This window comes from Toxoplasma gondii, chromosome III, assembly GCF_000006565.2.
Source record: "Toxoplasma gondii ME49 chromosome III, whole genome shotgun sequence".
In the NCBI taxonomy this organism is placed as follows: domain Eukaryota; phylum Apicomplexa; class Conoidasida; order Eucoccidiorida; family Sarcocystidae; genus Toxoplasma; species Toxoplasma gondii.
In genome coordinates, this window is record NC_031470.1 from 15,794 (window position 1) to 85,140 (window position 69,347).

The 69,347-nt window shown below is 54.6% G+C and overlaps 6 protein-coding genes across 6 annotated transcripts in view; 4 read left to right on the forward strand and 2 right to left on the reverse strand.

Annotated features, from left to right (window-relative positions):
- Window positions 1-18,961: 18,961 nt before the first annotated feature.
- Window positions 18,962-19,953, reverse strand: TGME49_276230 (Toxoplasma gondii family B protein; the record flags this gene model as incomplete). The annotated part of the gene is made up of 2 exons (XM_002371588.2): window positions 18,962-19,391; window positions 19,727-19,953. 2 exons carry the CDS (start codon window positions 19,951-19,953, stop codon window positions 19,127-19,129), a joined length of 492 nt encoding a protein of 163 aa, XP_002371629.2. The 3' UTR covers window positions 18,962-19,126.
- A 2,291-nt stretch (window positions 19,954-22,244) lies between these two features.
- On the forward strand, window positions 22,245-26,531 carry TGME49_276220 (hypothetical protein). Its single transcript, XM_002371587.2, has one exon. It carries the CDS (start codon window positions 22,545-22,547, stop codon window positions 25,563-25,565), a length of 3,021 nt encoding a protein of 1,006 aa, XP_002371628.1. The 5' UTR covers window positions 22,245-22,544; the 3' UTR covers window positions 25,566-26,531.
- A 691-nt stretch (window positions 26,532-27,222) lies between these two features.
- Window positions 27,223-32,389, forward strand: TGME49_276210 (phosphoglycerate mutase family protein). The gene is made up of 2 exons (XM_002371586.2): window positions 27,223-29,013; window positions 29,547-32,389. The coding sequence occupies exons 1-2, from the start codon at window positions 27,555-27,557 to the stop codon at window positions 30,563-30,565; spliced, it is 2,478 nt and encodes an 825-aa protein (XP_002371627.2). The 5' UTR covers window positions 27,223-27,554; the 3' UTR covers window positions 30,566-32,389.
- A 2,567-nt stretch (window positions 32,390-34,956) lies between these two features.
- On the forward strand, window positions 34,957-48,384 carry TGME49_276200 (hypothetical protein; the record flags this gene model as incomplete). Its single annotated transcript, XM_002371585.2, has 2 exons — window positions 34,957-45,057; window positions 45,931-48,384. The coding sequence occupies 2 exons, from the start codon at window positions 34,957-34,959 to the stop codon at window positions 48,382-48,384; spliced, it is 12,555 nt and encodes a 4,184-aa protein (XP_002371626.2).
- Window positions 48,385-49,118: 734 nt separating this feature from the next.
- Window positions 49,119-54,660, reverse strand: TGME49_276190 (hypothetical protein). Its single transcript, XM_002371584.2, has 6 exons — window positions 53,218-54,660; window positions 52,289-52,624; window positions 51,650-51,888; window positions 50,960-51,029; window positions 50,343-50,447; window positions 49,119-49,824 (listed from the first exon to the last, which is right to left on the reverse strand). The coding sequence occupies exons 1-6, from the start codon at window positions 53,758-53,760 to the stop codon at window positions 49,588-49,590; spliced, it is 1,530 nt and encodes a 509-aa protein (XP_002371625.1). The 5' UTR covers window positions 53,761-54,660; the 3' UTR covers window positions 49,119-49,587.
- Window positions 54,661-57,801: 3,141 nt separating this feature from the next.
- Window positions 57,802-69,347, forward strand: part of TGME49_276180 (histone acetyltransferase TAF1/250) — an 18,824-nt gene continuing 7,278 nt past the window's right edge. Inside the window, exons 1-10 of the mRNA XM_018781750.1 lie at window positions 57,802-62,352; window positions 62,787-63,120; window positions 63,517-63,705; window positions 64,127-64,216; window positions 64,980-65,154; window positions 65,891-66,122; window positions 66,501-66,878; window positions 67,311-67,596; window positions 68,388-68,617; window positions 69,234-69,347. The exon at window positions 69,234-69,347 is cut by the window's right edge and continues 1,276 nt beyond it. Coding sequence (XP_018638246.1) covers window positions 58,649-62,352; window positions 62,787-63,120; window positions 63,517-63,705; window positions 64,127-64,216; window positions 64,980-65,154; window positions 65,891-66,122; window positions 66,501-66,878; window positions 67,311-67,596; window positions 68,388-68,617; window positions 69,234-69,347 — 5,732 coding nt within the window. The 5' untranslated portion in view covers window positions 57,802-58,648. The remainder of the gene's footprint in view (window positions 62,353-62,786; window positions 63,121-63,516; window positions 63,706-64,126; window positions 64,217-64,979; window positions 65,155-65,890; window positions 66,123-66,500; window positions 66,879-67,310; window positions 67,597-68,387; window positions 68,618-69,233) is intronic.

The following is a 69,347-nucleotide window of genomic DNA, read 5'->3' on the forward strand; positions in this document are numbered from 1 at the left end:
CGAGATCCAGACAAGCCGCCTACAGTCTGTTGGAGACGCCACAAGCCGCCATACATGTTGGAACGGAGACTGGATGCAAGCACGTAGGAGCTGTCTCGGAATTTGCCGCCAAGGGAGTTCTGACGAGCTGTCAGACGTCATGGGCCTTATCGCAAATAACGCGGTTCTCCAACCTGGGATTACGACTAAGAGGCTGCTGGGCAGGAGCCACTCGGCGAAAGCGCTGAATCGGAGGGAACGTTCATCATCTAACTTCTTCTCTGGGCACTGATGTCTCAGAAACCAGAGACAACCACCGGGTGAAAAGACAAATCATGCTATCGGCATTATCCCTCATACGGATGGGATAGCTGAACCCCACTGCACGACCGTCCGGTTCGTGCCTCCTCGACACGCTCCTCCTCTATAGAGTCCATGAAAAAAAACAGTAACACAGCGTGTCTCTGCCCGCAGACAGAACGCGTCGGAAAACACGCAGCTCGTGTCACCACAACCGCAGCAAATCCCTGCCCATACGATCGACACCACTCCGAACGTGTGATGCGTCAAGAAGACGTACGAGGGTTGGGCAAAAACGTAACATATCATGTGAATTCAAATACTTTGGGGGAGAGGGGGATGCTCCGCATCGATTGCTGTCTCGACAGTTTACATATGTGATCTCAGCTCCAGGGAGGGATTTACGCCACCAGCTGCTGGCGTCGTCACCCTTCCCCCGATCAAAGGAAATCCCGATACGTCCCAAATAATGTCACTTCCCACTAGTTCCAAAGGCCAGAAATGACTGCCGCGTGACGACGTCGTACTTCTTGCAGCTGAGGAAATTCACGATGACGTGGTAAGCCGACATGCAGTGAAGGCACTGCAGAAACGCTGAGACCCCAATGACGCCACATCTTCCCGGGTCATCCATTTACGCTGGCAACACTCTAAAATCAATACGCCCTACGCTCCACGACCTTACTGTCGGGTTACGAGCCCTACATCTGATAGTCTTCACGATCCGATACTTCCCAAGCCGTCGACCTCACTCGCATACAGTCTACAAGGGCAACACGGCGATGGAATCGCATTCTGTTTACAGGCTCAAGTTCCTGATTACGTACCGCGTCATGCTGCACAACAAATGACGGCAGTTCCGGTTCCGGGTGTGCTGTGAACGCACCACGGTACTAAACCAACTGTTGCCAACGAGTCACCTTTTGCAGACGCTTGAGCATTTGGATTCTGCTGACGATGCGACGGCTTTACCCTTTGTATTCTACCGCATTGCATAAGTCGAGCCATTGATTATGAACGTGCCATGAAACGGGTACGCGTCACCCAAATCCCAACACTCTGTTGCTCCCCTCACAACGTTCCCGACTCGCGCGAAGTTCAAAGACTGAGCACGTCAAGACGCACTGGATGAAGCGTCATGCCTAAACGATCCTGCGTTGCGACACTGCACTGTTCATGCGTTCGGCGAGGTCTCTTGCAGAACCAGTGGCATGAGTTTTTCCCTCCTCCCCCCGCGAGCAGCGAGTTGCTGCCGCTGCCATCGAGTGCCGGTCGGCACTTCTGCTGCCATAGAGAACGCCTCGGAGTTACCCGCCCGCGCACCAACACTGCCAGGTCTATTGATTCACAAAGCATCCACTATCTGCCTACCACCTGTGAAATAAGACCGCAATTCACAATGATGCTGACGACGGGGAGCGCATGTCATCGAATGCCCACCATGAAATGGCGCACTGGAGTCACGGCCCATGTGATGCAGCAAAACCGTCAAACAGTGACGAGGTCGCCGCAGGGTAAGCGTATATAGTGGTCATTGCCAACACGCCTGCTGCCCTCCCGACATACAAAAAATTAGCTTCGCACTTTCTATGAAGGTGCCAGCTGCAACCGGTTGATCAAAAAATCACACGGAGTGAACAAAGTGAAAGAGGTGTAGCCGTGTCGGGGAAGCCAACTGCAAAGTACCGGGGCGGCATTCAGGGCAAAGCAATGGACAGTTATCGCAGAACTTGATCCCAAGCACCTGGCTTGCTTGTGTTTAATTACGTAGCGACCTCTGCTAGTGGACTCACATTTGACACCCCATCTCAGTGGGATGGAGGCGACAGGAACAAGCTCACACCCACTCGTATCGTATCTGGTTTTCACATGCTCACTCACCGAAAAATGAAGTCCCTCCTGAAACATGCGACAGTCCTTTATTGTTCTGCAGCAAGGCGTCGCCATTTCCGGAACGTAGACACTTCTCTTTCGAGTGCCATCGGACTGAACGCGTCTCCCATGGAGCCACGCGACGTCACATGAAGCACAAACGACCACAACACTTGCTCCGCAACTTAATCCTCCACATATCCGTTTACATATGAGAGTATACTGCAGTTAAAGGGTGTCAGAGAAGACTGTTGCGTCACTGACTCGCACGCCAAGCTATCGACAGATTATGCAGCACTCTTCGTAGGCACTTTGACATGGATCCCTTCCCGCGTCCTTTTCCGCTTCGACCACGCAATCCTGGCAAATTTTGTCCGCATCCCGCTGCCGGCCTACTTGCTGTCGCTGAAAGGAAGTCGAACGCAGATTTATTTGAGCAAACGGCACAATACAACCACGAGCCTGGTGGTAGCACGATCGAGTCGGCTTTGGGCAGTGGTTTGAAGTCCCCTAACTGTACACTTCAACATTTCTACCGAGGACTGCATGTCTGCGCTTGCCTGGTATGTAAGGGCGAAGAAGACGTTCTGAACATTCGCTAAATAGTTTAACACCTCCACGGTTATGATCACGGTGACAATCTGGCTTTCGCAATCTTCACCGAACAGATGCGCAAGTTGCAGTGGACAGGAACACCAAATTCGATCGTTCCAGATTCCGTGCAACTGCGCACTTAATGCGTCATCGGAACTTCCGCGCTGATAACGTTCCCGATGCACTAGGCCCCACCAAGCAGCAAGGTGTCTTGTGTCACTTTGCACCCGCCCCCCCGTCAGCGTTGTTTTCCTATCGACACTCACAAGACGCTCCATCCCTCAACTACCCCGCGTCCCCAACACAAAGGCGGACACCCTATCATGTGCCTACAGCCTGTGCAGAGACACCACAACCCACCATGAATAGGGAAAGCGGGATACTAAGGGCCAGTTTCTGCCAGCGAGATGATCCGCTTGACCGGCTGTGAACGAGACGTGGCGAAAGGCTTGCCTTCGGGTTCTGAACGAAACTGATACAGAATGGAGACAAATGACACACCCCTTCGCCTCAACTACCAGTTGACGCTATCCACATGGCACGCAGAGGGCTAACGGCGCCTCTGATAACAGCCTCCACGTTGTCCGGGAATACGAACAGATGCTGCCATCATTACGAGGTAACACAGGACCACCGTCCACCAATGTTAATCACGATGAGCAGTGAATAAGCAGAGGGACGTGTACTCGAATTGACACGGGTTACCTGCACACATCAGGCCATCGCTGATACAAAGTAGGTCTCGTAGGTGTCTCAGACGGTGACAAGAAATGAGTGGTAGTCAGCCGTCACAGCTGGACAGCCCGTAGGCAAACAGGAAGGACACGTGGAAGCCAATGGGAAGCCCCGCCCACGAATCTGGGAAACCGCGAGAGCCATGCTGCGTCCCGTGCTATTTACCAGTCCATCCTGAGTACACGGGAGAATCTGTCTTGCGAGCACACTACTTGGTGCTCTACGGACAAACAAGGCTTATGGCATGCTTCAGTCTAGAACCCATCTACGTCCCGATCTAAACATAAAGAATTTTCGAAACCGTCCGCTGCCGGCTACCACGGATTGCTACGTACCAGTTTCCTCTGAAGAAATCCCCCCACAGAACGACGCGATAGGAATCACAGAAGTCGCTGTCAGCGAAACGCCTCTACTGTCTCTAGCTCCATGAATCCATGTTCTGCTGTTGTTTTCGGAAATGTAGCAGAAGATTCCAGTGAGCCCTGGAAGACCCTGCCGCATCTCACGCTCCCTATCAATTTCCAAACTTCCGTCTCCTGCCTGACACGCCGGACCGGTTTCGACACCGAGCTTGTATCATAACTAGTGTTCCTTACCTTTTCGCGCTGCGGCGCGTGAACAAACAACAAACGCTCAGAGCACAGAAACAGGTCAGTCATATGGAGGGCACACGGGTTGCAATCCCGAAATTAAAGCAGCTCCCCCCAACTGACGAGCGCCAGGTGTTGAGCGTGTCATCTGTCTGTCATCGACGACAACGAAGTGTGGTACTGCCGTGGATTGAGTCAATACCTCATCAGGACTTTCTTGTTGACTCATGTGTTCGGAGCCAAACTTCGAATTACGTAAACCATGTCTAGGAAAAGAGACATATATCATATCCTATGAGAGAAGCGCAATTGGCGCACAGTGCCAACATTCCTATGGCGCAGTTGAGCCTAAAATATGCCTCCGAGCATCAGTAGCCGCTATCACCGGGGATTGATATCCCACTGGGAGCTGGACTCAATTTAGCTGAAGATTCTCGTAAGCGTAACGCGAGATCCCCCAACAGTACGCAGATCTCTATCTTTGCTCATGGTCCACAGACGTCGGCAAGTGCAGGCATGACATCAGTAGCCTGTGCTTATGATACGATACACAGGCAGCACACTCAGGAGATTTATTTAGATAGCATACCTTAAATTTCAGTATATATCAAGTGTCAAGACAGAAGCCGTATCCCGATTTGAATCCATGCAGAATCGTCGTACACACAGTGTGTACCACGTACAAACATCACGGTTCCACTTCACCCCCACACATACTTAAGGAAGAAGAAAAGAAACATCGGAATCACACCGTAAGGAACTTGATGGCGACGTGCCACCAAGTGCCCGAACTGCGCGGAAGAGTTCTACGACGAAGACTAAAATCCACTAGAAATTCACCAGAGTCCTTCACAGATTAGGCGCATGACAGCAACCTTCAGCTTAGGGTTAGTTTTCAACAGACGCCTTTTGCTCCTCAGTCCGCTAAAATACGCGTTGTATCAGTCGCGAGTCTCGCGAAACAGGTGCCTATATACGACAGTTAATATATATCTCTACTAGTGTCAGCTGGTTTGCCCAGGTCCGACAATGATATCCCACCGCAGTGTTGTGCACGATCAAGCACGCCTGCACTTACATTCTTTCTCTTGCGGAAACGTTCCACAAGAGCAAACAACAGTCACCATGGGAGCCTGTGCCCATAAAGCTTCTCGATCCCTAGTGGTCCTCATCATTCAGATGCCCCTTTCACACCTTCGACAGACACACGTCGTCAGACACTTGCCGCGCCATGCCCCTGTGTTATTTTCGCAAAACCCTTCAAGCAGCCCGCTGCCACATTGGACTCCCTACACGTGTCCTTTGGAGTTTACTTTTCTCATCGCTGATTCAGCTAGCTCCGCACTCGCTTGATCCGTGACTTACCCCTGGTTGCTGCATAACAACACTAAGCAGCACAGGCACAGTGCACGGCAGCTGGGTGCTTGGATATACACAGAACTGTAGGCGCCTGCGGATCACGGAAAATACATTAAGAGCGTGTTGATTCCTGACACACATTGCTATATTGCCACACACACACACACACAGTTTTACCAACAGCACGCTCTCTCCTAGGCACACACTACCCAGTTCCACACATCCATGATTCCACTACGGTAACGGTCTGCCGCTCGTCAAACCTGTCGAGTCGACGAGGTCAGTGGCACATGACCTCAAAAGCATACTCAAGCGCTGATAACTCCGTGCCACTCTTCCACCTCGTAAAGAGTCGCCTTATGTCCCTACTACAGGCAATTCCACGTTACATCGCCTTTTCCACAAAGCACATGCTTGAACTGTTTCACCCTTCCTCCAGTCTCACCAGTTAATCCAGCTCGCCTAAAGGGGAGACCCCCCGGATTTGATATTTCACCCAGACATGAAGTTCTCATTGAATCTACAACATCCCAACAACTCGCCTACCATCTGTTGGTGACACCGCAAGCCGCCATGTTAGCGCAGGGATGGGATTCGAGCAGCTGCGGGGCTTGCTGACAAGGAACTCTGCCAAGATGGCAGTCCCCACGGCCCTTATTGGCAAAACTGGAGAGAGAGTCAGCGAAAATATCTGAAGCGACACAAACCACGTGACACCTCTGCCTTTGTGAGATACGGACAAACTGACAACGCCTCACTATCCTTCCACGACCATCGAGTCTGCTCACCACACTCCGCGTCCACAGCGCCCGGAAGGCATCGGCGGCACGGTACTGGCATGCGGGTAGAACACGGCGGATATCAAGCAGCACGTTGTATCGCAGCCTGACGCGATTAACGCCTTAGAGACTGTCACAACACGGACGTATTTGACACTATACGAGCACAAAAAGCAAGTGGCGTAGATCTCAATTTCGCGAGAATTCAGGTAAAAATCGGATCATCCGGTTTCTGTTGTTCTGCCACGATGTGGTTCTGCGCGTCACGCTATGCGAATTACGCATGACAGAACCCTTTTCGCCAGCGTTCGCTCCTCCGATTGGCGGTACGTATGATCACTTTTGTACGGGGTCAGCACGCTCTCTGATCGCGGGCACCCCAGTCATAAAGGCGCTGGTTGACTGCTTGTCGTTCGTGCGCCTGGAGAGCAGGTCCTGTGTCGGTATGAAGGAATCCTACTAGTTTCAGCTGTTCAAAAAGGTAAAGATGCTGCCAGAAACCATCTTTTCCAGTTTTGCCTCGTGTGGATGCATTCGCCTGGATTTATGCCTCACAGGGCGCTGTTCCACTAACCAGTCCCAAACCTTCCTCCACGCAATCGAAAGCGCATTGCAGTCACCCGCATCATGCCCTATCCGTCTGTTGCAGCTGCAACTGCTTGCGACCACGTGCTCTGCTCACTGCGGCATGAGCTCTACCTGAGTGACCCAACCACCTTATAGCTTCCGTACAGAAATCACCTGCAGGATAACATTTCGGAGAAACCAAACCACTGTAGCCATGTTCCTCTACCGGCATTTGATGCTACACGGACACACATGATCATTCTGTAGATATCATCCTCACTATCGTAACTCGTCACGACGCGGCGTTTTAGGATTTAGAGAATTCGTCCCCTTCACCTGAAATATGACCCATGGTAAAATAACACATACACGCACACACTCCGTATATTCATGCTCCGGTATGCCTTGTGCCTCCGATATACTCCATCCTGAACTGAGTCACAGAACGATGTGACGTGGTATCGTGGTAAACATATCGGCAACCCGCTGTCTCTCCCATCTACCATCGTGAGTCAATTCCACTGGCGTGGATATAATCGTCGAGATGCACTCTCGTGCATCGATACGACCAAGTAAACACTCCTGCAAAACCATGACAATGAACCTACAGCCTGTTCATGGACCACACAAGCAAAAACACCAAAGAGTTACAGGTTCCATCGTACCAACCAAATGAAGTCCCATGACCTTAGCACAGATAAGGAAGAGAATTACCTGTAGTCGACCCGGCCTCTGCTCTCCGAAAACGGAGAACGGAATCTACTCAGGCACAAAGTGGGGCCCGTCTCCTCCGGATCATCTATGAGCATCAACGGTAGACGAACACAAGCTGCACACGATTCATACACGAATGACACGTACACCACACTCTTAGAAGAGGACACCTTTCAGTCTCCACACCACCTTAGTTTCAAGCACTCCAAGAGCACATGTTGCGAGCCGAGTATGAAGAAATTTCACACCGCCGGTATAGGACCCCCATCAGCGAACCACCTTTGGCCTAGAAACTTGAAAACCTCACAGCCACCGCCAAAAGTCAGGGAGGCTGGAGACGCGTAGTGCACGTCAACCACTACACATGATCATGAGGTAAACGAGGGGCCCGGACCGAATAGCCGTCACCCATAAGAGTATACACCAAACCGCATCTGAAGCATGCCGCACGTGTTTTGCCCACACACTCAACTACACCACCGGATACATGAGTTGAGTCTTTCCACAAACTCCGCCACGCGGCGGCACAAACTGCATGACGAAACGAATGCGATTTGTAACTTTTGGCACCCTGCAACAATCGCCCCGTCGCATATGCGTACTTCCCGGAGCTGGAGAAACACGCGACAGCCGGTACGGAAGAACACTTCCCCCAAACAAACGGTCCTCGCGGACACTGCCGGTATACCGACCCAACGCGTGACTCGACCCGGCACTGCGCCTATCCTGTTTCACACCATCGCCACTCTTCTTGAACACGTCACACCCTTCGCGAGTCACTCTGGTTTCACACCGCAGAGACACATGCTCTCCTACGGCTCTACAGAAGATATTTCTCCGCCTCAATTCAACAAACACCGCAGGCGACGTACCGTCTCAACCTGATTGTATGCCGCTCGGTTAACGCAGCGGGCCCCCGCTGACATATCATCCCACGAAACGGCCACCCTACAAAGGCATAGGTTGGCAGTTGGACTCACGACCACCGAATGAAATAAAATCACAGTAGCCCATCACATCTCCCCACGCACCACACGTTCCGGCGCATGCTTTCGCCAAACGCTGAGCCTCCGGATATGCATGCGCCCACACACGATAGTGTCTCACAGTCCTCTCACTGACCACGTATATTGTCACTCGGTCATCCGTAGGATATATTGAAAACGCAACTGCATGTGTGATCTAACAGCACAGTACGTGACTCTCTTCTTAACAGTAGCATACGCCTCCGTCACAACCCACCATTCCGTGAGTCACAGATCCCATGACTGAACCTCGCCTGCCAAAACACACCAGCAACCGACTATCACGCTCCCCAGACGATGCCCGCCCCAGCCCCCAGCCTCCACCGCGGTTATATCCATGGACACATTGCAGGGACCCAAGTAGTCACCCCTTCTCCCGACCCTCTGCATGTGGCCTACAGTCTGGGGTGCGACACCCATACCACCGCCGCCACCAGTATGTGACGAAGACACATCAACAACCCCTGTACGCCTTTTCGCTACCGGTGAGTCGGACAGGCAGGGACGCTTGCACTCCCGTCTCCCGCACAAATGATGAACTTCCAACTTCAAAATACATATAATCCACCACCTGTCATTCTCTAAGACGTTCCGGTTATCTATCACTGTCTACTACGATACGACGTCGTTGATTGCCATCAACCAAATCAGCAGAAGCAGTCAGACCGTCTATACAATCTGACTAATTATTGGTCCCCACACACGGCGACTTTCCACCAGCGAGCCAATCCTCACAAACATTCAGCGCCAACACAGTCGTGCTTACCGTACGCGTAAATCTGCTCCAGCCGCGTGGCCACTCACCAGCCCTCCAATCCCACTACCATTCTTCCCAAACATGCTCGTGCTCCACCGTGTTAAATCGGACCTGACCTCTACGACCCGCACGTCGCACCATACATGTTGACGGGTAATACCTGATTCCTGTTCCGAGCCGTTCCATTGCGAACCCCATGGCAAAACACATACCGCCTCAAGCTGAAAACAAACATCGTGCCGGAATCAGGGAACACGCACGGAAGTCTAACTGGCGTGGTTTCCTGCCAGTTCAAATTGTGGCACCCATGTACCCGCCCTTCCACCCTCCTATGTCTCGCGGCGCTCAGTGCCTCGGCCTTCTCCCACAGCTCCGAGGCACATGCCTCACGGTGTTCAGCGCATGTCCATGCATCCCTACAGGCTCCTCGGACTCGCAAGCAGGCGGCCACCTGCCGCATCCTGCCCGCGCATCCCACGTCTCCCGTAGCCCCGCCGCTGTACGATTGCCTTCGCGATGCGGAGCCGTCATATCAACGATAAGGGAAACGCCTAACACTCCTCAGCGCGTCGCAAAAAGCAACCCGCGAGACGCCCGCTGCACGGGACGGAGGGCCACCTCATTTCTACTTAAGCAACTGTCTCCTCAAACGAATCCCGGCACTCTCCACTCCAACTCAAAACGGTGTAAATACACCGATTCATGGGCGCCCATCATCGCATATCACACAGTCAGGCATCGTCGTGGTGGTATCACTCTGTGCCTCAACACACCCACAGAATAGATTCAACACGTCGCCCAGGAACAACCAACGACGTCCAACCGTCCCGCGCTGCCGCCATTACACCCGCCACGCGTCTCCGCAGGGCCCCTGCACAGACAAGTTTACGTTCTTTCCATCCAACCAAGATGCAACTGGAGACCTCTCCCTCGCTCCTCGACCACCCGCCGTCACTGCCGTGGTGCCGTGAGACCCCCGGATCCGCTCTGTCCTCGATAATGAACACCTCCACAGCGCCTTAGCTGGCTCCCCATCATGCGCCTACAGCCTGTGTCGCGAGTCCAGAGTCGGGCAACACCTATGAAGTGAAGAGACAGATCGAGTCACCTATTTCACGGCCAGTCACGCAACGCCCTCAAAACGGGAGGACACCCCGTACATTGTGCCTCACTATCGACACTCTTCAATACAACATTTCCACGCAATGCACCCGTACCGACACGAAACAAAACAATAACATAGTGCGCTGTCCGAGTCTCCTCTAACTCCTTCTTCATCGCACTTGTGCGCATCCTGACACAAGGCGGCCAGGATCACTACACTGCTGTCACATCGACGTGGCCATCCACACTGCTAGTCGTGATGCGTCTAGCATAGCCAACGCTTGACTGATCCGCCCCTACCTTTCCAAGCCGCTCAAACACCACAAACGTTACCGAGCATCCACCGGCATACCCACGCCAACAACACTTCAGGCACTCCTGCATGAAGCAGGCCACTTGGCGCAGCGGTGACGCACTGCGCCTCGCTTTCGCACCGTTCAACCTGCACGCCTGCGATGCAATCAATGGAAATCCCTGAACTTGCGTCAACGGTTGACGAGAACAGGAACAATCCACCATGTGTCAAAATACGCTTGTCCAACCAAAACCACGAGGCGGCTCGGGTGACCTTTCCCCATCTTTCGCACGTCGCTTAGGGTATAAAACAACCGTATCCTGAGTGTGTTCTCTGTCTGCTCCATCCACGCGCAATCACAGCATTGGCAACAGCGGTTGACCCTCGTCACAGAATCCCCGAGGTGGGGGCGGACATTCACTAGAGGAGTGGGTTGGTGCGAATTGCCGAGCCTGCCTAGCGGCCCTTGGAACAGTTGCCTCGGCGCACATGCATACGTGCTGTGCCTGCAGAGATGTACGAGCGTGCCGCCGACCGCGAACGTCTGAACGACTGCTGAGGCTGAAGAGAGTTTACATCGGCCAGCTATCTGCCCAGACCCGTCCACTCCAAAGGCAGAGGCGACACGGAACACGAAGTCCCACCAAAACTGGATTGCCCCGGAGTCACCTTATCGTATTGGACTGAACTGCAGAATCTACAAGTCTCTCAGCCGGCGTGCACGATCGGTACTGATGCTGTAGGTACCTTCCTTTTGTCATGCTACTAAACGCCGCACGAGCTGTACCTTCTCAGCCTGAGCAACACAGGCACCGGGTACGCGGTACGCCTCAGCATCCTGCCCAGTCGGCTCCACCCTACCGCGATCTGGATTGTCTTTGCGATATCCAGATCAACAAATGAAATACCTTCACCGTACCCAACATCGTCTCCCCACGCAATACACGTCTCTCGTACGGAGTATATGGTAACTTCTTTGTACCAATCTATATTGGTTGTTCGGAAGTCCGTTTCCCACGACGTAATGCGATCTCGTATTCTGGTACACGTTTCCGAGAAATTCGCCACGTCTCGACACGCACACCCACAAATGGGGTCACCAGATGTGCTCCTTGTTGTCCTATGCGCTACAGCATCTCGGTCACAACTCTACATCTCACATACAAGTACCGACACAAGCAACCTCCCTAGCCACTGACCCTCTTCTCAACGGCACGCTACAACTCTGCCAGAATCCCCTGACCCGAAGCACAGACTTCATGACCGAAGCTTACCTGCCAACAAAACACACGCAGCCCGCTATCTATCTCCCCAGGTGCTGCCCGCCACATACACCCGGCTATTAGTCACCCCCTTCACCCGATCCTCAACCAGTGGCCTACATTCTGGTTGCCGAACCAGTACCATCCCTGCCTCACGAATGTGACAAAGCCTCAACAGCGTCTCCCACAAGCATTCTGGACCCCCACGAGTCGGACGAGCACGAGGCCCACACTCACATTTGCCGTACCGATATAGAAATCCCAGCCTCGAAAGATATAGAGATCACCAGTTCTCCTCAACACCTGATCCAACTACAAACAACAACCAGGGGAGTTCTTTAAAACCACCAATCACTCCTAACACACGGCGCCCTGACACTAATCGCCTAGTGCCTAAACGAATCCAGCGCCAACACAGTCATACTTACCGTACGCGTAAATCTGCTCCAGCCGCGTGGCCACTCACCAGCCCTCCAATCCCACTACCATTCTTCCCAAACACGCTCGTGCTCCACCGTGTGAAATCGGACCTGACCTCTACGACCCGCACGTCGCACCATACATGTTGACGGGTAATACCTGATTCCTGTTCCGAGCCGTTCCATTGCGAACCCCATGGCAAAACACATACCGCCTCAAGCTGAAAACAAACATCGTGCCGGAATCAGGGAACACGCACGGAAGTCTAACTGGCGTGGTTTCCTGCCAGTTCAAATTGTGGCACCCATGTACCCGCCCTTCCACCCTCCTATGTCTCGCGGCGCTCAGTGCCTCGGCCTTCTCCCACAGCTCCGAGGCACATGCCTCACGGTGTTCAGCGCATGTCCATGCATCCCTACAGGCTCCTCGGACTCGCAAGCTGGCGGCCACCTGCCGCATCCTGCCCGCGCATCCCACGTCTCCCGTAGCACCGTCAACTCACGGTTTCCTGCGTGAATAGACACAGCCGTCATATCAACGATAAGAGAAACGCCTAACACTCCTCAGCGCGTCGCAAAAAGCAACCCGCGAGACGCCCGCTGCACGGGACGGAGGGCCACCTCATTTCTACTTAAGCAACTGTCTCCTCAAACGAATCCCGGCACTCTCCACTCCAACTCAAAACGGTGTAAATACACCGATTCACGGGCGCCCATCATCGCATATCACACAGTCAGGCATCGTCGTGGTGGTATCACTCTGTGCCTCAACACACCCACAGAATAGATTCAACACGTCGCCCAGGAACAACCAACGACGTCCAACCGTCCCGCGCTGCCGCCATTACACCCGCCACGCGTCTCCGCAGGGCCCCTGCACAGACAAGTTTACGTTCTTTCCATCCAACCAAGATGCAACTGGAGACCTCTCCCTCGCTCCTCGACCACCCGCTGACACTGCCACCGCCCAGCCAGACCCTCGGATCCACTCTGCCCCCGAGCGGAGTGGATTAGTGCGAGTTGCTGAGCCTGCCTGGTGGCCGCTTGGAACAGCTGCCTCGCCGCACGTGCGTACATCACCGCCCTGGGGAAACAAGTCGTGTCACGATGTTGCCGAGATTCCTTCAAGCGAGGGGCTGGATATGGAAGCTCCATCAGATAGCCTTGTCGTAAATCAGCAGTTGCATCAAGCAGACGCTGGAGAATGCTTTTCGCTGTCTCTCGTTCAGCCTCAGAGGCCGGCCCCGGAAGAGTTCGACTAACCGGGCAGAACGCTGAAGCCCTTTTCTCCACCTGGACTCACACTAAACCGCCTAGTCGCGGAAACACGCTTCCAGACAGTCTAGTGCCTCCCCTTGTACTTCCAAAGCATCAAACCTCCGTACTCCCTGGATTACACGAGCAAGGAACAGCAGACGCCCCAACCCCAGCCATGCGAAACCGGATCCACATGTCCGGCGCACCCGCCGAAACACTCGACTACCTCCAATAATGCAAACCCTTCTCCACCTGGTGCTTCAAGGTTATCTTCATGTCGAGAGGCCAAACTCCTTCATTCACACTTCCGACCTTTTTCGTTTACTTCCTGGTACCCCTAACGTCTCTCCGAGGGTAATACTCTATTCCAAGCGCGTTTGCAACCTGACAACAAACTCCATCGCGTTGGCTACCGAGTCATCGGCACCTCCACATGATCCTGCAATGCCCCGAATCATACGTTCCTCAACAGCAAGCCGCTATCAAACACACGCACAATCCCTGCCCTCCGCTTCAGCCCCCTGTCACTGACACAGTCTTCTAGAGCCTCAGGATTCACTCGCCTTCGCCTCCACAAAGTGTTCGTAACACCAATAGCATCTCGTCGTCGTGCGCCTACAGCCTGTGCAGCGAGCTCACAATCCCGCAAACCTCTCGCTTGAGTTGCGACTTTGAATCACCTACCACGCGACTCATCACCGACATCCATCAACCGGTGGAACACCCGATCCTTCGCCTGGCAATGTTCACACCATTCCCATTCAGTAGCAGCAGGCAGTGCAATCGTACAGACGGAACACGAAACGACACTATCCCCAAATGCTTGCCATTCGTCTCGCGTCCTTATCGCCGCAAGCGTGTAAGCACCCGGATACAAGGCGGCCAGGATCAATGCACTGTTGTCACATCGATAGTGCCTTTCACACCGATTGTCTTAATGCACCCAGCATACCCATGTCTTGAGTGGACCTCTCGGTCGCCGTCGCAAGCCGGTCACAAGCCACGAGCATGATTGAGCATCCTTCAGTAGATGGCCACCGACCCTTTTTCAGGCTTTACATGAAACAAGCCACGCGACGCACCTGTGACGGCCTGCATCTCGTCATTCGACAAAGCGCTGCCAGCAGGTAAGCACAGCATTGGAAAATCCTGGGCCCGCGTCAACGGTTGGCGAGAACAGGAACAATCCACCATGTGTCAAAATACGCTTGTCCAACCAAAACCACGAGGCGGCTTGGGTGACCTTTCCTCATCTTTCGCACATCGCTTGGGGTATAAACCAACCGCAACCTAAGCATGCCATCTCTCTGATCCACACACACACTCAGGCACAACCCAGGAACATCCCTTGATCCTCGTCACGGAACCCGCAAGGCAGAGACCCACATCCCCTAACGGAGTGGACGTATGCGTGATGCCGACTCATTTGGCTGGCTGTCTGCACCCGTTTCCTCGCTGCACATGCATACTCGTTCGATCTGAAGAGTCATACCGCGACACGCAGCACTCGATCACATCAGCGCCAGCCGATACGAAAGAGAACCCCCCCCCCGTCAAACGTTCGTCGCGGACGGTTCTGTTCCGATGATACAGACCCAACGCGTGACTCGACCCGGCACTGCGCCTATCCTGTTTCACACCATCGCCACTCTTCTTGAACATGTCACACCCTTCGCGAGTCACTCTGGTTTCACACCGCAGAGACACATGCTCTCCTACGGCTCTACAGAAGACATTTCTCCGCCTCAATTCAGCAAACACCGCAGGCGACGTACCGTCTCAAGCTGATTGTATGCCACACAGTTCAGGCAGCGGGCCCCCACTGGCATAGCGTCCCACGAAACGGCCACCCTACAAAGGCATAGGTTGGCAGTTGGACTCACGACCACCGAATGAAATAAAATCACAGTAGCCCATCACATCTCCCCACGCACCACACGTTCCGGCGCATGCTTTCGCCAAACGCTGAGCCTCCAGATATGCATGCGCCCACACACGATAGTGTCTGACACTCCTCCTATTCCCTTGTTGTGCAGGCTCTCGGTCTGTATCACGGTTTATGTAAAATACATGTATTCATGCAGATTATTAGTTTTATCCGTGAGTCGCTTCTCAGTGATACACTACGTTTCGGCCGCATCCATATATACGTCGAGTCCGAAATTCTAACACTGACGCTCGCCTGGCAAGCACACTTGCGCATTTCTGCCCCAATTCAAGCCGCCGCAGGAAAGTTTCTTTAACATTCCCGCCATCTCATCAGCATTGCCAAGGCATCAGCCGGACCGCTAAACGACTGTTCGCCTACAATCTATTGGTGAGGCCCAGTACCACAATTTAGTTCCGTTGGTATGCGGCTGCTCACAAGCCACCAGGAAGCTGTTCGCCCCTTTGACGCTAACGGTACTGGGCGTGGAGCCTCAACCCACGATATGGCGACGGCTCTCGCAGACATACCAAAAGGGATTCAATCCGATTAACTTCTTCCTCCGCATTCCTATGGGTTTTCCTATCATCCCTGACCTCAATGGACACATCCACCAGCATCCAGCCACACAGATGCGCAGCAGTGTAAACCCGTGTCAAGAGATCGAGTACCACGCCTCTAATCTTCTCACTAGGTACTGCACAAGGTCAGTCACAGATAAAGGCCCCGTTCTCACATTTGTGGTACGAACGATTTTGAGGGATACTACACTGCTGCCAATCTAGTGCCACCGTTTCATTCAACCAACTTCGCTCAAGCCTCCACATCATGATAGTGTGCCACACGCTAACCGCACCAAATACCAGAAGAAACACGCTAACGCTACTGCAGACACCACATGAAACATCACGCGAGACGACAGTGAAACATTGCACTTTGCCCTTCGCTACACAGTATTCTCCGCAGGCCATAAGTGCAATGAATATAACCCAGAACTACCGCCAATTGTGGAATACCGGAGCCATACAATGCACAGCACATGCCGACATGACGATGAAAGGGAACAAGGAACTTTATCTCGGTAGACATAGCCTGCACACGGCATGCGGGTATAATGACACTCATCGTCCCGACCATTTTGACTGTATTCTGTATTCAAAACCACAATGCTGTCGAACCCCGCCGAGCCCTGTTACAAAATCAGCACGGCGCCGCCAAACCCCTCATGGACTGTTCTGAAGTCCGTTGCAGAGCCAGCCTTCTAGCCCCCTCCAACGGTTGTCCCCTCAGAGCATACGGAGTCGATCTGTAGAAACACGCCACGTCACGCTTCACCCGCAACACATGAGCGACAGCCGATAAGGAAGAAAATGCTCCCTCACAGTGATCTTCAACCCTCCGCTTCTACTTCAATGCTCCAAACGCAACGCGTCACTAGAGAGCCCACCACGAGTAGCCTATCCGGGGCCCATGTTACCATACTCGAAGTAATCTCATCCATTGCAGGTCACTCAGCTGATCAGCCTGCCCTTCCACGGTCCGCCAGTAGAAAATTATCTTCTCCACACTTTAATCCATGCGTCTACAACCGTACGTCATCAAGCTGAAAACAGCACCGCGGTAGCACACAGCAGAGCCGCATACACTCCTAACCCGACCAGAACGTGTTGTGGGCGTCTTCACATCGAGTCCAGTGCCAATCCAGAACCCCAATACCCCCCATGGTTTGGCCTCTTTAGTCCAATTCCTGCAGAGCAAACAGACACACTGCAACTGATGCTGGCTGTGTTCGTTACTGGGCGTGTATTGGTGCCTCGGCACACACACCCCATCGCACATTAAAATACGTGGACTGGAGGTGCGGAGGAGTCGCTGGACACAGTGGATGACCATCTCTCAGAGAGTCTCCTACGCCAAACACCACCACACTCTCCCCTTCCCGACCCCCCTCATTGCCACTCCAGAACCCGTAGATTTACCCACTTTCCCATCCACAGTATCTCCTTATCACCTATGAAAGCTCCCCATCTGGTTCCTACAGCCTGCGCACCAAGTCCACAACCCATTAAAAACAATGAGTGAGGAGCGGATTCGAAGCGCCTACCACCAATTCCATGACGAGCGTGCTTTAAACGGATCCGGCACTATTGCCACTACTCATGTTCACACATCCACTCGCAGACCAACCAAACCAAGACGCGGCACGATTCCTGCACACGTAGGGTACCCATCACCTTTCTCGATCACCGTCAACATGTAGCCGTTGCACTCAACGTCACCAGTGAAAACACCATTTTCGCTACTACGCGGTGCGATTGCCACTGCTACGCTTAACGCACCACATCTGTACTACCCATGAACGCAGATCGTGTCCGCACTGAGCCGCAGTTCGCAGGCCATCCGCTCAACTCAGCATCCACCAGGAAACGTAAGCAATCCCTATCAGCAAATCTTACTGGAGCCATCAATGGATGCACATCGAGCGGAGTAACCGTGAAGCAGTGTCACTCGCCGTGATACACAGTACTACCCGCAAGCAGGATGTGCACCACAAAATTCCAGAACCAACGTCAACGGATGAAGGTGACTCGAGACATCAATCATGATTTAATACACAGGTGTGGCAACCAAAGAGGCGAGGCGCCCCGTCTCCTCAGGCGTCGTCGGCACGCACCGCGGATGAATAACCCCACCCCACCCCAAGCATGCGTTATTTGTTCTACAATGAACCCCAAGACTGGCGAAAAACATGACTTTCTCTAAAATTCAAAACAGCGTAAATCGCCTGATACAACAGTATGGCGTGAGTTGCTAAGCCTTTTGTTTGAATCGCGTGCATCAACTGCCTCGTCGCACGTGCGTACTTCCTCGATCTGGAGAAATCCGGCGCGCCACGTCGCACCCCGCGTTTACGTGCGACAGCCCATACGTGAGAGAATTCTCACACTCAGCCAAATTCGCATAGGGCACCACTGCAGAGGTGCACACGCAAGTCTTCACACAAAGGGTCACCACGATTGGCCTTTTTCGCCTCATGACAACCTGTATCAAAATACACGTACGTGTTGTTGAGTCGACAAGCTGACTCGATTCCGGGGGCTGGCTTCTTCCGCATTCCACCGTCACCTCAAGGTACGCCAGTACACAGATGCAGGACATGCCCCGAAGTGGCGTCATCAATCTCATTTAGTCAGAGTAAATGGCTTGTGAAACAGCTTCATCACCACAAGCCCTTATGAAATGCCACAAATGCGGTGAGCGTTGGCGTGGACTTTAGCAGCCGTTCTTCTCCCAACACTGATATGTGTAGCCGGCATCCAGTCTCCGGTTCAACACTTCCTGGCGATGCGCCGTGTCAATCTGTTAACATCCAGGAGACGCAGTTTCAACTGGAACACCCTATTCGTGGCACATCGCGCTGACAGCGAGGTCACTTGTTAGTGCAAACAAGACCAGCAGTGGATCTGCCTGGGAAAATCAAGTCAGTCCTGCGGAAACCCGGAACATAGATTCTCTGAGACGTGATTGCCCGTGAGCACTGGGCACGGAAAGCCGACGAGTCGCCCTCGGCATGCGTAGAGCTGGTGAGTCTTAGTCGTATACGACGTTCGCGACATCCCCTGATGCGGGACCCAAGCCTACACAATCGTTTTCTTCGTGACCACCTTCTGCAAGTCTCCGCAATATGGTTCCTTCAGTTTCACTGTTGGTCTTCAGCGCTTGTTGCCGGCACTGATGCAGCTTGAAAAAGCCCAGTAAGAGTCCCAAGACAGCTGTCACCAACAAGCCCACTAGGCTCAGGGGCACCTCCTTTCTACGAGGTGAGGCATGCGATTTTCCTTCATGGAGGCGGCTTCTGCATCGGAGCACGCAGATACGCATAACCTCTCTTCGTCATCCCGGGTAGAGTGTGTACCAATCGAGCTCTCGACGAACTCCCGAAATGCCCGTGCACGCAAGCTCACGACGACCGACAGTTTTCAATACGGGTGGACTCTAGAAACTGACACTGGCACTGTATTTGGACATGAACCGTTAATGTGCTGGATGAAGAGAGCCAGTCACGCTGAAATCGAGTATCTAGACAAGTTCTGTGAAATCCTTTCGACGTAGCCTCGTTGCGGCCCTGTACGTCCTCCTGGGTTCAAGAGAAGCTTACGTCAACGTCAAATCTCTATGTGTAACTCCTACCTCCTCGAACTGTTCAGACGGTCATGGAGTTGCGTTTGTTGTCGAGGGGAGAATGAGAACGGCAAGGACGAACCTGCAACGGTGGCATTGGCCGCGCTGATGGTAGCCGGTGCCGATTCCATAGTTTCTACTGCCATTGTCAGACTCTCAACACGGCTGTAGCTCAGAGTGCCCGAAACCACAATTAATAAAACGATCGTTAGGACCACAGAAAAAAGATTTACCATCACAGACAAAGGACCAAGGAACACATGGCTGCTCAGCTCCGCGGCCGCCCCGTGCCCGCTGTGGGGACCGCCAGCATGACTTTGCGATGCGCGCGCTGTCGGAAAAGGATGACTCGTCGTAAACTTCCAGTCGTTGTTTTTAGTTTTAACTAAGGTGAGTGCACGCTGTAGTTCGTACAACATACGGCAAAACGCCAAGGAAACACGCGTGATTCTGCCAGCTGTAGTTGTACTGCTCGCTTCAGTGGTCAGAGCGTGCGTGCGAGTGTGCGTGTGTTCGCCGGACCCCGAAAGCGTTGCCACACATGATCCGTGGCTATCGCAGTCAAACATCGAACAGCATTCACATACATGCTCCTGAAAAGGTCTCGATAGTGAATCTTGCCTCATAGGGTAGCGTGCAAGTCGAAGGCATAATATTTCGAAACTGTCTGCTCCGCGCTCCAACGAAGCGTACTAATCAAGACGCCAGTCCCCAGCGACGTGGCGAGGGCGAGTCATGTTTCAAGACTGGACTCGACTGCGTGTCGCGTGACAAACCTACCAACACCTGTCCCACTTCCGACGAAAGTATTCAAATGGCTGTGATGCATTAGAAACAGTGCATTCTGTGGTGTCATCGCAACATGATAGCACTTTGCCGTCGGCGGACTGATAAGACAAGTACATTCAGGAAGGGTTTAATACGTCGATCTCCTAGACAACATCGGGACGACGACAGTGTCGAGCACCAGGACAGCAGCTGAGCACCGTTCGATGGCACGCAAACGTCAAGCAGTAAGCCATTTGTGGTGCTCAGTGCTTGCCGATGTTTGTGTATAAGGGAAGTGGATTTTCTCGAAGTCTAAGACAGGAACGTGGTTCATTATTAAGCGTCGGTTTCTGCGGTGTCACCTCACGCACCCCTCCCTATAACACTACCCCAACAGAACTTAAGAAAGTCCTCGCGACAACCGCGAACCTTGGGTTGCGCCGAAACATCGCATAAAGAAGTACATCAATCAGCGTTCCGTTTCTCAGCACCCCACGATTTTTTTGTTTTTTTCGTATAAAACTCATCTGCCTCGGACGAAGGGGAATATCCCCTGTAGAAGTAAATATGAACGAAACAGAAATGCGCGAGCGTTTTCTCCCTGGTGACGTACTGGCATGCGCCAGTGAAACCGGTCCTCACACGGATGTTTCGCCGATTCTTCCTCGTTAATGAGCACTGTGGTCGTGATATCTCCGTACAAGTGACATTGGCTGGCCACTGGTGTCGCCATGTGCCCATAGGGTGTCAATGTTGATGTGTCATCGCTCGGCTGTGGACGCTCCGCCGCGGACAAACACCTCAGTCAAACGCAGTCTACTGCGACAGCGCTGGATGAAATATGAAACATACCACTACCCCCGAAAAACAGTGGTGGCAGAGATCACGCCACCTAATTCGCTTAGCGCTAACTGTAGGTCTGTTCATCCCAGTCATTCACAAAAAAACTAGTAAGAAGAGTGCCGTAAGTGGTTGCCTTTTGTCACAAACGGCTTGGGGACGTGTATGACGGCGTTTGAGACACGATTTGTCGTCTCTAAAAATTCCGTGCTTTTCATTGGTGTCATCTTGTTGTCTTTCGCAGTTGCTGCATGCACGCCACATACACGTGCGGTTTACGGCTACACCTAAAGGCCATTTCCGGTTTGATCTGATATGAACATAATGCTATGGAGCAATGTCGTTGCTTATAAAGGCAAACAGCATCGAAGCATCTCTGTGACGACTCTTTTTAGTCAGCAACTCCTGCGAATCGGTAGGTGACCTTGCCGCATGAGGGACTGCGACAGGACAGATCCGCACAACGTGCAAGCGAGCCTCTCGGCAATTCTGCGACAGCCGACCCGTCACGACTTCAAAATCCTGCACAGCAGAGACAAACTGCATTGCTGAACATAGGAATATCGCCACTAGGAGTCAGTATGTTACAGTCAGACATAAAGCGGCGTGCTGCAACTACCACATTGTTGCGACGCGTGAGAAAGATGATGTGTTGTCGCGTTCCGCATCTAGAAGCATCAAATATGGATACACGGAGAACAAATGATTCACTGTCATTACTCTTTGATTGATGCCAACACTTTCATCATCTTGTCAAAGAAGCAGCGTGGCGTCCCCCTGGACTCAAGTGTGCAAAATGCTGCTCTCAAAACTGTGATCACCACCGCTGCATGCGATGTCCTGTCTGTGACGTTTGCCCGTCTGGCAGCTGGTTTCCGGGGGCGCTCTCGTGTGCGCTAGAACCGCAGCCTTGCCGTACATTCCGCAAATCTTTCTACTTTTATTTGTAGTAGCTCTTTTATTTCGTCCCACCATGTGTATAGTTTCCGCTCTGAAACGCGGTAATTAGTGTTCGGTAGTCTCCTGTCGGTCGGTCCACCCCGTGCACAAACTGCTCCGTGTCTTCCGAGCAACATTTGTGTGTCACCATCCTTCACCATTGCGCCACGGGTTTTTTGTCCCATTGTACCATTTTTATCCCGCTCCTGCGGCCTCATATTTCTCTGCGTAGCCTGCTTTTCTTCGAGCGTCTGTTGAGTGCAACACTACGCAAACAGCTATGGAAGTTGCAGCCGTCGCGCTGCTAGCACTGGGAGGCGCCGTTGGCGCGGCCGCTCTGGAGGCGACCTCGGGATTCCAAGCGAACTCTGGGTCACCTGGAGACAGCTCTGAAGAGGAAGATAGTTTCTCTCCCAGCATGCGAGGCAGAAGCATTTCACCTTCCAATTTTGAAGTGGTAGGAGAGTCGGGGACATCCCCCGTTGCCGACGCCAGCGACGATGCAGGGGGAAACGGTGTCACTGCAGTTGAAGGAAACCGAACAGCTTGTCAGGCGGAGCATTCCGGTGAAGGCAGGGAATTTTTTCACATCCCGCAGGTGCAGTCCTTTGCGTTTTCAGGATTCTCGGCCGGTGCGATTTCTCCGTCCTCCGCCGTGTCGACAACAAGGCGTTTAAACGTCCGCCCAAACTCCCGATTCACAGAAAAACCTGGTCACTTCGTGGAAACAAATCGCAACGTATCTCAACCGGTAGAAGGACGCCCCAACGACGTTCCCGCTCCTCTGTTTTGGGCTCGGCTTCGCTCTTGCGCTTTTCCGCGACCTCTCGGCTGTGCTCCCAGCGACATTCACCGTCCGGACTTCCTGCCAGCTTCTCCAGTCTTCGCAGGGGGCGGCCGAGGCACCGTGGATGCTTCCGATAGAAACGTCGGACCCTCTTCTGGAGTGGCAGCAGAGGGAGGGGCTGCTAGCAATGTCGCTTGGAGGGAGTCACTTTCTGGTAAGAGTGACGGACGGTGTGGAACTTTTTCTCGATCGGAACAGGGCCGTCAGGATTTCTCAACTCAGGGGGGGAGCAGGGCGAGACGCGGTGCATCTTTGCTGTTTCGTGCATTCACGAAATTCTCAGGACCCCTCCGGAGGGGTGAATCAGTCCGAACGCCAGGTTCCGCTGAGTTTGCGACGTGTGCCGGCGACGAGCCTAGACGACAGAGCGGGGATGTAACGCAGAACGTGGTGTCAACCTCCGCCGCCCTGAGTCGATTTTCGTTTTCACATGGCGGTCCCTCCACTGGAAAGGTGAAGACAGACCACAGGTCAGCAGTCGAGTTTCCTTGCTCCACCTCAGGACGCGAAGGCCGCTACCTAGGTCCCGAAACCGAAGCCCGCATGGTTGCTGGAAGCGCGATTCTCTCTCGAGAGACGACCGAGACCTCCACATGCGGGGAGGAAGCGTCTTCGCGGTCAACAACGACAACAGTTGCTTCAGATCGTGGAGAGTCTTCGACTTCTGCGGTCACTCGAAGAAGTTCCCTCTTGGGGCCCTCTGAAGGTCTTTGTACAACGGACTTCCGCTGTCGAGGCGGTAGTTCAGCCGGGTTGTCGAAATCGGCCTCGAGCCCCTTGGTTGATGAGGCAGTCACGAGTGGTGCAAGGAAGAGGCGGATGCTGTCATCCTCTGCGTGTTCTCTCTCCCGCAAACATGAAGAAATGGACGATTGGATGAATTCTCCCCATCCTAAGCGACGCAGGAGTCTTTTGGAAGCGCCGCAGATGCCCGACCTTTCTGGCGTTGTCAGCCGGTTTTCATCTACGCGAGAAGACCATGCACGGATGGGGGCGTTGCTGCAGCAGTCGGGAGCCTCCTGGGGTTCGCTCACGTGTGAAGCCGAGTCAGCGTTGGTCTCTCGGGTGCGAGTGAACCGCGGGGTAGCGCCGCGGCGTTTGGCGGATCTTTCGAAAAACTCAGACGAGCAGAATTCTGACAGAGACGGGAGGCGACGCCGGGAAAATGGATCAGAAACTCAGACCTCGGTCGCACCTACTTCAACTGCCGCAGGTGGAGCTTCCAACCTCGAGCTCACGGGTGAGGGAAGCTATCGGAGGAGCCTGGGGACAAACCTGCGTCAGAGCAAGTCGCAGTCGCCAGACATTTCTGCCCCTTTTGCTCCAAAGGGCAACGACGGTGCTCTAGCGGACGACGTCGAAGCCTCAGCGACGTTGCCACCAGTCGCCTCGACCTCGGTGAAGCTTGGGATTGAGGGTCGGGGGCAGAAGCAAGAAGAAAAGGGAGAGAGAGCGGGACCGACAGAACACGGAGATGTGCTTGGAGAGCTCAAGAGGCGTTCAGAGGCAATGGAGGGAGATCGCCTCGAATTCGCGTGTGCCTCCAGCCAGACCAGCCACGCTCCGTCAGACTCGAGAGAGAGGCGGGAGACGCTGAAGAAAAGAGTTTCCCTGCTAGGGAGAAGAGTCCTTCCTCCGTGGCCGGCAGTTCTGGAGGCGAAGCAAGGCGTCGTCGAAAAGGCTACGGGCAAACCTCGAGAAGCTGAGCAGGAAAGCAGAGAGGAGCGCTGGGAAAAACACCCAACGAAAGCACCCGAGCAAGCCGACAGAGGACCGCTTTCGGACCGCTCTCCGGGACACTCGGGTGGGCCGTCGCCGTTGAGGCACGCAGACCCGACCGCAGCAGAAAGCGGACAGTGGCGTGAATCTCGGAAGCGCCAGCCTGAGGCGTCTGAACACGGGGTTCTCCCAGTGCGGAGCGGGCATCCGGTGAGCGGAGGAGGTTCGCCACATCGAGAAGGGAAGATTGCCTGTACGAGTGCAAAAGAGCACGGAGATAGGGACGTCGTAGAGCAGGTTGGGCAGAAGAACTCGACTGCCGGAGCTTCTCGGGGAGGCCCAGCGAGGCGTGAAGAACGTTCAGAAGTCTCTCCAAAGCAAGAGAATCAAGCAACAGGGAAACTCGAGGACAGTTCGCTTCCTGACCAAGGGGAACGCCTTGCAACCGATGAGCGCGCCACAGCACATTTCTCCGCTGAAACAGAAATTCAGAGTGTCTCAAAAAGCCAGAAACCTTCGAGTTCTTCTTCCAAGCAAACCCGTCTTGGGCACAGTTCCCTGCCTCGCAGACCCGTCGAAGGCAGTCAACAGGAAACCAGTTCTGAAGAGGCAGCTGCTGAAAGAGCAGTCACCCCTGCGCCGGACTCAAGAGGCGACGCCGTCTGCCCAGAAGCGGGGAAAGACGAATGTTCTGAAGGGGGAGAAAGGGATATCAAGAGAAGAAGAGTCGTTTGAGGCGCGATCGCTTGAAGAAGCAACTCGTAGAAAGAAGGGAGACTCTGTGAGCAAGCTGGAGAATCGCGAAGGAGACGCACAGAAAGTGATATTGCGTTAACGGGAATGTCTGCAGTAGCGAAAAATGCCTTACGTGCCATCTGGGAGGAGCACCCAGCTCTTGCACATACATATTGACGACTCGTGGCGGAAGCAGCGACGACGCTTCCCCTTTAAAAGCCGCGCCGTCACATCTACTCGAACACTGATAAGGTTTCCGTCATGCTGGTGGGATTCAAATAGATGCAGTTTCATTTTCTTGTCTGCCTGAGGACAGATGCCAAAGAGGGACGTGTGCCCCCACTTTTTTCCTGCTCCCGCCCAGGAGTCATTGACTGGAGCGCATGTTCCTTGTACCGCCACTATTCATACACACTACGGTGCTGCATTTGCATCTTGCGAGTTTTTACATCATGACATCTGTTCCCGGCAGATCACGGCATGCGAAGCACTTGATTAATGGCTAGAATAGCGGAACCTGCTTCTCTGGCGAGACACTTTCTTGGCAAATCTTGGAGATTACCAAGCGACTGTCCACAACCGTTAAAGGGGTGTCGGCATCCATATTTTGTAGCTGTTCTCGCTCTTTTGGGTGTCAGTTTCTTCGGAAAGTTCCCTTTTGTAGACGGTGGTGGAATAGTAGTCGTGATACAACGGCGGAGGCAACGGATCCACGCAACTAGACTAGACAAGATAACACTCCCCAAATGTTTGATGGCCGCAGCATAGGCACCAACTGCAGGGCGTTCTTTCAGCTAATGCGGTGTACTACAACCTGCCTGGACATTTTTTGTGGATACGGAACAGTGCGGCTTCTCATCCAGTTACCAAAGAACAAGCAAGGGGGATGAGAAACAGCAGTACGTCCTCACCGTGGATACGCGTGCTGCAAGCGAAGTCGCAGATAAGGTACATTACTCACAACAAAACAGCAGCGCCCAAATGCCCTGAGGGGAGACAGTCCGCGAGAAATCTGAACAGGACGAAGTCAACCGTAGAACTGTTTTGCCGTCGCCTTCCGTATGTCTCTACAGGAAGGATGCGTCGTTCCCTTTCTACTGGCAATTGCGTTTTCGCCTCTAAAGAAGCGCATATAAATCTTATAGTGAACTAACAGAGTTTTTTTCGTGCAAGGAAGCGTCCCCACTTGCGATTTCGCCATCCTACCTACAATCTGCGGCAAGATTCCGCGCGGTCGAGCGCGCTTAACCCACCAACGCGGTGCCGTGCCGCCATGGTCGGACGCAGCAACAGAGGTAGAGCAACGTATGGAAAACACAAACCTGGGAGCACAAAAGAATCAGTCCCTCAGACGAGGCGGAGAAAGTTTCTTCATCTTTCTGATTAGAGATACTATCAGTAAGATACCATATAAGGAAGGCGAGGGGGCCGCAGGATAGGCTACTACTTCCCTTGTGTCTTGTGGATCCACGCTGGTCGAACTCGACGACTTGGGGTATCTTCATTGTGAGCGCTTCGACAGAACTCCGCTGCCGTAGTTTTTTGTTGAGAATGGCCACGTCGCCTCTGTTTCCTTCGTCCACGAAAAAATCTTTCCGTGTCCGGGTTCACCTGCTACAGTTACTTCAATGTTGCCTTCAGTCGTCCGCTGCTAACCGTTCTGTCAACTGCTTCGGGTCCCGCAGGGCTTTATTCACAGAAATTTGGGGAGATAACGAGCGAAGTTGCGTAACAGTTCTCAATGATACAACGGATGGGAAGTGTATATCGGCTGGGATGCCGTGTTTCAGTTTTATTGTCCCAGATTTCTCTCTCGCAGAGTGACACAACGTGGGCATGTCCGTCGGGCAGGGCCGCAGGAACGGATCCGTGTCCTTCTGTCTGCCCAGGCGCCGTTACGATGCTCGTCTCCCGGTCAAAATAACCAGGAGGGCTTTCTCGTCCTTTGCCACACTCTGCGTTTAGCATATCTGTGCGTGTACTTTCAAAATGGGGTGCACTTACCCCGCGTCAGTCTTGTTTCTACGGTCTCAACGTGCACGAAGCCCAATCTCCCAAACAACCTCATCCTTGCGTCAGGTTTCCAGCGACAGGCCTGCCTGTTTCCAGCGAGCGAAGCATCTCATCCTCTTGGCTCTTCTTTTCTTGTCTGTAGATCAAGTTCCGCTCCAGAGCGCAGAGTTGCAAGCAACGACCCCGGAAACTCCTACGGAAAACCTAAAGCGTGTGGGTTCTCCGGCACCTGCACACCGGGCTTCCGTGTCTCTCCTGCAGTCCTCTGAGACAAGGCTTTCTCCCAATCTCTCGGCACTCGAGCGTGTGCCACCGGTCTCTGGCGCGTTTTTCGAACGCGACTCTCCGCGAGCAAGCACTGGAGAAAGCCTTCGCGAACGGACTCCTGGCTCTCAAAAGAAGTCGCCCGCAACCTCCTCTTCCCTAGGTTCGGAGTCTCCTTCACATCAAAATCGTGTTTCTTCTCCAGGAGACGCACTATCATCAGAAACTCACGAGATGATTTCTTTCGCCCGGCCCCTGTGTTCTGGGCCAGACTGTACGCGAGTGCTCGCCTTCGCCACGCAGTCGGGGATTCATTCGGGTATCCAGGAAGCCATTACCCTCCACCATTCCGGTCGTGGATCCAGGATCAACCCACGCGTGCCCTCTCGACACACGTTTTCTTTCGAGGAGAGGCCGGCTTCTCGGGCACCAGCCGAACCGTCACAGACCCTATATTCGAGAACTTCCTTTAGCTCTTTGCGTTTGCACTCGGCTTCTCCTTTTGTTCCGCCTGCATTTCTCACTTTGAGTCGTGGCTTGTTTTCCTCTCCTGCGGAGAATGGAAAGGTGAGAGAGGTCGCGGAGAGGCACCCTTGCGAAGGACCGGCACTCCTAGGCCAGACTGTCTTGGTTTCACACACCGCGCAGAAGATCTCTGAAGGCAGCCCTCAATTTAGTCGTGCAGGCGGATCGTCTGTGACACCTACCGATCCAGAGGACCCTGTCTCTTCTTTGGAGCTGAAAAGTTCATCTGAGAGACAGTCCCCTTTGCAACCCGTGGTCTCAGAAGTTGACGCATGGGCAACCTCCCGCGAGACGGGGGTTTCACCAAATCCTGCAGTCCCGAATTCCTCCCCACCTGTTCCTCAACAGTCCCCCGCTCCCGCCTCCAACACCTCCAACAGACTGGGCATCGCTGGTCGTGTAGGTCGTCTCCGTTCCTTCGTAACAAACGTGGCACATGCCGTGCAGTCGATGTGGAGAAGAAGGTGGGGACGACAACGGCGGGTGCAAACCCCGTCTCATATGGCAAGGGTAGTGGGGACGTGGCTGAAGGAGAACGAGGAGGATATCAAGAGAGGAGAAAAGAGGCTTCTCATTCTCATGCGTCACGCCGAGTCCGAGTTCAACGAGTGGAGAAGGGATTCTTTCAGACGGTTACGCTTTCGTGGTAAGGAAACCGATCATTTCTTTCGGGGTTCACGAAGCTCAAGGTTCAAGTCGGTGAAACTCCGATTTCGTGCCACGTGTCTTTCAGGCTCCATCATGTGAGTACCCGAAGGGCTCTGTGGCGGACATCTTCCGTGCTCCCCTCTAGTTCCTTTTCTTTATCACTTTGTGAGCCTTCCTCATCGCAGGCAAATAGAGCATCTGCCACCGTTCCGAAAAATACATGCGCCAAGAGTATCGGAATCCTTCTGAGTGGTGCTTCTTGAGACGTGACAGTACTCGGGTGGCCCAAAACGGGCCTCTTTGTGTGTCGTCCATTTCATACTGTAGCAGGTGCAGCGTTCTTCTTGACTTTGCCCCCTGCAGCGCAAGCTGTCTGGTCGGATCGCAGCGGAAGCACTGCTGGTCGCTCTTCTGGCCGGTCTGCTTGACTACCAGGTCTTCAAATGAAGCGATGAGCTTGTGTTGACCGGCTGCAAAGAGGATAACCGGAGTCTTGTGTCCGTCGGTGTCCTGTGGTGTCTTCTCGTGCAGATATGCTCAGGTACGACCCGAACATGCCAGATGTTTGTCTGACCGACCGCGGCTTGCAGCAGTGTGAAAACGCTGCAAGATTTTACGCGCAGGTGCGCGCCGAACTCCCCTCTCTACAAGTCGACGCCTATCTAGTGTCTCCCCTCAGTCGGGCCATCCAGACTGCACTCTATACCTTTTCCTGTCCCGTTGCTTCTCACGATCCGAACCAGAGGCCGTTTGCTGGTCCACTCGAAGGTGACTCCCCACCGCTGCGCAGAGGATCGCAGCGCGCTCACGAGAAGTGGCTTCTGCTTCCACTCCTGCGAGAGCGCACTGACACAACAGGTGACACTGGCCGAAGGGCGGAAGCGCTCCGCAGCCACTTGGAGTCACTGAAAGCAAATGGGAGACTTCCACTTCAGTGCAATGTCGACAGAGACCTTGATTGGTCACTCATGAATCCCCTCAACGAGTGGTGGCTTCAGTTCGCGGATTGGGAGCTTGAGAACGCCGAGAAACTTCTTTCTTCGCGGTGGTACGAGCCTCACGAAGAGCAGCACCGCCGCCTCACTGTGGACGACCACGCCCAAGAAACGCTCCGCGCTTCCAGCTCTTCTCAGGGTTTGGCTTCAGCTGCGGGAGAGGAGAACACAGCCCAACTGCGGGATCAACTGGAAAGCGAGGGCCGGCAGGCCCCTCCGGAGACAGAACCGGAAACTGTTAGAGACAAACTGCAAATGGCACTGAAGGACTACTCCACGCACATGCAGGACATGGTCAGACAGCAGTTCTGGGAACAGCGCCTGCAGGCATCTTGGCGGTTTCGAAGAGTCCCTCTTGAGAGCGAGCGCGCTGTCCAAGCGCGCATGCGCCTTGTCCTCAGAGCAATCTGCAGCGTCAAGGATGCGAGGGTTGTGGTTATCGTAGGTCACTCGATCGCGTTTCGCATGCTCACACGCACTGCGAAGATGGGCAATGCCGCAATCGTTCCATTCGCTCTCGACTGCGAAGCGAAAACGGTAACCGAACTTTATTAAACCACTCCGGGAGAACAAGGGAGCAGCCAACTCAACCGAAAGGCAACAAAATGAACCCAGTACGTTAGACTTCTGTTGTCATCCATGCTTTGCGAAATCGGTTTCATTGCTCTCCGCGTAAGCAACCCGGGTCTCTGCCGGCTTGCTTATTCGGGAAACGTCCGTTCCTCAATGCCTGCCTACACGAACAGAGGCGGCGACAAAGAGGAAGACCATTTCAGTGTGTCGACAGGAGCTATCGAAGGACTGGCAGGTCTCCTTGCCAGTTTTGTCTACCCAATGTTTAGGTTGGTCGTTTGTTTCCAACGCAAGTGCACACAACAGCGAAGAGCGACAGCACGGAAGCGAACACAACGCCAGCCTTGCTCGCCGAGATGTGATGCCTGAGAGTAGTGACACTTGGAATGTGGTCACTTATCTCGATCTCAAAAGTGCTACGGATAACTGAAGGGTGGTAAACGAGGTTTGGAGATGATCGCTGTCAGGAAAACGAGATATACGAATACTGGAAGCTGACCGTGGAAAGTGCTGTACAGATAAAGGTCGGATGGTAGGTCAATGCAGACCAAGACGTAGAGGGCAGTCGGCAGACAAGGCTATATGTTTAAGCGGTGCGAGACGAGAAAACGAAAAGAAGGAACAATGCAACAGAGTGGTGCAGCCGGAGCAGGAGACACTAACGTTACGGAGGACACCCCGCAACTGGTTCGCCCCGCCTCTCGAGCCAAAGTGAACAGGGCCGGCGGAGCTAGGAAGAATTAATCGGATCAGATTGTGGAGAAAAACATGCAGAAGCGTCCTCGCGTAATGTTGAGGCAAGACCGGCAAGCTGTGTTCTTTCGTACAGCGTGAATTTGGGGAGGTGATATTCCTCGCCTCTGCGCTCCCGATGTCCTGAAGATATATGCGTACACGGTCAGGCGCCGGTGGCGGGTAGGGTTGCCTCGTGATTTTTTTCAGTCTCAGTCGTGATCCGCTTCTTTTGGCCGAACAGAGAATTCGTTTTCATGCCTCTGTCGTCGCAGGTCTTGTCCAAGAGCGCCTGAAGTCAAGAGATGTCAGGAGAAGTTCTCTATTTCTGCTCGTGGTGCGAACTAGATTGGCGGATACGGATATTCTAGATACATGCACATATGTTTACATGCACTCGAAGAACCTGTACCAAGTAGTAGTTGCTTTGAACTGGTGATGGGTGCTTTTCGGTGCCGTTTTTGTAGTGATGCAGTTAAGTGGTCGATTTTTGGACCGCTTCTCTGTTCTGGATGATGGGGTCATTTCCGCTGGCAAAAGGAAGGGTGGACTGTGTGAGGAAATGATAATGAGGAAAATATAGTTGGAACATGATGAAGTTGGAAGAAACGTGGGCTCATCGGTTACCGGCTGTGTAGCTGTGACACCGATGCAGGTTGCCACCTTACGATGAGTTTTGACGACAAAATGGAATTGAATTGGCTTATGTAAGATATAATTCCTGCTCCGTATCATGCAAGCAATGAACTGAGGAAGCCAACACTTTGTGGCGGCTTATTCACACCTTTGTGCGTAGGACATGTGGTCCAGTGTGGTTCTTTTTTCCGACGTCTTTCGTTTCCTAGATAATCTTTACGTGTTTTTTTGGCTTTCCCATCTTCAATCATCGGTTCCATCGGAGCTTTGTCATTCGTCCACCGATCGGTGTTTCCGAGAGAACAAGAAACACACATATCGAACCGGCGTGTCTGACCCCACAATGTCGCCACTTTTTGACTGTGACAGCAGCTAACTGTATCACCAAAATTTTCGTCTGTTAAAAACTGTACAAACTAGTGAATCATGAGACCAGGCCAGCTCTGGCGCATGTTCGGCGTCAAAGAACTATGCGCGCGCCACTCTATTGAAACTACCGAGGGCATACCATTTTCTCATTCATTTAACTTAGAATGAAAGGTTTCGTCCTTGGCGATTCTTACGTTTGAGTGACAACACACTCATCACCCCTGTTCTGCAGGCATCTCAAAACAAGTAGCTGCCACGAGGAACTGGCATTTGTGCTCAACTGCCCACAACCAATCTCCCTTGCTGCCGGACACAAAAGAACATTGGAGGAGCTGTTACTATTAGAAAAAGGAAAACCACGCATATACGCATTCGGATACTGCCCCAGTTGGATGCAGGAAACAGTTCCTGTAACTTGAACTGTTAATCTCTACTTATCTGGTGAATGCCCTGTGCTTCTTCGCAGCTGCCAAGTTCAGAGTGACCCAAAGCCACACTGACAGGACAGAAGGGGCACGGCGGACGCGGTCTTGCGATCGGGGCACCACATTATCTCTCCGGGTGCAGAGAGCAGAGGTGTAATGCGAGTTGAACAAGCGTAACTGGTAGTCCCAGCGTGAGGTTGCAGTGAGGGCAATGGAAGTGGTGTGTCCAGCATCGATGCATGACATCCGCAGTGACGGGACGGTGGCCACGAAAAGCATAGTCGGCTGTGGACCTGTCAAAATAACGACATTCGAGGTCTAAGCGAGTAGTTTAAAGCGTCCTATAAACTCCCCTGAAACAGCTAGACATCGCTGCACAAGAGAGGCAGAGGCTACAGGAAATACACCTATTCGAATGGGTCTTGAGTGATACTGCTGCTGCAAAAAACCATATCTGAGGAGGAACTGTGACTTTTCTGAAAGCGTATCTACCACTGCAGCTTCACTGTGATCGCCACCACAGCGCAAAGATCCGGCGCATGACCGGAACGTTTTTCCCCTTTTTCGGACCAGCCAAGAACCACGATCCTTTGCGTGCCGCTTGTTGCCACCCAGGCTCCTGATGACACACCGAAGCTCCAGACACGAAACGCAGTTGCGTCGCCCTAGTCATTCCCTTGGGCATTTTCTTGAATCAAGCCCATACCGGAGAAAGTGTAGTCCCCAAGAGATCTTGTGAAGCGGGAGAGAGAAAACAGCATGAACGAAAACGGACATGGAGTCAACCTTTCGCACGCTTCGGTGCCCCTACAATTGATCCACTGCGCTGTTCAGCCGTACCCTCTTGTATCTTCCTGGACCTTTCCACCGGACATACACGGATACGCGCAAAATGTTATTCAAAAACTGCCCGCTGCGAGTTGCAGTGTCTTTTTGATCCCTTGTACTTATGGAAACACTACATTCTCTACGCCGTTATCAGTGCTGACGGAAGCGAGCGGCTGTGCGGGATGCCCCCCGGATTTTGCCAGTTCAGACAGTACACAGAGCAATTCCTCGCGCCAGTTCTGTGGCTTTGAACATCGGAATGATGTGCCAACAACAAAGTTGCCCAAGTAGATTGGAAGACAATTTGATTTTTTCAGTTCAAAGAGCCCAATATTGCTGGATTCGCCACGGACAAAGAACCTACGTGCACACGCACAGATCTGCTACTTTGTCTTGCCCCACCAGTTTGCACCAGTGACCGTCGCTGCTTGGATCGTTGCGCATCGTACGTCTTCTCTTCGTCCACATTAACGTATAAAAGCCTTTCTATCTGGAAGAGAGTTGTGGAATTGATCCTAAAGGTTTATTATAAGACGCGCACGGTCAGGGGATCAGAAGGCATGTTTAGGCGTCCGAATCTGGACGTGGTTCTAACTCGCACACATCGTGTACGCATCGGGATTGGCCTACGTACGGGCCGTGCGTAGGATATAGAAAAAAACAGGAGCTGCCGCTTACTCGTGACTTCATTATTCATCGAATACCATGTTTTAGAGTTTGCCCCTCGCTCTCGCACACTGAGTATTGAAGCGATTTCTTAACGTCCAGAGTACTTGCGATCAAGCTAAGATGGAACGGGAGGTCTAAACTCGGTATGACTCGTGCTGCTAGTCACTATTGGTGACCTAGTCAAGCCTCTGTTTTTTGTCGAAAGAGGATTATCCGTCTAAACGCCCACGAGCCGGACTTTGGGGGCGTTTAAAGCGTGTCTTGATCTCAGATAAAAACGAGTCGACGTGCATTCAGTACTAGCCGCAAAAACAGAGGACGAGGAGATCCTCTTTTAGTAACAGTGGTTGCTGAAAAGGAAGCCCGTGAAAGAACGTAAATTCGAGTAGACTTGACCGCCATGTCTGTAGGACCTCTACTAGTCCAGATCCCAAGGTAGAACTTACAAGATCCTCCCTATTCCTCGGCCTTCCGTTGTTTGTTTTCCACATTCCCTCTTAACTTGCGCCCCTCTATGCTACTTGGTCTATCCATCTTGAGTCCGGCCTCGGTTTTTTGCACTACTCGAAACTCGGGTTACCATCTTTCTGCGGTCTTCTGGACTCCGGTCCATTCTCGGCTCGGTGCCCGGGCGTTGGGTACTGTGTTTTGCTATATCACCACTTTTAACTTTCACTGACCTTAACTGTTAACTTCCTTTCGTTTTATTGTACAATGCCGGATTTGGCGGCTGTTCCTTCCAGTTCTAAATTTTCTTCTCCCCTGGACTCTGGGCCAGGTGTCGCAACGGCACATCGGCGTGGACCTGCCTCTCCTGGACCGTGTAGCCCCCTGGGAGGGTCCATCGTTTCCCCATCAACAAGCCGTGTTCCTCCAGTGTCGTCTAACAGTCAGCGTTCCGCGAACATACCCTTTCGGCGAGCCGAAAACTTCACTCTCGCAGGCTCGATCCCGACGGACGCGCCGACCGCCGGTCACCGTTCTCTTTCCACTAAAAACGTAAATTCACCTTTTTCTGTGCGGACGCTTCGCTGCTGCCTCAGCCCCCCAGTAGAGGCCTCTGGATTGGAAGCGTTTTCCTTTTCATCGCATTCTTCTCGTCCACCCTCCTCTTTCTCTGGCGCTTCTAGCCACGCGGCCACTGTTGCAGAGATGCGCGCTCGCCTGCGAATGCATCTCCAAGAGGAAGGAAAGGAACAAAAGGAAACAACTCCGTCTAAAGTGGTCAAATGCTCGAACGACTCCGGTTCCTCGCTTCCGTCCCTGTCTGCTGTTCATCTCTGCACTGCGTCTGGTAGTTGTTCATCCTGCTCTCCTGACGCTGGCGTGTCTCATCAGACGCCCCGCAGGCCTTGTGCTCCTTCGGAAACTGCAGGATCCGATGCTCCATTTGCAGCCCCCTTTCGTCCGCATTATACGGGAGACTACACTCCAGCAGACCAGGAGAGAGGAAAGGGAGGAGAAGCATGTATCATCGGACCATCAGGACCAGACTGTCAAGGAGTCGCGGCAGAAACGAGTAGGCGTAAGAAAAGTCCATTTGATGGACGGCAGGCTTCACTCAAAGAAACAAAGGTAGCGAAATGCAGGCATTCTCTGAGTGAGAAAACTCGCGATTCGGGAACAAAAAACGACACCCGACTTCTGGAAGTGAAACATGCAGAACAAGGCGGCTCCCCGAACAGGGGTTCCACGCCGAGGGGAAAGGAGAGTGTCGAGTCCAGTCTGTCGCGCGGGGGTCTGTTTCCAGAGAAAACAGCATTTTATTCGTTCTCGCCTTTTTCTCCGCCGGGAAGGGAAGCACCACGGGGAACCACTCTTCGCAGTGGGTTGCAGGTGTCCGAGGCGGATCCCCACAATCCCTCCTTGGTCCCTTCCAGTGTCCGCCTGAAAAACCTAAACGTTAGCCAATCGTCTTCTCTCCTGCTGTCTTCTGCCGCTCCGTCATCGCAAAAACGCACCAGTAATCGATCGGACCAGTCGCACCCCAGCGCAAGCCACCGCGTCATTGCGGACCTGCAGGCGCAACTGAGAAGACTCCGAAACGGAGGGCAAGGGGAACTTTCGGCGCTGGAGAGAGGCGGAGACAAGAAGGTTGCCCGTGAGGGTCGCGACCACAAGGTGGAGGACCAGATGCAAGAGGAAGACTGGAAACTGGACGGGAAGAATCGGAAGAAGGGTGCGAAGAATACCCATGCGGAACGACAAAGACGGCTTGAAGACAGCGACGAAAACAGCTACTGTAGCGCTCTCTCCGCCGCGGCAGAGGAGGCCCTGGACAGGGCATGGAGTCGCCTAGAAGGAACCAGCCGGGAAAGCAGTAAGAGCAGCTTGCGTGACTCGCCGCTGGTGATCGAGGAGGGCGAGGGGTCTCTGGAAGCCCCACAGAAGAGCAAGCCGCGAATCGAGAGGAAAAACGTCAAGCGCACGGGCGCCACAGAGGAGAGAAGGACGCGGGGGCCTGTGTCCTCGACTATTCAATCAAGTTCTTCGCTCCTCAGCAAACCCGTAAACCTAGAGGCAAAACTAGCAATTGGAGGCAAAGTATTTCGCGTCGACGACCTTACAAGCATCCGGCAGGGACTCTTCAAAGCGCTTGATGAGGCCCATAATCATTTCCGCAAGTGCCGCTCGGCTAGCTGCGAAAACGGTGATCTCCAGATTGCGCGCACCCGTCTCTCCCCGAGTCAGAAGGCGACGCGCTGCCGCGACCTCGATCGGAGGAGCACCACCGCCGAGGAGTTGAGGGGTCGAGCTCCGACCAGTTCGCTGCAAAGCAGTTCTGGCATAGCGAGGGGTAGAAGCGAAACAGGCGGGATCGCCCTTGCTGGAGACTCTGGCTTTCACGACAACGAGCCTCGACGCACTCGAGAGGCGAGCTCCACAAACCAGAAAGACAGTAGAAGAAGGAAACATTCGTCCACGAGACGGAGGCCTTCTCTGGAAAGAGATGTGAAATCCCGGAGGAGAAAGTCCGCTTCACCAGCAAGTACAGGGAGAGACGAGTCCGCAGGAACCGACCACGAAGAACCAGGGCCCCACCGATCAAGAGACAAATGCGAGTCTCGCGACTCTCATCAGGCTTCTCGCAGCGGGGAAAGAAAGAAATCAGAAGCTCAGAACCCTCAAAAACGCCTCTGCATCGACGACGCGTGTGTGGTCCGTAGCCTGCATGGTGGCGACAAAACACGCGTGGAAAAGTCAGATGGTGTAGATGAAAAGAAACCAGACACCTGTCGCAGGACACAACCGCGCCTCCGGGCCGGTTTCCCTCAAGAATGCCAAGTTCCCCGCGGCCTTCCAGGAGGTCGTCGAGCCGACGATTCGCCTCCGTCGCGTTGTGGGGACTCGCAGCATCCTGGCAGTCGGTTGAGCCCAAACAAGATGACTGCGACACCCCGAAGTCCTTTTCTCTCAGCGGCCGTCTGTCCAGCAGAAGATGAAGAACTGAGGAACCTGACTCTAGGCACCCGGAGAGGCGCAGATTACAGGGCATGGAGTCTGCCGAATGACGACCAGACACATAGAGGTTTTGGGGGCCTGCCAAAAAGAGAGACACGAGGACAGGAATCTGAGAAACGAACCATTCTCCAGGACGTGGTGGAAAGCTCCCCAGAACCTTTGTCTTCAGCCAAGTCTGCGCGCTTGAAAACAAAGGGGTGCGAAGAGAAAACCTCCGCACGCGGCCCTCAGGATAGTCACATGGCTGGCGTCTCGAGCCGAACAGAAGCGATGGAGAAAAGGTTGATTGTCACAAAGGAAATTGCGAACGGGCGAGTTTTATCGAGTTCAAACGCAGCCTTCTCTTGTGAAAAAGCTCCTGATGGAGAAGACGTGGTGATGACAGGCCGCGACGTTTCTCTCCGGGGAAAGCCACTTAGCGTCACTTTGTCGAAAGGGCAAGACAGCGGGGTTTCCGTTTCGCTGTCACATGCTGGGGAGAGCGTCGTGGTCGCTAGGAAAAGAGAGCGTTCCTCAAGAGAAGCACCGTATGTTTCTCCCTCGCTCTCCCAAGAGAGTCACGAACAGCAAAAGCGGCAGTACGCTGCTCGTCAGAAGTCCCCTGTCTCGGCTGCTTCCCCAACAGATGGGCTAAGAGACCGGGTCTGTGTCCTCCCTCTCTCCGCGCTCTCGACAACAGACAACCTGCATCCGATCACAGAGGCTGCTTCCAAAATGGAGAGGGGAGGCGACTGTCGCAAGAAGAAAAGCCGCAGATCGTCCTCCATGCCGGTCATGGAGAAACTCGCGTTGCTTCTGTCTCTCGACCGGCCCTCCCCACAGGTGAAAGGAGACGTTTCCACTCACGAGCGACAAGGTAGGTCAACGCCGAGCTCCTGGTGCAGTCCCGATCAGTCCGCTTGCGGCTCGAACTTCTCTTCCGAGGGTTTCAAAGACTCAAGAAAGCTCGCGGATCGCTCTGCAGAACAGCATCGGATCTGCTGCGTCCCTACAAGGACAGAAGAGAGAGACAGTCGAGTTTCTGCGCCCAAGCCCTCGCCTGCTGCTGAGCAAGACAACGCCGGACACCCACGACACACTGTTCCTTCGCCTTTGGCCTCGCAGTCCCTTGACCGCGAGTCAGAGACACCGTTTGAGAGGCAACAGCTACGCAAGGCAGAGGCGTTTCGGAGAAGTTCGAAGAGCCCCACTACCGGTATCACATGTAGGGACAAACATGAACTCGAATCGATGCCGCCATCGCTGTCACCGCCCTACAACGTTCCGTCTCTTCTGTCGCGTTCTGCTGAAGACGCCCGTGAAAACAGCGGTACAGACAGACCCGCGGCAGCACTCGTGGGTCTGAGGCCCGCGCCTCAGGAAGTGAAGCCTCGTGAGATGCGTAGCGGAAGAAAAGATGTCAACAAAGCCGTTGTTTGCAACTCCTTTTCTCCGCCAGGCAGACGTATTGCGCTGAGGAAACACATTTCCACTCGGACTGGGAGCAAAGCTGCTCTAGCTGCTTCTGAAGAGGAGACAAGCGAGGCTGTGCTCGTCGGAGACTCGCCCTCTTTGTCTCCTCTTCAGTCGCCGCCCTTGCTCACCAGTCCTGGTGCCTTCAGAGTCCCCCTTGGCTCTGCGGCTTCGCCAGGCTTCCGTCCAGAGCAGTTTCGGCGAAGGGATGCATCAGGTGAACTGGAGTTTCCGCACACGCAAAGACTCGAAGAGCCGGCGGTCGGTTCGCAGCTTTTTCTCGACATCCATCCCTTGCAGGTTCGGCTCTTGGAAGCCGGAACTTCCTGCAGAGGGCGACAGGAGGAGCTTCGCGAAAAAGAGCTGCGCGCGCATTCAACAACAGCCTGGAGGGAACCGGGAGAGGGAGACAGCAGGCGCGAAGAGACAGACGCGCAGGCCTCGATGCCGGCCAACCCCCCCAACAGTGTCCAGAAGGGGCTAGGAAAGAAGGAAGAGAAACTCCATTGCGGTCGAGGGAGTCGAGAACCATCAGACGCAAACCTTGCAGCTAAGCGTGCCCAGAGATGCGAGAGCGACGAAAGTGGAGCAGAGAGGAGAAGCGTTCCGACAGAGCCTTCCGGCAGGGATGAGGACCGCACATCGATGGAAAACAGGCAGGATTGTGCCGCCGCACTGACAGACACAGAGGCGGGGTATGGAAGTGTAGGAAGCAGCTCTGCCGTTCTGCCACCCGTCGAGAAGGAACATCTTCAAAGCGGCCTGGAAGGCCTTCGGACTTCTCGCACGCTGTCTCCGAATTCGTCTGAGCATTGCCCTTTGGATGCAACTCCCTCAAATCCTGCCGCGGACCCGACTCCCCGAGAAATGGAGACACCCAGTCCCCTGCCTTCTCGCCGCAGACGCCCCACACATCTGAGATCTTGCCAGCAAGAATTAAACAGCCAGAAACTCAGAGACGCGCAGGCCCTGGGGGCGCGTGAGTCGGGAGGCGAACTCTCGAACGCAACTCGCCAGCCACACGCCCTTCACCGCACCCACAGCAGAGTCGAAGAAGAAGGGGAAAAGGGGGAAGGCGAAGCAGGAGAAGGAGAGATTGTTTTCTTCTCTCCTCTTTCGATTCCGCGACGTGGATCCTGCGCGCGAACACAGGCTTCCAGAGAAAGCATGCCTGAGAGCGGGGACGCCGCAGGCGATGGCGTACAGGGAGAGGAAGAAGAAGGGGTCTCGGAGGCTGAGAGACGAGACAGAGAAAGACAAGCGGAGAGAGATCGGAGAATGGTGGACCTTCCTTCCGTGCCGTCTTCTTGTAGATCCGGAGGCTCTCTCACCAACTGCAGCCTTCAGAGTGTCCGAGATTCAAGAAGCAGGAGAAGCAGCCTAGCTTCCAGTTTGCTCGATGAGGACGAAGAGCGCCTTTCGCACGAGAGAGGGACAGATCGCGTCACGGAGGAGAATGTATGGGGGCATCGAGACACTACGGATGAGTCTCGAGGGCCAGACCGAACCGCAGAGACGAGCAGAAACTCCAGGAACCAGGCAGCTGGAGCCCCCATTTCTTCCGAGATTCCTGTGGCTCAGAATCTCTCCATCTCTTCTTCGTCTTCTTCTCTTCCCTCCCCTCGCGCTTGCCACGAGCACTTGGGGAGAAATGGAGACGACGGTGTCCCGAGGACAAGTTGCGAAGGCGTCGAAGCTCCGGAAGCTGTTTCGTCTTCTTCACGACCTACGCATGGCACAAATCGCGTCCTGCCTGCTGTGCCTGGACAGGAGTCGGAAACGTCTCTTTCTTCCTTTCTCCAATGGAAGGACAAGGGCGCTGTGTCCGACAGAGAAATCGAGGATCTGTTGGACTCCGTCGAAGTGTTTTTGCTCGCTCTCGACGGCGACGGTCACGGACTTTCCCTGCGCCTCCTAGAGAGACATACCCGGCAGCTCCAGCTTCGTCCTAAAGCGGAACTGAAAAGGGAGAGAAGGGAGACATACGCACAATACGAGAAAGCATCTGCCATGGGAGGCCGCCGGTTTCCCTGGATGCAGGGGGAGAAAACGAAGGAAAGAGAACAGAGAGGAGACCGCGTGGCTTCGGAGCTCTGCAGGCGCGCCTCGCCGAGCGTCGAGCCGCCAATCGAGGAAGACGAAGAGAAAAAAGAACGAGGCGAACCAGCGGAAAGAGAGGAATCTAAAGAGCGAACGAGAGCAAGACTTCGACACCTCCACGAGCAGCTCCTCGCGTTCAAAAAAATCCAGAATTCACCCGAGCAACCACATCGCGCCCTCCCGGTGCGCTCGCCGTTGAGAGCCCACCGGGAGGGCGTGGGCGTCTTCACACGACCAGGGGGAGAAGAAAGAGAAGAGCAAGACGCGAGAGGGGAAAAGGAGACAAACAAAGCAGAGGGAGGAGACAAGACGATAAACGAAGCAGCAGAAGATGAACGCGAAACTGTGAAAAGTCCTTTATCTTCCGGTGGCTCCCTCCCCTTCAAACGGCCCCAGGATGCCCCTGAGGCCCCTCATTCGTTTGGGGAGAACCTTGTCGAGTCTAGCATTCATGCAAACGCGCATCGCGAACCTGAAAATGGGGAAGGCAAACTGGAAAAAACAGAACAGCCACAACACAAACCGGAAGACAAGCCCCTGGCGTCTGTCTACACGGTGCTCTCCAGCAAACTAACAATCGGGGAAGACGCAGATCCTTCCACTTTTGGTCCACCAGAAACGAAAGAAAAGACAGCGCCACGTTCACACCCAAGTGACGCAGAATGTCCTGTCTCTCAGATGCGAAAAACAGAGTCGCCTTCCCATTCAGAGCCTCGTCTTCACCCTAACCTCATGCCCCTTGCCTGCAGTGACCGTTTGCAAAGTATAGCACCCCTCTGTCAAGGAGAGAGACAAGGTGTCTCTGAAGAATGGGCGAGGAAGCAGAAGGAAGGCGGGGCCGTCGGAGTCTCTATTTCGAGTGCGGCATCCCTTCACGAGAAGCAAGAGATGAAAGTTGTACTTCCGAACATGGAAGAGCGCGCCGAAGATGACAGAAACGACGGCAACAACGAGCACGTCAAAGACGAAGACGAAGAAAAGAAAGACAAGGATACAGGGGTCGTTCTCGAAGTCCCGAAACTTGGTCTCGACAGTGCAATTGTGGCGGAGAAACTGGCTTGGTCGTCGACACCAGGACTCTCTGCTTCAAAGCAAGAACTGGCCAGCGGCATCTCTGAGACGATAGCCTCTCTCCCGTCGATATCCAGAGAGAAGCGAGAGACAGACCAAGGCTCCGAGCTCGGCGCTGCATGCACAGATAACACACCACGAGGCTTTGGGGGGAACAGAGCCGCAGAAATAACGTCAGCTGAACTGCGGCAGGAGCCGTACACCCTCGCCCCTTCGCAGCCTGTGACCTGGCTTCAAGCGGAGACACAGGGCAACGAGGATGAGATGACTAGCGGAGTTCTTCTTTCTCAGACGCCTGACGAACCGGTGACTCCTTTCCACCTTCACTCCATCTCTCGTCTTCGCGTCCTCCCATCGACCGCTGGCAGCAATGCAGAACCTTACCTCCAAGCCCCAGAACCTCGCCACTCTTATTCAGACTTCTTGCCCTTCTCTGCGTCGTCTTTTTCCGCGTCTTCCTCGTCCTCTGCATCTTCTTTCTCTGCGGCTTCTTCCTCTGCGGCTTCTTTCTCTGCTTCTTTTTCTGCGGCTTCTTTTTCTGCGGCTTCTGGGGTGGTTTCGTCTCCTTTTCCGTCTTCGTGTCCTGACCCCGTCGCGTGCGGCTCTCTGTCTATCTCTCCGTTTTCAGGGTGTCCGTCTCGGGCCGCATGTCTTGTTTCTCGCGGTGTGGACGGAGATGGCGAGAAGAGAGAAAGCGCCGACGAGCGAGCGCGCGACAACTCGGAGCAGTCGGAGGAGCATCTCGTCTCCGCCCTGTCTCGCTTGACTCCCAGCGAGCGCAGCCGGCAGAATTCAGGCGCTCCTCGGGTCCCCTATCTCTTCGGACCGCCTGTGGCGCCTGGCGCGGGCCACTGGAGAGAAGAAAGAGGTGACGGTGCCAGTTCCGGTGAATCCGCCCGGGAGGGCAAGAAGGACGGGGAACTCAGTTGGTCTTCAGGGGCCCACATCGGCGCCATAAACGGGGAGGCCAAACCCCGAGCGCCTGCAGAAAAGCCGGAAGAAGAACAGAGACAGGAAGGCTCAGCAGAGGTGGAGGCATCGGCAGACGCAGACGCTCAGGGGGCCAGAAAACCGTTTACCACCTTAAATCGCAGGGGCAAGCCTCTTGGCGAGGGATTTGAAATAAGACGAGAGGGCGGAGAGGCTTCCACCTTCTACGAGGGCAGTGCGGAGATGTCAGTGTTTCCCCACACAGGCAGGTTCTTTGAAGAAGACCCGAGCGACGATATCTTCTCCCTCGGAGACTCGCCTGCGGCTTCAGGCCCCGAGGAGCTCCTGTTGTCTCGCCCAGTTTCTGCTCTCGAAGAAAATCCATCTGTTTCCCTTCTCGCTCCGACAGGTCGCACCCTGCATCCCTCAGGCTCTCGCGTTTCTTCTCCGCGTTCGGAAGCAGTAGGCCCAATCGAAGTCGAAAGGTCCCTTGACGCTGGGCTCCTGAGAGCCGGTGCGCCGCCGCGCCTCCGCCACGAGGCCCCTGCAGACCCGACAGTCTCCGAACCGCCCGCTCGCCCCCGTGTCTCTGAATCGGAGACAGCAGAGACGAGACAGCCGCTACTCACCGACCTCCGGGGGGCGAAGGTCGGGGAGGGTCCAACTGCGGCGCAGGAGGCGACAGGAGACATCTTCAAGGAGACCTCCGACACGCCGAGGGAGCACTGTCCCGCGCCATCCTGGGGCGAGCTGTCTCCTCGAGAAGAGCGGGCGGCATCGGAGACAGAACCCCACACGAGGGCCGAGGTGGCGAAAGAGGAGCCAAAGGCGCCGCCGAATGCGCCGGACAGTTCCTTTGCCTGGTGGGAGCGCAGCCTCTCAAAAACAAATCGTGAGAACTTCGACCTCGAACGAGAGGCGGCACAAAAACACCCAGAGGAAAGAGCAGCCGAGAAGCGAAGTCTTAGCCTACATGCAAGCGAAGCTCAAGTTCCACTGGTTTGTATGAGGTCTGCAACAAACAGAGATTCCCCAGATAGGCCGGCCAATGCAGACAAAGAAAGAAAAGGCGAATCGGAAGGCGATTTCGCCTCACCACCTCCTCGGGGCCTCGCGTCCCCTGCGGCAGCCGGTCTCCCACCCAGGACTTTCTTTGAACGAGAGAAAGAAGAAGCAAAACATAGTCCAGCGACGCCTGCAGAAGCGAGCGTCACTGAACAAATGGAAAGGATCCCTTCGTCTCCATCTCCGTCGCTTTGTTCTCCCACTGACTCCGAACCAACTCCCGAGGACGCAGAACTCGACGCTCGAGTCGGGGCCGACTGCGCGGAACGATGTGACTCGAAGACGTCCTTTTCAGCGTCCTCTCCCGTCTCGCCTTCTTCTTGGAAACAGCCTCCAGCCTCATGTCCTCGAGAGAGTACGCTTGTGCTGGGGAGCTCGGCTGACCCGGAGTTCGGTCTCGCAAGTGTAACGGCTGGACGTTCGTCCGTTTCCGCGTCTTCTTGTGGCCGAGAAAGAACTGCAGTCGGCGCGCCTTCATCCGTCTGCGTGTCTCCTGGAGAAGAAATTTCAGCCTCCATTGAAATCTGTGCGATGCTCCGGGAGGCGTCGCCGCCTTCACGCTCGCTGGGCTCCACGGCCCCCAGCGGCCTCGCCTCAGAGCTCCCGGCGCTTGGACAGAAAGGGCAAAAGAGCGAATATGTGCCGCTGGCGAGGGCCGAGAAGGAGACTTCTGGCGCTCAGTTCCAAGAAGCGCGAACTTGGGGACTGCGCAGGAAGGACAAGGAAAAAGAAGAGGTAGGCGAGGCGAGGAGATAAGAAGGGAGACAGAAGGCTGCAGAGGCGAAGAGAGACAGGACGCTGCGAAGGGCCTGGGGGGGAAGCGAGGGGAGACGCACAAAAGGAGAAGAGGTAATTGAGAAGCGAACAGTGGAAGGCATGCGAAGGGCGGTGGCGAAAACGTGATGAAGGCAAAGGAGAGAGAAATCAAAGTGGAGGGAAAAATGCATGAAATCGGAAACAAAGGGGGGAAGGGGATGGGGTAATGAGAGGCGATGAAGCGGAGACCGATGGCAGAAAAGAAGCTGCATACATAGAGTGTACAAAACCATTGTTCTAGGGATAAACAGCGAGCTGCGGAAGGCAATACATCACCCGCGACAACAGCCTGGAGAGCAGAGTGATCTCGTGGAACGCAGGTGACGAGGGACAGCAGAAAAAAGACGCGGCGGGGAGACACAGAGAGAAGGAGAGAGACAGCGGAGGAGCGTGGGCGCTTATCCTGGCGCGTCTAGATGTTTTCGATTCGAAGGGCCTTTCACGGCGCGTGGAACGAGGAAACGTTGTGCCGCTAAAAACGGTTTCCCTAAAGCGTCCTTCGATCTGCTGGTCGAGATACACAAGCACTTTCCTTTCCATGTAGAAACGTCCCTAATTCCTCAAACCTTTTTCTTTCGGTGACGGAGCCGGTGTGGTGGAGACATTTTCACATGCGCTGCAAATCGTGTTCGGCCATTCCGCGCTGCCGTTTTCACCGCTCCTCGCCTGGTCCTTTTTTCGAGCCGTTGTTTACGCAAAGAGGCTGAACGCCGACGAGAGCCGAGGCGACACTCGAACACAGTCGAAGTCTTCCACGCCTTACACCGTCGCGTTTGTGTCTCTTGTCTGCAGCGAGGCAAAGCGAATGAAGACGATGCGAGGCTCTTCTTCTCGCCAGAAGAAGTGGGTGCCGGCAGTAGGAAGGCGCCAGCGACAGAAGGCCTCGGCGATCGCGAGGAAAGGGAAGCCGTAGAGAAGGCCTCAGAGGCGAGGAGTGGAGGCTCGCTGCTCCCCAGTCAAGGGGGTTTGCAGGGACGCTGGAGAGAAGACCTGGAAAATTGTTTCGCAGGCCGAGCCGCTGGGCCTCCCCAAAGTCCTGCAGAGTCTCTCTCGGGGGCGAGACCTGCCTATCGCCTCACGGGCGCCGAGGCTTGGGGCTCCACGGCCCTCGGGGCCTGTGGTGGACGCCATGGGTCGGAGGAGGCGCAGGGGCTAGCAGGAGAAGCGGGGAAGAAGAGCGAAGCAGAGAAAGGAAGCAACGGAGAAACTGAAGCCGGAGGCAAGCCAGTGCCTGTGAAGCGTCAGGAGTTGGTGGCATCTGTGGCCGCTCGCAGGATAGCGCTGGGACAGCCCCTGGAGAGAGAAGAAAGAGAGAGGTATTTCGCGGTCGGCGATCAAGGGAAGGGCGGGGCAGAAGACGCTCCACTGTCTCTTGAGATAAGGCCCAGAGAGAGAAACCGAGAAGCGTCTCCAGAGCTCGCCGCGTTCGGACCCCGCGTCCTCGCTGCCCCGGCCGCTCCAAAACTTAACCCTCACCTTTTTCCGCCTCGCCTGCCTTCGCTTGTCTTTGAGCCTTCTTCGACCTGCGCCGCGCCGGAGTGGACCCAGTCCCCCCGTTCAGCCTGTCGTCCACACAAGTCTTCCTCTCCACCGTCGGCTTCCGGACACCGCTCGCAGCCCCCGACCTTGGCTGCCCGGCGCTCGGTGAGTGGAGTGAGTCAGAGAAAGGACAGAGCTGGGAAAACCTTCTCAGAGAGCTCGGCGGAGCTGCAAGAGTCAAATGGCCGCGCGGCCGGTGCATGCGCTGTGGCTCCCTGCGGTGGTTTAAGAGAGCCCACAGGTCGAGCTTCTCCACCGCCTCAGCTGGCTCAAGAGCAACGGGTCCCGCTTCCTCGAGTGCGCCCTTCGGTTAATCCAGCCACGATCCGTCCTCAGCCTTCTGCCTCTGCTTCGTCCCCCCGTTCCTCGTATGCCAAGGCAGGACAAAGCGTCTCCCCCTGTTCCCAAGAGCAGCCAGTTGCAGATTCTCCCCTGGCGCCGCCGGCCTCTCCCGAGGAGACAGGAACACCCGATCCGTCGACGCTGGGACCCCCATGTCTCCCTTCCAGCTGCCTCGCGAGGGCTCCTGGGCCTCCACGGGCGCTTGTTGGGCGCGACGCCAGCAAATCGGGCGCTGCCGAGCCGGGCGAGTCGAGGGACTCGAGGCGAGGAATCGCCCACCCAGGTGAGAGTTCCTTTTCAGATCCGCTGCGCGGCGCCCCGGAGACAGCGACCACACGGAGACAGAACGGAGACACAAGGAAGCGTGGAGAAGAAGACGGAGAAACTCGACAACAAGAGAGACAAAACCCACCAGAGGCTGGGGCTCCAGGGCCCTCTGCAGGCCCTGTGAGCCCCCGACTGCAGGACGAGAGGTCGGACTGTTTCCGCGGCCATGAGATCGAGGAAAACGGAGCGAATCCACCTCTGAGCACGCAAAATGAATCAACGGTTGGTGCCTCCGCTTCTTCATGCTCTCGGACAAGTAGTAGAGGAGCGGAGAAGGTGAGTAGAAGAAGCGGGAGCTTGGGGGCCGCTGTTCGTCGTTTGAGCTCCAAATGTCGAGTGGGGAGCATTAAAGGGAATTCTTTTCAAAGAAAGCAGGCCCAAGAGGAACGGCCGTCTTCGGAGTTGAAGCCCGGGGATGCCTTCGCCTTCCTGCCTTCTTCGCGGCTACGAAGAAAGAAGGCAGCAGGGGCACCGAGCGCCCTGGGGGACCCCGACTCCTCAGAGTCCCCGGGAGACCGGGGCGAAGGCCCCAGCTCGGGGGCGACGAAAGATGGGGAAAAGCCAGAACGAGAAGCGCCGAAGAAATCCAGGGACACGAGTCCCCCGTCAGAGGAGAGGCCTCATGCACTCGTTCAACCTGCGGCTCAGGCGCTACCCCCACCCATGGCGCCTCGCCTTTCGTTCCAGAGCGCGAGAGGCTCGAGCGGCGGCCAGGTCCCTGGAGGCTCCGGGCGAGGCGCCCCGGGGCCTGAGAGGGAGTTCCAAGGAGCCTCGATTTCCGCGCACTCCTGCAGTTTGTTTCGGCGCTTCTCCTTCAGCTCAGAACCAGCTGAGAGCTCGGTCTCTGCCAGCGGGGCCGTGCATAGGCTCTTCGCTCGACAAGAAGAGAAGCACGGACTGAGGGCCGCAGACACGCCCCAGAAAGGCCCTGAGGAGGCGCTCGCGGCGACAACGAAGGAGAAGAAAACGAAGAGGTTCTCGCTGGGGAGAAGACATAGCGTGGAAGGAACGGGGAGACACGACAACATGGCGCCGTAGAGCAGAAGTGGAGGTGCAGGAGCGTCGCCGAGGCGCCTCAAGCAACAGTCAGGACGAGAACTGTGGAAAGGGGCAGAAGAAAGACGGAGTCCTTCCTCGTTCACAAAGGAGAGAAAAGAGAGAGGGAAGCAAAGGCGGACCAAGGGGGGCAACGCCCGTGTAAGTCTGCCTTCTCGTATGGGTGAACCGGACGACTCGGGAAGGTTGATTTCCGCGCTCTGTGTCGCGCAAATGTCTCTCCTCTCTCTGCAACGGTTGTCACACGCGTCGGTACAAGACAGTGCTTTCTTCTTTCCAACTGTTCAGCTCACGAGATCGAGGTCTGTCTCTCCCTCTCTAAACAGAGCGCGGGAAAAGTTGTCCAGCACCTCGGGCTCCACTCTGCATGCCTGTCGGTGCGTCTAAAAGGTGACAGTCAGTGACGAAGCATTGGCGCTAAGCACCGCAGATTTCCAATTCAAAGGAATAGGGGAGCGTCCACTCGATGTGTCTAAGCAAAAACAGTTCTTTCTTGTGTGTACAGTTCCTTGGGTCCCGCTCGTCCTCTAAAATCTGTGTGAACGACGCGTCTTGTCTAAGTCGATCGCAGACGCACGGACAGCGTTTCGCGTCTTCTCGGAGCCGTGTGTCATAGGATGTCGCTTTCGCTGTGTCGAGACGCTCCACCGCTTTCACGATTCGTGTCTCCATTTAAGAAGAGCCTTTGCAGAGCTCGTCCTGCAAGGTTCTTTTTGGCCAGTGAAACCTTTCGAGTGCGGGGCCCGCTCGTTTGTCCTCGAGTCGAGGCCTTCAAAGAAGTCGACAAACACATAGACACCGAGGAAAGACAAAAGAGCACAAAGCACAGACACCACCACCATACACGCGTTCCAGGAAAGCGATGGGATTTCTGACGAAGCGGCAAACTGAGAAGCCCGGGGAGACCGCACAGAGACGCAGGCTGCGGGAAGCCTGTTGAGTTCGCTGTCGCGGTGAAAAAAGAGGAAAAAACGCTTGTGGAGACATTGACAGCATGCAGAAAAAAGGCTGTTTCCAGGCCGCTGGTCTTCCTCACTCTCTCCCCCGAAGACAGGAAAGATGGCATTGACAATTGCCAACACAGAGACACGCGAAGTCATGTCACGGTTGCATGCAGCCGAACTCTTTTGGGTTGTCCAACCTCTCTGGAGGCTCCCAGTGTGCAGAGTTCCTCCAAGATCCTTGTCACTCGGTTTTCCGCTGCGCCCGGCAGGTGCCGTTTCTTCGGTTGATGATATGCTTGTAAGAGAGGAGGCAGATGCCGAGCAGCACTAGCGTCATGAAAGCTGCGCTGTGGTAGTTGTAGTTTTTCCCCAGCACCCGCGCAAGAGACGCTGGCAGACCGGGCGCAGGCTCCGCGCTCGAGCCTCCATGAAGCGTGAAGAGAAAGAAGTAGTAGAGAGTCACAGGCCACCACATGTACTGCAGACACAGAAAAACAAGAGAAAAACAAAAGAAAAACAAGAGTAAAACAAAAGAAAACAAGAGATGCGCATAGGCAGGCAGAAGACGAAATCCAGCGCGAGAGCGACGTGGGGAGACAGAACGGGAGAGAGACAAAGGAGACAGATGAACAGAGATACAGAGGAGAGACAGACAGAGAGATCCGCTGGGAACGGCGTGGAGAGGAGCACGAAGGAGCACACGCAGAGACAAAACACAGAGACCGACGGAGAGGCGGTGGAAGAATGCATCGAAAAAACAGTATGGACAGGACCAAAAGGAAGACATGGACGAACGCGAGAACCATGAAGGAAAGCGAAGAGAGCCTCGCCACGAGGCTCCCTGCCAAGGAGCACCCAGAAAGATCCGCAGAAGTCCGCAAGGAAAACAAAGAAAACGCAGGCCCCTGGCCTGGAATGTGGGCCTGCAAAGCACGACAGAAACCTCTTTCTTCGAACCTTGTTCTCTCGCGAAAAACATGCACTCTCTCGCCTTACCAGTTGCGTCCGCACATGCAGCTTGAGACGAGCAGCGATGAGCTCCAAACAGAGGAGCGAAAAGACGCCGAGCTGTAGCAGAATGGGCGGCTTGAAGGTTAACGACTGCGCAGCAGCAAGAAAACGCATGGAGGTCGCTGATTCACCGTTCCAGGTGTAGCCGCACGGTCAAAGAAACAAGCAGGTGAGTCAACAGTCCGCTTTCCGGTCTTAAATCATGCGAGGTCCCCATGCACATTCATGCGCCGAGTCCGAGGCACGCCTTCTTCCTAAAAGTACGGCCCGTGGCAGAGGAACAGATATATCGACATATACATACATACGCTAATATGCAGGTGCATAAAGATATACAAATATATACAAATATGCACACAGATGTGAACTAGTACATACATATATGTATATATATATATATATAGGTATACTTGAACAATGATGTAGATAAAAATATAGATGAAAAGAGCGAGGTGGATGGCGTGAGACGACGAGACGGACAGAGACGAAAATGCAGACGAAAGTGAAAACGATTTCTCCTGAAGCAACTCCAAGGAGTTGAGACCTGCTTTGCGACAGAGGGCGTCTGCATGCAGACAGTTCTTTTTCCAGTTATCACTCACGCCTGCGAAGAGAACGACGCCCGGCAAAAGGCGCGGCAGATGCTCATACTTGACGAGCTGCAAGAGGAGCCTGGAGAGAAAAGCGGAGCACATGAAGAGACCGGAGAAAACATGCAGAAAAGAAAACTAGGGCCTCGGAGTCGCCGCGGCATCGCAAGGAATCCTCTGAAAAAAACTTTTCTGTCAGAAAAAAGGAAAGGAGAGTCGAGACAGCGATCGCCGAACGAAATGTTCCGGCGACAGACAGCTGAATGGCCTGAAACAACCTACAGAATACTCCACTCACACATGTGCTGTCCAGGATCGTTCATCTACAAGGATACCTGTCTGCAATTATATATATATATATATATATACACGTCGATTTATTACTTGTACATCTCTATTTCTCTCCATCTACTAGTTCCCTATAGCTCTCCATCTCTCTATTATCTTCTCTCTCTGTGTCTATCCATATTACCTACATCTATTTATTGATCACCATATATATATATATATATATATATAATATATAGATGCACGCGTTTTCTGACAGAGATGTGTAGAGACACATGGAATTATACACATACATGCATATATATATACATACATATATATATATATATATACGTATGTTTGTTTCTTTGTGCAGCGACCTGGTGTGGGTGGAACAATGAAGTTTAGATGTATGGAGCGGTGTTGTCGACGGACCTGGTCGACTCGAAGAAAGAGAGCATGCAGCTGGCGAAGACGACGAGGACGCCGAGAGTAACTTCTTCGGAGGCGAGTTGAAAGACGAAGCCAATGGCGGCTGAGAGGACGGTGACGACGGAGTGTACGAACGGGGGACAGTGAGGAAGGAGAGACACGAGCGTTGTAGACCAGAAGGTGGGGGTCAGAGCGCGAACGAAGAGAACAGAAGGAATGACAATGAAGTTCACTTCGTCAACCTAAAAGGAGGAGAATTCAGAAAGAGCACTCACCAGGAAGAACTGCCGGTGAGAAGCAGAGCAGCGTTCAATGCGCCTGTCGTTTTCAAAAATGTGATTTCACTCCTTCAGCGTTAAAGGCCAGCGCCAGAATTTGGGAGGAAATCCACGAAAACACAAAAACCGCCACACCCATGACTGCAGATGCATCATGAGCGATTAGGAGAAAGACAGAACGCGACAGCAAAAGCAGCTTTACAAGAGCAGCATCTTCTGCCTCTGAAAAGAAGGGTAACCTTCGTCCAACCCCCGCCAGAACAGCGTCTGTTTAAAAAAACAACTTATACAAGAAAGTCCACCTCGTCGTCTGCGCTGTCCAGAGAAAGCCTTTGAGTGGAATCCTCCGTTCTCCGAAACTCACCGAGAACCAGTGACACCCCTCCAGAGAAGAAGAGAGAATCGTTCTGCCGACAATCGGGTGAGCCCATGTTGCGATGAAGAACGGAAGCTGCGTAATCAAAATGAACGCCAGACAGTCCAGCGACCCCAGCGAGATGGTGTGTGTGCGGTCGTTGAGCGCGACAGAGGGCGAGGAAGAAATGGAGAAGAGACGCGAAGACGCAGAACGCTGAGGCGCCGACGCAGGCTGGAGAAGCAGCGCCCACATAACCACCAAGCCGCTCAGAGAAGTCACGATGCTGTCGCTCGAGTGATCCAAAAAGTCGCCGCCTGCCGTGCACTGCCGCAGACGCCGGGCCTGAGAAACGAAACAGAAACGCGAGTCGAACTGTGGGTGGAGGTGAACCGAGAGTCGCGTCGAGGGATTGGAACCGCGGCAGAGAGTCTCTCCCCGGAGTCGATCTGATTTTTTAAACTTTGGCACGAACCGTGGAACAGATTTCGCGGTAGAAAAACGAGTGTGTGGGGCGTCTCTTCGAAATGCCGGGGAAAACGGGGAGAGACGGACAAAGTGCATGCGTTGCCACGAGCATGCGGACTTCTTCCGGTGTCTGTACACCCATTAGGGCGGCCTGACGCCGCAAAAACGGTCCAGGGTCTGCAGTCAGACCTGAACGTCCTGAAGAGTTATGCGTCACCAGTTCACATTTTTCTCTTTCTCCGTGAGTGTGTCACTTCGTCTACGACGCTTCACACACCGGCTGCTTTCGCGGTTCTCTCCATGTTCAGCCGTTTTGTCTCCTGAGCTCCCACTGCGTCGCGGAGCAGACTCGCCAGAGCCGCGAACCTTCCCTCCAGACGCTGAACTCGGCAAGGAAAGAGGCCGAGGCCGGAGCGCGTTTGCGCCTGACGCCCCAGCGTGGACTGCATGCACTCGAGCAAATGTCGCACCTGCTTTCCGTCGACGTTGTCGAGGACCGAGTAGAGCATCCAGAGGAGGCCGGCGACGGCCCAGAACGGCGTATCTGGCTGCGCGTCGATCCCACAGAAGTTCAGGAAGGTCACGACAGGCGAGAGGGTCAGTGAGTTGCCGAAGGCCGCGTCGGTGGCCAGAGCCTTCGTCTCCGCCTCTGTCTTCACAGCAGCGGTGAAGCTGCGTCGGTCCGCCTGCCAGCAGAAGAAGGTAGCGAGGGCGGCGCAGCAGAGCGCGAGGAAGGAAATGGCGTCTGGGCTCACGGAGGGGGGGACCAGCCGCAGACAAATCTGGTCGCACAGCGGAGACAGAAAGGCGCGGTAGAAGGGAGAACCCCCCGGGGGAGTGCATGCGGGCGTCGCGCATGCAGAGACGGCTGGACCGGTGGCGGAGTCCGAGGACGGAGAAGCCGACGAGGATCGACGGGAAGCGCGCGCGCCTGCACTCGCAGACTTCCCTGCCGAGGCAAGTGGCGGGGCGCTGCTTTGCAGAGACCCTGCCTCAGGGTCTGCAGGACTCATGGTGACAGACGGGCAAAGAAGCGGGAGGACAACGCGAAAGCGAACGAGACAGTGAGTGCCCTGGAGAGGAGAGAGAGGACTCTCCCGTGAGGAACGGAAAAGGCTCGTGCGAAGATCCTGGGCTTCGCGTGACTCGAAGTGAGAAAGTATCGTACCCTGCAGTGGAGGCGACTTTGCCACCGCGCGGAAACAGCTGGAAGTCTCCGTTTCTGAAGTGAGGACTCTCGCGGCTTCAGGTGGAGACTCTCATTGGCAGCGGGGAAGAGGCAGACGGCAAGAGCGTAGCCGAGCAACTGCACGCCAAGGAGAAGTCAGAACGCCAGAGCAGTTCGCGGCCTCAGGGACGACCGACCGCGCAGAGGCGTTGAAAAACGCGGAGCTGCGGCCGAGTCCCCTCTGAAAAAGCAGATTCACAGGTCTCTTCCCTCCAGTGGAGTGCCAGACACCCTCAGGGTCTCCAGTTCCGAAAGCAAGTCTGAAAGGCTGGACGAGCTCCTGAAGCCGAACGCATGTGCGAAACAGCACGCAGGGGGCGCGAGAAAAGCAGGCTGCAGAGAGCAACAAAAGAGGCGCGTTGGGTCGTTTTCTTGACGCCCGCGTGGACGGGGCCGCGACTCGCGACCGCACACAGGGAATCGAGAGAGTGGCAGAGTTCGGGGGAAAACGGAAACGTGTAGAGGCTGGGAAACTGACGAAACGCCGAGGTGAAAACGAACTTGCCAGAAACCCGCTGACGAGCAGAGAGGTTGGGGAGAAAAGGTAACCAGATGTGTGTTTCGGACGAGCAAGACACCGCAGACAACAGAGGACCTTTTCGGTCCGCGAGGGTTCGTCCCGAAAGACGGGAAAACAGAAAAGAGTGGAGGGAACAGAATATCCGAGGAAAGGACAAGAAAATCCACTCGAAAATCCCTGGCGGGTCCCCGCCTCGTCTTCGCGAGTTTGTACGCTGTCTCCCGCCTGGAAAAGGTGGATCTCAGAGTGGGAAGTGGGATATGTTTCCCGACGCTGTCACGGAGCGCGGCGGCCGTGAAAAGACGTTCGAAAACGACAGGAAACTCTATAAACACAATGTAACGCTAGGCAAAGCATTAAAGTCATTTCGGCAATTTCCCAACCGTCACAAACTGCGTTTTACACACGCAATCTGTGTGGAGAAAGGGGATCTCTGGCCGCGATCTGCTGCTGCTCGTCCGCCTAACGCGCATTGCATGTCGACAGGCAGCCACTTGGCCCGAACTTAAAGAGCTTTGGATGGAAAACAAAATTGCGTTCGCAGGTTTCTCTTGCTTTGCTTCAAACGCCCTCTGTGTTCTTCAGGAAGGCATGGAATCCCCGCGAAAGAAAGACCCGTTTCTCCCGCCCGCACTGGCTGGTAGAGGCCGGGCGGGTGGAATACGCAATTCATGAGACATCTGTCAACGGAGCCGTTCCTCGGCGCCATTCGAAGTCGCCTCATACGCGAAACTTCCACGTCACCAACAGAAGATAAGCAGTGGAGACAAGCGCGCCTGCGAACTCTTTTCTGCTCGCAGGAATGCGCAACGATGTCCAGTGCACACTAGCTTGAAGCATCAAAAAACCAATAGGGCAACCCATATTTCTTCTAGCCAGACAGGTGGTTTTTGAAGTTCTTAGTGCTTGTAGGAATCCATCATCAGTTCAGATTAGCGTGGCATTTCTGGGAATCCATCACGAGGTCCCGGTGTGCTTGTCCACTGAGGGGAGGCCAGCGTCCTTGTGTTCCTTCGGTACTCGCAACTCGAGAAATTACAGTTTTCTGCTGAAATAATAATGTGACGATGTAGGCGGACTCTCAGGCAATTCACCAGCTGGCAGCACTCCTCAACAGGGAGGATCTAGTGGTACTCGGATGGGAGATTGAGATACTGCCTGGGAACACGACTGCCCGCCCCGCAATACAGACTGGATCGAAGAAGTTACCGTAAAATCCTCCGTACAAAGCCGGCGGGGCGTCTACGACTGGTTAGCGCAAACAGAAGTACAGAGCCGGTGCTACCGGGAAATCATGCGTTCGAACAGTCACGTCATCTAAAAAACAGCGGCAACAGGGTCGCCGCTGCCAACAGCCACCCTTCTGCAGCTCTCTGCGAAACACAGATTATCGTTGTCAGAGTTGTGCTCACCGAATACCTTTTGGGATCCCACCTGTTGGGATGTGTGTGACTTAGCATTCGAAACGGGCTGCTATTTCTGTGTCCATCTGCGCTATATCTTGAGTGTGTTTGTTTTCCGGTCATCCTAGTTTTCTCGTGCTCTGATGGCGACCATATTAGGTGTATCAAGTGCAGTCGGGTATTTCCACGTAAATGGGAAAAAAGCATGTGTGGATGGGGCCTGTAAAGATATATGGATATTCACCTAGAGACTCAGGTATTCACCTAGAGACTCAGGTCTGTTCCATCGGAATCAGAACAGGAACTCAAGTTCTTCGCTTGGATGTTCGTTGCGTTCCGTTCAGTTATAGGTGCAAGGCTTGTTGGAGACTCAGCGGGGGGACTGGACTCCGTTCTGAATCTTGTCTCGTAAATGTCGGTGCAAGAGCGTTTTCCAGTGACGCATGCATCAGTTTCCAAACTCTTTGAAGGCCACTCTCTCACATCGGCGAAGAGCATCAACTTGCACACAACAGCAACCAGGTTTAGAGAGCGACTCGTGAACGCAGAAAACAAGCGGTCGATGCATGGAACAGAGCTTTGGTTCATGGCTTTTTAGCCGTGCGTACGTGCCACAGTTGAACGTACCGTGGGGTTGTAAGGATATGCAAATGCTCTGGCAGAAAACATAGCGACTGCGTAAAGCCTCAAAGCGTGTACAGTCTCGAGGAACTCAAGGGCCTTGCAGAATATCCAGTGCCGACTGCGCTCACCATCTACCACTCGCACAACGACGACATAGTGGTCGTTTTAATGATAGCTTCTTGTTTAAAGTTCCAACAGTCCCCACGTCAGAGGGTTCTTTTGCTTGGAGCCTTCCGTCTAAAGTCGACATCTACAAAGACCGGACACGGGAGATGGAAACAGGGTTTCAACTCGGTTCATCGGGAAGAAACACACACTTGTGGGCGAACAGTTTGAGTTGCATATTGCATGTGGTCGTTACATCGTTCGACAGAGATCGCGCAAGATGACAGAAATGCAAACGATCCACCGATTTGGAATGGACTTCTTTCCGAAATCGCGTAGTGCATGCTCGGAAATACCACTGAAGGTATGAAGCGACAGCTTGGATACCGGTTGGGCAATCAGGCAAGCGTTGCTTTTTCACTATGAACGATTACCGGGCTCCACGGTGCATTTACTCAGAGTGGACGGAAGCGTTGCACACCTTAACTGGTAGCGTATGCGTCTATCCGTCTATATCAACACTATTGGATTGGGCGGTGGCCTTTTGACATTCACTGTTTCCTTCTGTCCTGTTTACCAGTACGTGCGCAACAAACGTCGTAAGCATTCCTTGAAAGAGCCAATTTTACGATCGTATCAAGCAACCCTCGTCCCTAGCTCTATACCAATGTCTGTTTCTCTATCTGAATCTTTCTATACAGTTGTCTATATCTACCAATAGTTGTGGATGCCCCTCTCTCGAATTTGCTGGCACGCGCTACACACATGCAGTTGAAGGCGGTTTTCGCTTGTGGCAAGAGATAGAAGACCAAGCTCATAACAGCAAGACCGCGCAAACTAAGAACCACAATGTCTGTGCCACTGCAGAAAGTGTAGCGTCTGTTTTCTGTGTGAGACTTCTCAACAACGAAAGGCGAAAGCGGCCGCTTTCGTGGCGACCGTCTGGAGTGAAAGACAGGTAAGACCTCCAGAACCTACTAACTGCATTTATCTCTCCAATATGACGATGTACCTCGAATTTCCGTGGATAACGAAAAAACGAAGAACTGCAGACACACAGCTTCGGCACATAGTGCCAGTGCTCAATACACGCTGTAGCAAAGCTGACCCTCGACAGGCTTTCGACGCGTGCTGCCAGGGTGGAAAGTACTCAGTGTATTCTGAAAATATGTTGCTTCGCTCCGGCGGAATTTCCTTTACATTGGGATGTTGTTTTTCTCTCAACACTGCGTGAGGTGTAGGATGACGTTGCCGGGATTCCAGAGGCAGTTTGCCATACTTTCCGCACCGCGTTTCACCGATTTCGGCGGGCTGGCGCTTCTTGCCTGTAAGTCTGGTATAGAACCCCTGTTTCTCAACCGAATTCTCAGGTCTGAGACCTTTTCTTTCGTCCTTCTCTCACGGCAGAAACGGCGTCCGTAGGGCCGCTACATCGTGTGCGCATCTCGCTGCATGCGTTCGTCTCTCGAATCTTCGTTTTCAACTCCTGTCGCGACCTTGAAACGCAGAACTGTCGCCGCTCTTGCCCTTTTCTTCCTTCGTTATTTGTTTACGCCTGGTGGCGCCGTAAAGGTCCTTCCTGTTTCCTTCTCAGGCCCGCTTCCCGTTTCGTTTTCCGGTCAAAGTTGCGGAGACGGCGGACCCAAGAACCGCCTGGCTGTCCAGTCTCGCTTGCTACCGCGTCTTTCTGGAATTTTGCTCTCCACACGAACGTTTCAAGCGACTCCCCATCCCTTCACAACCACATTCACCGAAAACTTCTTCCGACCATCCGTTTTTGTGTCGAAGCCTCGTTTCTTCGCTGACACTCGCGTCAAAACCCACGCTGGGCCGCATATTGGGGTCGCGTAGACTAGGACAATGTGCCTGGACCTCCCGGCACCGGCGAGTCTCTCCAACTCGACTCTCGAGGGAGAGGAGCTGGTCGAAGCCGACTGCAAGGGACCTCTTCGCCAGTTCATTCTTGAAACAGGCTCTTTTCTCTTGAAAAGTCTCGAGCGGTTCGAAGAAACCCCCACACGATGAACGCAGAACGACAGGCTGCGCCTTCAGGGGCGCCAGCGCACTCGGCAGACCCCTCCGGTCGTCTGTCTGTGGCTGCAGCGTCTGCGTTCCCAACGTACCCTCCCTTCTCGAATTTGACATCCCCAGGACACCCCGTGCATCTTGTCGGCTCGACGCCGGCCGCCAACGCCTCCTTTCCTCATCGTCTTCCGTTCTCAACCTCCGTCGCCTCCGCCTCCTACGCCGCCTCTCTCTCCTTTGCGGCACCCTTTCTCGCTCCAGGTCCAGCCCAGGCCCCTGGGATCTCAGGACAGGTTCTTGGGATCTCTGGACAGGCCCCCGTGGTTCCTGGACAGGCCCCCGTGGTTCCTGGGCAGGCCCCTGGGGCACCCCACAGTGGCTCCAGACCCCCCGCGGGTTTCGGGCCTGGTGGGGCGCCCCTGAGGCCCGGTGTGGGGCCTCTGTACCTGAAGGACGGGGCGCCGCGGCCGGGGCTCGGCGCCGAGGCTTTGGCGGAGAAGGAGGGCGCTTCGGGCGCGGGGCGGCGGGACCTGGGGCGCCTCGCGTTCGACAGTCAGTTGGAGGCCCAACGCATGCAGACGGCCTCTGCCGCTTCGGCCCTGCTGCGGCAAGGGTACGTCTCGTCTGTCTCGACAGTCCCTCTCTCTCCAGAGCAGATTGAAGCTGCCGCGAGGTCTGCTGCCGGAGACCTGGAGGCCGCTTCGCCGCTCTCTGGGGTCCAGAGCCGGCTCCGACCTGCCGTGGCGCAAACATTCTCCCCGTCGTCGGCTCTTCCGCCGGCTTCTCGCGGGCCCGCGGGGCCTGCTGCTCCTGGATTTCTGGACGTTGCGAGCAGTTCTTCTCACCCGACCGCTGCATGGTCTTCCTCGTCGACGCCTGCGCTCGCGCCGTCATCGTCCACTCGCGCCCGGGCGGCGGCCGCGCCGCCCCTGGACCTGTCTCCGGTGTCTCCGCTGTGTCCCGCGGGGCCCTCGTCGACCCCACAGGAGCTTCTGGACCTGCTGTACCCGGCCGTCAGTGCGATGCCGTGGCACAGCGCGTCAGCCAAGTCGTTCGCCGCATCGCATGCAGCGGCTTCGCTCTCCTCGCGGCGCCTCCCGACGCAAAAGATTGGCGCGACTGCCAGAGAGCAGTCTTGCAATGCCTCGCCCGGCTCGGCAGCCTCTCCCCACTTCCAACAGCTGCGCTGCGGCCTCGTGGTGACGCAAGTCGACCAACGCGATCTGTGGAGGCGGCCTCGCGAGGGGACCCTCGAGGCCCAGGCCCCGGATGCAAGCCCCAACTGCATGCGCGAGCCAGGCGCAGGGTCCGAGAGCGAAGAGGACATGGTTTCTGAGGACCGCGAGAGCCGGCAAGACGAGGGCCTGTGGGTGGAGCGCGAAGGCGGCGACCCCGCCGTGTGTTCAGGTCAAGACGCCGAGGCATCTGTGGGGCGGGGACACAAGGCCCTCGGGAGGGGAGAAGGGACTCTTTTCGAAAGCAGGGTAAAGTGTCAAGATTTCGTCGAAGAGACACTGGAGCAGGTGTATTTACTGCGCGAATTCGGGGGCATCTTCTCCGTCGCGCGGGAGAGACCCGAGTCTCTCACTCTTTTCGGCTGTCTCGGCAAGGCATGTCAGTTCGCGCCGTCCCCGTCTGTCTCCGCCGGGGTGTCTCCAGAGGACTTCGCGTCTGTCCTCTTCGCACCGGCACCCGCCTCGCCCCTCGCCCTGTTTTCTGGGGCCTCGGCGGGGTCGCTCTCGCCGGCGCTGGCGGCCGAGTGGCGACGGCTCTTCGCCTCTCTGCGGCTTTCCGCCTGCACATTCTGGCTCTTGACTGTACAAACCGAGATGGAGATCGCGGAGGCGAATCGGCGGTTTCGAAAGACTGTCGAAGTCTGGCAGCTGCAGCGCGAGGTGCTGGACGTGCAGGACCGGCTGTACAAACACCAGGAGGAGGCGCCACGGGGCGCCAGCTCCTCAGTCGCGCGACATGCCTGGAAGGTCAAGCGTCGCGCGTTGTTTCACTCTTACGCTCAGATCGCACAAAAGTACCGAGAGGCTCTGTCGGAGCAGCAGCGAATCTTCGACGTCACAGCTGACGCGTTCTCCCAAGTCACGGCGTCGCAGCTCTTCGACGCGAATGAAATCCTCCCGAACTTCTTCGCGCGAACCGGAAACTCTCAACTCACTCTTCGCAACCTTGGCTTTCCCCGCTGCTGCTGCACAGATGCCGCAGCCGCCGTCGCCGCCGCCGGCGCCCTCCGCGGCTTCCGGCGGCTCCCCGGGTGTACGCACACCTGCGGGTGTCGCGTCTGCGTCTTCGGCCTCGCGGGGCGCGTCGGTCTGACTCCAGAGGCTCGTGAGACGACTGGAGAGGGCGACGCGTCGGAGGGGTCTTCCTTCCCGGCGTATGCCTATGGCGGGGACTCCGGGGCCGCGGACTCCCTACCGACGCCGCGGGTCTCGAACTGCAAAGGAGTGGAGACGGGGACCGGTGTATTTGATTCTGCCTTCGTAGAGGCCGGCCCTGGCCGTGCGAGCCTCGCCTCGACGGCTCCACTGGCTGTCTCTGCAGACACTCCAGGAACGCAAGAGGCGGAGAAAGCGAGCGAGTCTGGCGCCGAAAAGACTGGCGCCGACCCCACACTCGGGCCCGAATCTCTTCACCGGAGTCCCCTGCCTTTCAGGGACTCGGCAGGCGTTTCGAGACCCTCGAGTTCAGTCGATCTGCCTGGTGGCTCGTCCTCTGCCTTCTGTCCAGAAGCCCCGAAAGCCGGCGAGCTACGGCATGCGGAGCCGGTGTCGCGGCCTCCGGTGGAGTCGGACGAAAACGCGTACTCTGACGGCAACGCTCGAGTGCTCCCTTTCTCGGCGAAGCCTCTCGAGGCCGGCAAGGACGCCGCGGCTCTCGCCGGCCCGCGCTCGGGCTCTCCCCCAGAAGATTCCGTAGTGGCGGCGCCGTTGACGGGGGGCCAGCGCGCGCATGCGCTTTCTGGTGGAACGCATGGAGGTTCTTTGCGCGCGGACCTCGATGACGAATTCGAGTTCGACGACGCGGACCTGGAAGATGCTCACCACGCGCTGCACCCTGGGGCTCGCGCGCCCGCCGAGGCCGCGCCGGCCGCGACCGCAGGTGTCTCCGAAGGTGCTGCCGGGCCCGGCGGGGCCGCGGAGCCCCTCGGGCGCCATGCGGGCCCGCGGGCCTCGGGCTCCAGGGACTTGCCCGCCGGGGGCGCCGGCGCGTCCCCAGGCGCCCCAGGAGGTGCGCAGGGCCCGAACGCGGGGACGCAGAGTGTCTCCGGAGTCTCTGCATTCCCCGAGGACGAGGGCCCCACGGAGGGGAAGGTTCTCGCGCGCCCCGTGGTCCTGAGGGAGCCGCTGTGGGGCGAGGTCGAGGGAACTCTCGAGTGCGACATGACGCGCATGCATCGTCTGCTGCACTGGAAGAAAAGAGACACGGAGACTCTCGCGGTCGCGGCGGCTGCTGCAGCGCGCAGCGCGGCTGAGAAGGCCGGTTCCCTCCTGATTTCAGACAGCGGCGTCGAGGAGGGCCTCGCGGCGCTGTCGAGTGCCGCGACAGCTGCGGCTCTGGCTGTCGAGGAAGAAGAAACCGCTCTCGCGACTGAACGAACGGAGCTGCTAAAACAGGCAGAAGGCAATCTTGAACGAGCTGTACGCTGCCTAAAAGGCCCCTGGAGCCCCACCGGAAACAGCTTGGGGTAAGAGAGAAGAGCGACATGCAAATACGGAAGGAAGGGGAGAAGGAAGAGGGGACCGCTGTTCAGGGGAGGAAGGGGGAGACCACAGAGAAGAGTAAAGCGAGAGAGGCGGCTGTCGTTCTTTAGAGCAGCTTCTGGGGTGGCAGCACCTCTCGAGTGGGGACTTGTGTGTATTTTCAGAGAGCGTTTTCTCCTTCTTCAATGAAGTGGAGTTCGATAACGGATGATTTGTCACTAGATTTATTTCCACAATCAATCCGTGTCCAATTTCACTTTTTCGGGCTTCCTACAAGTCTCAGATGATTCAAAGTGGACCGTAAAAGTCTCGGGGTTCCTGGAGCTCAAAACAGTGAGATTTTCTTCCACGATGATCTGAATCCTTGTCTCCTCTCTCATGCGTCTCCTTCGCAACTTCTCCTCTCCCTTGCATGCAGATCCGCTTCGTCGACCTTCGACGTTCCTCTGCGCTACCAGCAGCAGTCTATGCGTTTTCTCTTCCTTTTTCTTTCGGCTTCGTATCTCCTGCCCTCGTCAAGTTCTTCGAGAGGTGAAGTGTCAAACTCTCCCTCCGTTTCTCCGGCCGTTGGAGAGCCTCCCTCCGTAGCGCTGCCTTGGCACAGCCGCGAGCGAAGGGGCTTTCTGTCTCCCTTCGTCGATGAGAAGGAAATGCGGAGCTCGCAGGACGCGCTGCTCTCGTGCGTCTTCTTCGACCTGAACGACGATCTGCTCTTTCGCCTCAATGAGGAAGTCCCTGAAAAAACAAATCAGGCAAGACACACTGCACTATATCTTTGGGACATCTACAGTCAAAGTGCATACTTACTCTTAGTGTATATAGTATATATATATATATATATATATATCCTGACATAGGCTCTGTATACCTATTTTTGAAGGCATGCTTGTATAAGTATATATGCATGTATGTATAGCTAGGCGTACGTATGCATCTTTAGAGACAGGTGCGCTGTGTCTTCACATCTATTGCGAGTCTGCATCTCTCCAACATATATATATATATATATATATATATATATATATGTATATATATACATATAGGTATGTATACGTCTGTGTCGGTTCATGTCTGTTTTCGAGCTGAGTGGGGCGTTTGCGTTCCACAGTTCACTTCGCGCAAGTCCTCTGTTGTCTCGGACTTCTCAGGAGGAAGACGAGGTCAGTGAGCACGGTGTGACCCTCGCCGTTTCTGGCGGCGCGTCGGGTGGACCTCCAGAGACTCCCGGAGACAGTTCGTCTGCGATGGCGGCCATTGGGGCCTTCTACGACGCAGAGGGCGCGCTGGCAGGTGTCTCGCGGACTGCGGCCCTTCGTCTGCGAAGAAAGGCCAAGCAGGTGAGGAGACAGTTGAACTAAAACACAGCGACGCGTGGAGATCGCGCAGCAGAGGCAGAGGTAGAGGCAGAGGTAGAGGCAGAGGCAGAGGAGAAGGAACGTAACAGTTTAGAGCGAGGGTGCTCCGATCTTCCCGAAGGCGGGGCAGGCGACCTGTGAATCGCGCTGAAGGAAAGAGAGAGGAGAGGCGCCTGAAGAAGAAGGAGGCTGGACCAGAAAGGAGAGGGGACGCACGAGGAGGAACTTCGTCTTTCTCGCGCCTGTCCAGCGTCGCGCCTCTCTGTCGTGTTTAGGGCGCCCAGTCTGCCCGCGGATAACGCGTGAGATACGCACCGCGTCGTCTCTTTACTTGGCTCTCTTTTTCTGCCTTTTCGTTCAGTGCTCGTGTCTCGATTCGCTGTGCGTTCTGCTCTCTGTCCAGGAGGTCTTAAAACTCGACAAACAGAAGCGAATCGAACTGGTGAAGCAAGGCAAAAGCGCGCTCGAACTCCACGCCATGGCTGCCGCCGAAGTGAGACAGGACCGGCAAGAATTTGAGACTCGAACAGCCCGCTGTAAAGAGGGCAAAGGTAGCTTTCGAGGGAAGACGGAGAGAGTCCGCCGGGGAAGAACAGGCGTTTTCAGGGAGAAGCTTTCATAGACCAAGAAGACGAAAAACAGAAGAGGAGTTCTTTGGCCTCCATTCCTCGACAACTCTCATTGACATGGCGTCCTATATTCGGTGTCGTTCATTGGATACACACTTCCACATGGCCTCGTTTCCGCCGAAACGTTCTGGTCGATATCGTCACTCGAAGCCTGTCTCTGTTCGCCGTCCGTCAGATTGAACTGTGGGCGCCTTGCTTGTCTTTTCTCATCGCAGCTTCCCTTTTTCGCTGGGGAACGAAGCCCGTCTTCTGCATGCGTCTCAACGTTCGTTCGTTCGAAAACACAGTCGTGGACGTGGATAGAGAAATACGTCGCTCGATGTCGATTTTTACGACTTTTACGTCATGTCTTGAGGCTGCGGCTCTCTCTCTTTTGAGCTGACACGAACAGTGCGTCGATCCACGTGGACGGAGAAATGCCCATGGAGCTTTGTGTCGGCTTCGTTTCGCGTTAAGGTGCCTGCAGAGGTTGGCGTTTCACGGATTTATTTCTAGACGTGGAAGAGTACTGTGTCGTCTTGGAACCTGCCGTCTCTGCAAGTTGCTCTCCCCAGGACCGGTTCGTTGTCTCGGCAATGTGCGGTCCACGTTTCGTGGATTGTCCTCGCTTTTTCCTTGGCCGTGCAGCAAGAGACGCGGTCGTCCAAGGCCCGCAGTCCTCTCCAAGAGTTCGTCGTGACTCTGGGGGAATTCTCCTTGAAGGAGAAGCTGGGGAGTTTGCTGCAGAGACTCAACACTTCCTTCGACGCGTTTCAGGCAGACCGGCGGCTTCACTGCAGAGGCAAAGAGCAAGGCTTGAGAGGTAAAGAAAGTCGTCCGATCGCTCCCGTCTCTGCGTGAAGAGTCGCAAGAGTTTTGAGAGTCGGCTCTGAAACCCTCGCCAGAGGCAACTTCGCTGTAGAAAGCCATGTCCACGCCTGCCGGCCGTGGTGTGCCTCGACCTTTCACCTCTGCTCCTTATCCACCTGTCGATTCTTTTCGAAGCTGAGAGTTCGTCGTTTCCACCATGTTGAGCGGTGTCGAACATATTCCGCGGCTCCTGGCGACAGGAACTGAGGAGAACGCTCTTCAGCCGCACACCATCGAGGAGAAGCACAGAGACGTGGAATTCCAGCTCGAGACGCCTTCGTTTCTCGTCTTTGTTGAAAAACGACAGAGTTCACTTCTCGTTGACAAATGCGTGTTTATACATATCTATATATATCTGTATATATCTATAAATCTATCTGTCTATATATATATATATATAAATCTATCTGTCTATATATATATATATATAGATATTTGTGTATACAGGCATACATATATCTTCTGCGTGCGTTGCTTTCGAAGCAGGACTCAGTTTTCGGGGGAGATCTTTTTGTTCTGTCTTGTTCTCGTGGGGAGCTTGACTGTCTCTTGAAGAAGCGCTCCCGTTGTCTCTTGCGTGTCTCCTCCGCGAGACTTGTCTCCTCGGTGGAAGGGGAGTCTTTTTGTGCCCTGCGTTTTTTCGCGTGACTTGTATCTCTTCCACTTTCTTTCCTGGCGACTGCCTTCAGGAGGAATTCCTCTGATCCACACCAAGATCGCTTTTCAGCTGCAGGGAACGCATCCTGTGGCGGGGCGCCGCGGGCGGCTGGCGATGCTGCGTTTCCACCGGCCCGATTTTCGCGCAGGACTCGTTTCTTCGAGAACGTTCTTCGATGGATCTGCGGCTTCGAGTTGCACTCGGGAAGATCGAAGGCGAAAAGCCGCAGTGCAAAGTGTCGAGCAGAGCCCCTGGGTGATCCTGTGAGTCTGACGGAATCGGAAAAAGAGACAGAAGAGGACGGACAAGGTGTGTGCCGCTCTGTGTGTCTCGTCGCTCTTCCTTCTCTTCTCCCTCTCTTTTTATGCAGGGTGTGCATGTCTGTCTTCTTTCTTCTTTCGATCTCCTTCCAACCGCCGATGTAGTCGAACGAAGTCTCGGATTCGAGTTCGCTCTCTCCTCGCTGTGTCCTGTCTTTCCTTCTTCTCTTCGCTCTTCCACGTTTCTGTCTGTTCGTCTGCGTTCCTGTCGCGGGTCGACTCTCCACCGTGCTCGATTCGCCGCTTTGTTCGTTTTCCCCACTGTCTCTGCTCTTCGCGTCGTGCTGTCAACTCCCGTGGGCTGCTTCTCCCTCTGTGCAGACCGCCGGAGCCGAGCGCGGTGATGAATCGCTTGCGCGAGGAGCTGTGTCGAGGCGCGCCTGAAGGCGAAGCCTCGTTTCCGCGTCTGGAGGAAGAGTCTTCTGCCGGGTCGCGGGAGACCGGACCTCAACGCGAACAAGCAGCAGAGAGAGGCCCAGGGACGACAGGCGCGCTGCGCCTCGACGGCGAGGGATCGGGCGAGACGATTCACTTGGCAAACCTCTTCTACACCCCACAAGACCTCTCGCTGCGAGACGACGCCCCCATCGCCGTGCTAGAGTACATGGAGCAACAGCCGCTGCTGATGCACAATCCAGGAATGGCGATAAGAATCGTCCGCCACTTCGTCCCCCACAACGCACCCAACAGCGAACTCTCGTAGGCCTCTCGGGAAAGGAACGCGAGCGCGAGAGAAAAACAACGGAACAAACACCAGGCAATGTCTCACTCGACGCTTCACACAACTTGCCAGCATACAGCTACCTTCAGGCATATATATATATATATATATATATATGTATATCGGTCTAGCTAGATGCATGTGTTTGCACAACTGCATGCATCTCCCTATATATATATATATATCTATATATATATATATATATATATATATGTATATGTATATGTGTGTATATATATATATATATATGTTGATGTTGATACGCGTCTCTGTGCATCGAGTTTGGTGTGTCTGGATAGACCAATTGTACGTGTGTATGCGTGGGTGTGGGAGAGTTTGGAGAGAAGCGCGTGGAACTTTTGTTTTCTGTCTTTCTTTCTTGTGCTGCTGCTGTGGCGCGGTGAAAACAGTCGAGCAGATCAACTGGTGCACGCAGAGCGACAAGTGAAGGGGCGTCTCGGGCCGTTTGGAGAATTGCAGCTGCAGCAAGACGATGCGAAACTCACTCTGTTCGGCACTCGCTTGCCGCTGGCGAGGGGCCAGGGCCAGGCCGTTGCAGAGAGTCCGTTGCTGAAGGCTCCAGTGTACGTACACCCGACGGCACCCAACGCTCCTGTGAAGCGCGACAGTCGCTTCCACGACTATCGAGACACAGACTTCATTCTTGTCCGGACGCGGGCGAAAGATCGCTGCAAGGTACGGCAGACGCAGTTCATCGCTTTCGACGTTTTGCACCGTGTTCCGTCTTGCAAGGTGACTTGCATGCGCTGCTCCGAACCGACGCGGCGCGTCGTGCTTCTCTCGCGGACCTCGGCGGCTTTTTCCACTCTTTCTGCGCCGCAGAGGTGACACAGTGACCAACGGAACGGAACACAAAGTGCAGAATCTATCAAGGTGTATATCTATATATCTATATATATCTGTATCTATATCTATCTATATATAAGTATATATCTCTATCTATCTATATATATGTATATATATATCTGTACCTATATATGCATATTATTTAACTGCGTAGGACCAGATAGGAAGAACTAAATAGGGAGAGATGGAGAGGGAGAAGTGCCAGTGGCGGGATGTATGGATACGTGGACAGCGACATCGAGCAGGAGAGAGACAGGGATTCCTCGGTAAATAGAAATGGGTCCGTATTTGTAAACTTGACTTTGACGCATAGGTCGTTTTACTGGTACCAATGAGGCGGAGAGAAGAACAGTCTGCCGATTTGCTCTTTGTTGGTGCTTCGTGATTCCTCTACCTCCTTCTGTTTGTGTCGGTCTCATCTCTCCCAAGGTTCACTCATGTTCTGTTTGTTGGTTTCTGCGTTCACTCCCTTTCTCGCCATTGTCATGCCCTCGGTCTCGTGCTTCACTCCGCTCTTTTCTTCTCCTTTTCCTTCTTCTCTTTCTCCTGATCTCCCTGTTCTCGTTTTTTTCTTGTCGGTTTAAATTCCTCTCTGTTCTGCCGCTCTCTCCTTCGTGCAGGTCTACCTCCGCCCTCTCCTGTATCCACCCCCAGAGAAGAACTCCGCGCGCGAAGGCTTCTCTTTTTACCGCTCGGGAGGCAGTCTGGAGAGTCTCTCCGTCCTTGGGAGTCCGGCCAACTGCGGAGTGTACACAGTCGGCCAGTGCGAGCCGCGCATGGAAGTTCATGCGCCGAACTCGAAGAAGCATGTGGAGGACCGGAAACTGCATGCAAAGGCCTGGGCGCTGAGGTGAGTTCTCGAAGTTCGCTCTTGGCTGAGCCGCGCGGCTCTCTTTTTTTCGCCGGTCCTCCTGATCACACAAACAACAGCGCAGAGACTTCCATACAGGCCCAGCACCACTCTGTTCTTCGCCTGCTTCGTTGGCGCGACGCGTCTCTCTCCGCGCTGACCTCTGGCCATGTCTGCCGTACTCCAACTCTCGACACCGCACTTTTGAGGCGCTCCCCAACAACTGCCGCGCGTTCTGCACAGTAGCAGTGACCTTCCCCTTCCATCTCTAGAGCAACGCAGAGACGCTTTTTCCTCTCGTGGTTCTTCTCAAACGCAACTTGTGCCTGTCCAAGCTCCTTTCGAACAAAGTGTTGATCTCCCCTTTCTGTGGCCACGTATCTACCTGTATAAATATATATAAATATAAATATATATAAATATATATATATGCATAAATACCAATATACACATAAATACTAAAATATACATATATATATATATATATAAATCCATAGAGATATTTATATATATTTATATATATATATATATATATATAAATATTTACGTGGCTGTCTTGTGTTTGAGATCTCTGTGTTTTTCTCTGGTGTGTGTTTCCTGCGGTTCCCCCGGTCAGATTCGCTGCAGAGAAGAACGTGACGGACATGAAGCGCGTCAAGGACTTAGTGAAGCAGCGTTTTTGCCCACCTGTGGTCGAAAAGGAAGTGACTCAGATGCTCAAGTTGCTTTC

Excerpts from the sequence above, each read along its gene's own strand:
- TGME49_276220 (XM_002371587.2), top strand. The coding sequence starts at position 22,545 with ATGGAAGTTGCAGCCGTCGCGCTGCTAGCACTGGGAGGCGCCGTTGGC.
- TGME49_276210 (XM_002371586.2), top strand. The coding sequence starts at position 27,555 with ATGGGGTGCACTTACCCCGCGTCAGTCTTGTTTCTACGGTCTCAACGT. Across the intron at positions 29,014-29,546 it reads CAGACGGTTACGCTTTCGTG|ATATGCTCAGGTACGACCCG; the intron begins GTAAGGAAACCG and ends CTTCTCGTGCAG.
- TGME49_276190 (XM_002371584.2), bottom strand. The coding sequence starts at position 53,760 with ATGAGTCCTGCAGACCCTGAGGCAGGGTCTCTGCAAAGCAGCGCCCCG. Across the intron at positions 51,030-51,649 it reads TCTTTCTTCGAGTCGACCAG|GCTCCTCTTGCAGCTCGTCA; the intron begins GTCCGTCGACAA and ends TTTTCTCTCCAG. Across the intron at positions 50,448-50,959 it reads GCGTCGTTCTCTTCGCAGGC|TCGTTAACCTTCAAGCCGCC; the intron begins GTGAGTGATAAC and ends GCTGCTGCGCAG.